Genomic DNA, 61,618 nt, shown 5'->3' on the forward strand with positions numbered 1-61,618 from the left:
GGCCTATGTCCCTTCTGCCAGAGGTAAAGGAAATGACTCCTTTTGGTAAATGGAAAGCAGCTTCACAGGTTTCGGAGGAATGCTTGTTTTCATCTAACTGCCAGAACTCCTCCTGCAGCCCATTTATTTCTGGATATCTGGACTGCCTTTTGGAGTTGGGAATTGGAGTTTCTTTTGGATGTAACAATCTCAACTAACATCTTGTGATAGTAATAACAAAAGCCTCTTAGAAGCTATTAACTTAGCAGAACATTAGCTTCTTACTATCCAAGAGCCGAGGAGGTCATCAGATAAAATCTTGGGCCTATAGAATAGTCTCCCTTCCTATCTCAATGTATCTGTATCTTAGGTGTACCCACTAATGTATTTTAAAGTTGCCTTGATTTATCTTTGTTTTGAAAAACTATAAAAAAGTAAATAAATAAAAACTTCATGAAACTGCTTCCACATTTGGAACATGGAGTTTGGGGTAACCAAAATCCAAGTTCCTTGTGCCATTTGCCACTCAAAATAGCAACAAATAAACTCTTATTCCATTTAAGATGAGAATAGTGGTTCTTTTATTTCACACAGCAACAACAAAATCACACAAATTCACAAACATATTCAAGTTCAGACTTCACAAGGTATATGGTGTGTGTTTATACTTCCTTATACTTCCACATACTTCCGAGGCAGAGACAGGATGCCAGACAACCTCTTGCTGGATTACCTCAGAAATAAAACCCGGACAAAGGAATCCATCTCTCTAGGCCATTTGAAAACGTTTTACTGTAGGCAGCTAGAACTCATCTCCACGTGGCCATCTTCCAGCCTCTAGTAAACTCTAATCTCACATTGTTGAACGCTGAAAAACCACAGGAAAGTGTCTTTCTTTTTACTCCCTTTCCATTCCTTTAAAAGTAACAAGGAATCCTGCCTCGAAATTAATCTTAATAATACAAAAAGAGGAAGCATAAATCGGTTATTTTTGTACAAGTCTTTAAAGTGTACTTAAAAATTGCTCAAATGAGGTTGTAGTGAAACAATTTTTTTTTATTCTGAAATTATTTTTAATGTTATACTTTTGTATACACGTGGAAATACGAGGGAATGAAAATTGGAGACTCAGTAACTTTAATTTTACCTTTCGACTTGTAAGCTGAGAAACACTAAAAAACAAAACAAAACCGAGATCTTCTCAGAGGTTGGAAAAAAATCAAACAGATCTGTTTGACTACAGGTCACCTTTTAAACTTCAGACAACCTCAGCAGCTGGCACAGTGCATCCGAACCTCGCCTCCGAAACGAAACGTCACGAAACGCGCCGGGACCGGAAGTGACGCCCATCCCGCGACCGCAGCGCCGGCCGCTACGGAAGCGGGGTTCTGTTGCTGCAGAGACGGCCGCCTGTCGCTGATGATTGCAGCGCGAGGACCATGACGGGGAAGAAGTCTTCCCGGGAGAAGCGGCGCAAGCGGAGCGGGCAGGAGGCAGCTGCGACACTCGCGGCCCCGGACCTAGTGCCCGTACTGAGCGGGAGCGCGGGTGGGTGCGGGAGCGGTGGCTGCTGCGGGGTCGCCGGCGGCGGGACAAGTGTGGCGGGCGGCGCGGAACGAAGCGAGCGCCGAAAGCGGAGGAGCACTGATTCGTCCTCCAGCGTCTCGGGCTCCCTGCAGCAGGTGCGTGCCTCGCCTCGCGCCGCCTCCCGGAGCTGCGGCCCCTCAGAAGAGCCGGGCTGCAGAGCCGCGCGGGCGCGGGCAGAGCTCATTGTTAGTGCCGGGGTCCCTTGGGCCGCCGGAACTATTCTGAGTCCGTTTGAACCCGTCCTCATGTATTGAACTTCCAAGTTTCTGGATTTACTGTTCTGTACTCCTTCCCCATTAAACTTTCGCGGTTTCTTTTACTTGTGGTTTTCCGGTTCTCCCTAGAGGATCTGTGGGTCGGGAAGTAGTTACGAATGCCGGTGTAAGCACTGATCATCTTTACCTACTTAATGGATTTTTATTATTTTCACATTACACATATATTACAAAAATCCCATAACAACAAACACCCGAGACCCAAGTTTAGGACTTTTAGCCACAGTCACAATCGCAAGAATTTCATAGTTCCTAGGAGTTGAAAGCGCTTCATACTGCCACTTGGTATCCATACCTTCTGTGGATATGTAGCCACTTTTCATTGTTTACTTTTACATATGTAATTGGGGATATGCCCGCATTGAATGGTTCACTTGCCAGACATGATGTGTTTTAGGTGTCGCAGTATCCACGCATCTTTACTGATCAATATTTAGGCTTTCAATTTTATTGATTTTTACATACAATACCAACTGTTCATAGATCTTGTGCCAGTGTTACATAGGCTTGGACTTAGAGAAGTGGAATTAAAGTGTCAAAAAGTATATGTATTTAAAAATCAATGAATTTCTTTCTCTGCATACTAGCACCATATGATATATTGACCAAATGCTTCATGCTCTCGATACTTGGGCTTCACAGCCCAAATGAACTAAACCCTAGATATGCAAATCCAAACTTTTATTTTAAAATAAAACAGACGTGGTGAAAGAAAACCAAATGCTTTTAAAGCAAGACTCACTGATTTATAGTTGAAATTGTATGGCTATTCATCTCTTCCAGTCTTCACAAGCATGTTCTTTCTAATTCTCCCCCTTTCCCCTGTTTCCCCCTCCCCTGGTATAGCCCTGGCTAGCCTGGAACTTGCTGTATGTATGCTCCTTAGACCAGGCTGGCCTCATCCACTCTCCTGCCTCTGGCCTTGGAATGCTGACATTACAGGGGTACCCCTCCCCCAATCCCTGTTGGTTTTCTTTTTAGAGAGCTGTCAGACTGACCGAGTGATTATTACATCTTTTTTGTTGTTTGTTTGTTTTTGAGCCAGGGCCTCACTAGTCTGGAACTCAAAAAATTTTTTTTCTTCCTCTGTCGTCTGAGTACTGGGATTAAAGGCATGTGCCACCGCACTTGGCTAACATGGTTTTAATATGTATTTTCCTGATGAATAGTAGTACTGAATATTTCTACACTTTACGATTTGGTCCTTCGTGTAGTTATATAGATTCTTGGCTTCTTTTTCTTTTATTCAGTGTTTCACTGAGAAGTCTCACACATATTTCACTTAAGTGTTAGTTTTAAACTTTTGAGTAGAGTGTACAGCAAATGTTCATATGACTTGGTTTAAAGCAGTGCTTCTACTGTCCTAATGCTGTGACCCTTCAATACAGTTACCGTGTTTTCCTGTAGTCTTAGGTAAGCCTGTGGAAAGGTCATTGGAGCACCCCCCAGGTGTCTTGACCCACAGGTTGGGAATTGCTGGTTTAAGGTGTGCTAGAGCATTTGAATTTTTTTTTTTTTTTTTTTTTTGTAGCCAGAACTTGTATTATTATTATTATTTTTTTTTGCCTTCCAGATTTTGTAAGATTGTAAAATCTTTTGGAAGACTGTAAAATTTATAAAAATTATTCTGTATTTTAAAAACACTTAACACATTTCACACTTATTAATTTAATTGAGCACATACCGTGACCCAGGAGGAGTTAAAGGACAAATCACAGGTTTTCTGTCCAACACATGGGTTCCAAAGGATTGAGCTCTCATGTTAGGAAGGTGGCAAGAGTCCTTACCTGCTGAGCCAAGTCACCTGCGCTTGCCAACTCTTTTCTCATAGATATTGTATTTAAAAGACCTTAGTTTTTAAAATTTGCTTACCTTTATTTTATGTGCTTTGATGTTTTTCCTGCATGTATATCTGTGAGAGTGTCAGATCTTGGAGTTATAGACAGTTGTGAGCTGCCATGTGGGTGTTGGGATTTGAACCCAGGTCCTTTGAAAGAGCAGTCAGTGCCCTTAACCACTGAGCTATCTCTCCAGCCCCTTGTAATAATTTTTTAATCCAATTTTTTTTTTCATTTTAATATGCATTGGTGTTTTGCCTGCACGTGTGTGTGGGTGAGGGTATCAGATCTTGGAGTTACAGGCAGTTGTGAGCTGCCATATGAAGAGTTTGCATTAGCAAGTGTTCCTAACTGCTGACCATCTCTCTAGACTCATACTTTTTAACATTATAACTGGTCACATTATTTGTTATTAGTCATTTTCTGTAATATTTCTACTCACACTGAAGTTTGACCTTTTTAGTATTTTTTTGTTGTTGTTCATTTTGTATTTTCAAAGCTCAGTATAGTGTTAGACAGTATTAGTGAGAATGGGCATTCTCTACCCATTTTGTTTTTAAAGCAAGACTTCCTCCTCCCTCTCTTCTCCTCTTTTTCCTTCCATTCTGTATTGAACCCAGGGCCTTGAACCTGTTGTTTAGGCAAATGCTCTAGCACTGAGCCACACATCCAACTCTAGTGGGAACAGTTACAATGTTGTACCAATTAGTGTATTTATGATAGAATGTGAAGGTGACTTTGCTTAGGTCAGGAAAATTTCTTCAACTCTTGGTTCTGTGGGTTTGGTTTTCTCATATGGCTTCCTGACATGGTGTTGATGTGGTTGTATCAGCTAGTTAGTGTAATTTTGTTGTTTAAGTATTGGTAAGTTAGTTGATGGCAAACTATATATGCTGTCTTGAGGAAAGCCCTGTTTGGTGTGTTGGACTTATATGTTGTATGAAGTATTTTTACTTTGGGGTAGATATTTTTGTTTATTTTGAGACAGGGCCTCTACTTGTATCCCTGGCTGTCTTGATGTTCACTATCTAGACAAAGATTGGCCTTTCTCTGTTTCTTGAGTGCTGGGGCACATCATAAGTTAGGTTAGCCTATAGTTTCCATTTGTGTAGTGAACAGAGTTGGGAGGTTCATGAATATTTGATAGCAACTCATAAGTTTTCCTTATATGCTTATCAAGGCTTTACAAGCTTAATTGGTTTTTGTTTTTATTTTCAGTCAGGGTGTCACTATGAACCCCTGACTATCCTGGAACTCACAGAGATGCACCTGCCTCTCCTTCCCAAGTGCTGAGCGTAAAGGTGTGTCCTAGGAAGAAGTTCTAAGAGCTTGTGAGATGGCTCAGTGGGGCTGCACAAGTCTTACACCCAGGTTCCATTCTTGAAACTGTTCGGAAACTACTCTCAAAAGTTGTCCAACCTCCACATGTGTAAAGCTCATACATGATATACTCATCTAAGAGCAATAAACAGTCTTAAATTGAAAAAAGAAAATTAAAAATTATAGATCTTTCCTGCTTTCCCACACTATTTGGACTTTCAAATTTGTATCTGAGAAGCATGTGCACTTGTTAATGGTGTGATATGGTGTAGTGTAGGGGAAGGAAAGAGGAAAGACTTCCTTACGTAGAATGTATATACAACATGAGGCCTACTGAGTTCATCTTGCAAACATTAACAAAACGGAAATCTTGAAATCTCATACTGGATGTGGAGAATCTGGCTCCGTGGTTGTTACAGCCTAGGAAGGATTATGGCCAATGTTTTGACAGTAGATTTAGAAAGACTGACTAGTTATGGGAAATTGTCAGAAATGACAGTTGATATATGATTAAATCATGTAACAGTTTGAAAAATGATAGCTTGTGGTTTAAATACAGCTTTGTGTTTGTGATTTGTAACATTTGCTGCTATTTTGTTTCTTTATATGAATTTGAGTAGAATGACAAAGCATTTCTAGCTTTTGGATGAGTGACCCTTGAAGGAATCTTCTAATTCTTCAAGTATAAAATTTTAGGAAGTGGTACGTTTTGATTTCTGTCTTCTGAGATAGGATTTTCTTTTATTACAAGCCCTTCAGTTAACTGCGTTGTAGAGAACAGCATTAAAAAGTGGTGAAGAACTGCATTTTCTTCTGACTTTAGGTAGACAATTGTGCAAATAGAGGACTCTAGAACTTCTTAATGAAAAATGAATACGTGACAATAGAGTGTGTCATGCATGTATTCAGAGTATTCTAAATGTTATTTAATACTTCCCTGTTTCTTTACTTGTAGGAAACCAAGTATCTTTTACCAAGTCTGGAAAAAGAATTACTCTTGGCAGAGCACAGTGATCTTGAAGAAGGTGGACTGGATCTGACTGTCTCATTAAAACCTGTTAGTTTCTATATATCAGACAAAAAAGAAATGCTGCAGCAGTGCTTCTGTATAATAGGGGAAAAGAAGCTACAGAAGATGCTCCCTGATGTGCTGAAGGTACTTTCCTGCAATAATAGGCTGCACACACGGAGAAGCAGAGCCTTCATCTGTAGCAGTCATTTCTCTGAATGTAGTGTCTGACTGGATGCTCTAATCTGTACAAGTTACTTGAAATAATTCAAGGGAGAAAAATCTAAAAAACCTTAAATGATCTTACAGCCTTATATATTTAAGCTTTTTTTTTTTTTTTAAAGAAAAATGTTTTGGCAAGACATTTATTGACCCTATGGAAAGAATTCAATTTTTTTTCCAGTAGTGGTACTAATTGGAGTTATAAAGAATAGTATGCTGCTGTGTAACAGTCCACAATAGTTTGTAGTAGCTTATGTTTCATCATGTTCATAGGTTTTTTTTACATATATATTTCTGGACACTTCAGGAAAATATGTTATAATCTGATTTTATGGTTATACAAAGCCCAGGCAAAACCTAAGGGCAAGTGTCTCATATGGTCACGTCCTGCAGATTTAAATCTTTATAATAATTACATGAGGTAAATAGACTACATTTATAGGAAGACTGACTTTTTGTTCAGATTTTGCTTCTAATAAACATGATTTTATGCATTCCTTCAAATTTCTGAAATATTCATGTCAACTGACAGCTTTTCAGATTTTATCCCATAAATTCATGTGAATATTCTTGAAGCTTTTATTTGTTTGATTATAAGATTTTGCTAATTCAATTTTTTTTATAATTGCAGTTTTCCAGTTTACATTGGAGCTATAGTACATAAATGCAATTTTTTTAAATGTCATTTTCTTTAGAACTGTTCAGTAGAAGAAATTAAAAAACTATGCCAGGAACAATTAGAGCTCCTGTCTGAAAAAAAAATCTTGAAGATTCTTGAGGGTAAGAATGAATATTTCTATATTCTGCAAACTTATTAAGTGGTTCTCTGCATAAATACTGAGGTTTTCTTTCTCTTGCTTGAATGTGACTTTAATTTCTCTATTGAGGAATCACTGAAGAATATCTTTACTTCTGTCTGTACTGGAAAATATAATTTACATAGCAGTAGAATTTCTAACAATCCCAAATTTGATATATACTTTTTTCTTAACCAATATATAAATGAGTCCATGTTTATATACTATAAGATGAAAATTAGAATATTATCAGAAGGACTGTAAAAAATTACCAAGAAGTTATATTTTTTAAAAAATAAGACATTTTTTGCTTTATTTTCTTTATAACTTATAATGAACTATTGTATATTTCTCTTGTTTCATTAACATCTAGATGCAATATTAGAATTGTTTGTAATTTTTCAGCATTTATTTCTTCCAAAATAAGATTATTATTTGATACTGATAACTTTTAGAATTTTGAATTTTCAAGTATTTTTTTAGTTTGATTTGGAATATTGAGAGAATTTTCTCATTTGCATCACCAAAAAAAACAAAAAGCAGAATTTCCAGAGACTGGTAATTTTTTTTTTATTTTCTTTTTTAAATTACTGTAAAGTTGTAAGGTTGGAGAGATTGATCAGTAGTTAAGATTGGAGTTTGGTTCCCAGCACCAACATAAATCCAACTTCAGGAGATCTGATATCATTTTCTAGCCTCTCAGGGCATCTTCCTCACTGTATACAAACACACAAATAAAATTACAAATAAATGATTTAATGAAATTTGTAATCCTGGGAATAATATACATATACGCATATATGTATATTGTCTGTTGATTATACCTACACATTCTTGTAAGTATATGATAGGTAAAGGGAAGATAATGAAAAAATAAACATTTAAAATATAACCCTTGAGGCTGGAGAGAGAGATAGCTTAGGGATCGAGAGTATTTGCTGCTCTTCTAGAGTATGTGAGTTTGGTTTCTGGACCCTACATTGGGTGGCTTACGGCCGTCTGTGATGCCGCTTCTGACTTCTGTGGACACCTGCATGTGTGCCCCTATTTACACACAGATTCATACATACATGCACATAAACAAAGTCAATCTTAAAAAAGTAGGAGTAATAGAAAAATATTTTGTAAGTTTTTTTTTTATCTGTATCTTTTTTAAGATGGCACTTTTTATATACTGCTTTTAATTTTATAAACATGTTTTCAGTAGTTCATTCTTTTTTACAAGGTGACAATGGTTTGGACTCTGATATGGAAGAGGAGGCAGATGATGGCTGCAAGACGGCATCTGACTTAATCAGTCAGTAAGTTAAGACATAAACACTTTCGTTTTCATTTAAATTTGTTTTGCTATTCCTTTGAAAATCCCTGTTTTGAAAAAAAAAATTGTGTGGGTGTGTGTGTGTGTGTGTATGTGTGTGTGTATGCATGTGTGTGTGAGTATATTGTCACATGTGGGTAAGTGGAGGCTGGAGGAGGACATCAGATTCCTGGAGCTGGAGTTAAAAGTGGTTGTGAGCTGCCTGAAGTGGATGCTGGGAGCCAAACGTGGATCTTTGGAAGAACAAGAAATGCTCTTAACTGCTAAGCTGTCTCTATAGCCTCTTTGTTTTTATGAGTGTGTGTGTGTGTGTGTGTGTGTGTGTGTGTGTGTGTGTGAGAGAGAGAGAGAGAGAGAGAGAACATTTATATATATCTATATAAAAGTTCATTTGTCCTATTTATTTTTACATGTATGTTTATATGTGTATTGATATTAATATGTATAATTGGAATCTTTTGATGATAAACATTTTTTGAATCATTGCCACTGGGCGATAGCATACATACTTGAGGTGAAGTCTAAGGAAGGAAAACCTAAGAAAAAATTTTAAAGTGTAGAGAGAACATCAAATCTGTGTTGCTTGGCTGCCTTGAAAGAGACAGTCTTAGTCACATTGTACATCTTGCTGTAAGTCATTTGACAACATAGAAAATGTTTACATTTTAAATAAATAGTTTTAGTCGCTTTTCTTATATTAAAATACTTAGTGCTATTCTTTTATGCACATTACTTAGTTTATTTAGCTTAAGAAATGCACATTATTTAGTTTATTTAGCTTAAGTATTTATTAAGCCTCTTATTTTTTAGCCATATTCTGTTTCTTTTCTCTTTTTCTCCCTTCCTCTTCTGTTTCTTAAAATTTTATTGGCAGCAACTGAACCCAGAGCTTCACACATGCTAGAAATCTCTGTTCTACCAGGGCATATTCCTATCCCTCAATTTCTTTGATTGTTTTGTTTCTTAATGTTACTTTTAAAACCTTGAATTAAGCTTTTGCTTGATTGTTGTTGAGTTTTCTTTATTCAATTCTCTCCATTTTTAAGGTATTATTAAGGTTTAATTTGTTACTGTCTCATACCTGAACACTGGTGTGGAAGCCACGTTATAAGAGAAACTTAGTTCTCTTTAGAATTACAGTAAGGGTTAGAGAGATGGCTCAGTGCGTATAAGCACCGGCTACTCTTCTAGAAGACCTAGGTTTGAATCCTGGCTCCAGAGGGTCAAACATCCTCTTCTAACCTCCATGAATACTAGTCATGCATGTGGTGCACAGATATGCATGCATGCAAATCACTCATATACATAAAAGAAAACTAAACACAAATTTGCAAGAAGGGCTAGCTGTGGATTTTAGCCCAGTGATCATGTACTTGCTTACTATGAACTTGACCTGCATTGTAACCCCTAGAGCCAAAATAAAATTTAGTACTTTTGAATTATTCTAAGGGAAAAGTTTTACATAGCTACAAAGCCAGAGGCATAAAGAACCCATTGTGTGATCAGACAGATAACATAGACTTTTTATTATGTGCTGACAGACAATTGCAAACGCATGCTGAGCACTTCTAACCCAGAAATCTCAAATCTAGGATCTAGAACATCTTGATTTTTATGTAGGCACTCAAAAAAGTTTTAATTTTTGGCTTGAGATTTTTAGTTTAGGGGTTTATAGCATGCAGATTGTATGTAACTAATACTTTATACAGAATTCTGCTGTTCTGAGGAGTGTGGATAGGGGACAATACACCTGTATTTCCACACATCGTCATGGTAACCAGCAGTGGAACTGACAAGGGCCAGATTATTGAGTTCTATAATATTACTGGTGCATGCTAGCTTTTATTTTTAATTGTTTATTTCTTTAATGGCTTTTTTTAAGAGTTATTTTTCTTTGTGTGTTTGTGCTGTGTGAATGTGTCTGTCTGCTATGTGTGTGCCATGTGTGTTTGGGTGTTTATAGAGGCCAGAAAAGGTGTCAGATGGCCTGGAAGTGCAGTTATAGGCTGCTTGAGATATGAGCTTGCTGGGATCTAAGCTTGGGTCCTCTGATAAAATTTTATAGTTTACTCTGATCCATCTATCACTCTAGCCCCTTTATTATACAGAATTTACTTTCAGATAGGTTCTCATTATGTGACCAGTCTGCCTCTGAGCTCTAGGACTTAAGAGGTCTGATTTCTGCCTCAGCCTCTTTCTAGCCAAGTTCCCAGTTCTATGCTACTACATCCAGTTTAGTACACTTAATTAGGTCAGTTTATCAGTGATTTTGAGTGTCAAAGCCTTTGTGCATGCTAGGCAAATGCTTTGCAGCCCAGAAGCCCAGCATCCCCCCTTTAGTCAAATTTCCAAGCAACAGTAAACCAAAATGAACACTTGTAACTAACACTGGAACAATGCAGTATTGTTCATGTGTCATCATTCATCCATTAGCTTTGTATAACAACCTTACAACATACATGGTTTCATTTTATGTGTGGAAATGAGGCCAGATAAATTTGTGTGCCTTGAATTATAGAAAAGTCATTCTATGAAAGTTAGTGGCAGTGTCTCTTAAGTAGCTGTAGATGCTTTGATTTAAGTGTTCTTGCCTTAGTGGCTTTGAAATACCTTAACTTCCATAACAGTCATTGTATTCATTTGTAAAGTGAAGATAACTCTTTACAAGACTAATATTAAATGGGCTAATTCAGCTATAATGTAAGGCCAGTGAGATCATTCACTGGATAAGGCACTTACCATCAAGTCTTATGACCTGAGTTCAATCTCCAGGTCTCATATGTTGGAAAGAGAACTAACACTCTAAAACTGTCTTTTGACCTTCTCACAGGAACTCACCACAACTCTACATGCATATCTACAAAAATAAATGCATTTTTTACACACACACACACACACACACACACACACACACACACACACACACACACACACATACACACACAGCTGCAAATGAGGGAAACATTTTAGAGTGTAAAACAGGTGCCAGGAAAGAAATGGCAATGTAGAGAACACTGCTGTTAGCTCCTGATGCTAACTTTTCTTTCCTCCTGCTTCAGGAGCAGAATAACCTAAATAAGCAAACCTGCAGAGATAAGAAAGGAGAAAGGTTTTCAGACAGAATGCAGGTAGGGCATTTTATTCTCCATGCTGCTGAACAAAGTCTGAGTCACAGAATAAAGATACATTTTCCTTTTTTCAAAGCTTGTAAAAGCAGTTTAATAGGCTTTTGCTGATAGTATCTTTTTGGATGTTACTTTGTGCTTAGAAGGTCAGTTCAGCTCTATTCATCTTAGAGGTAGTGAACTAGTTGGTAGATTCCTGTCACTATTTTTTTCTGGACTTCAATAGAAGAGTCAACTTGGCATATTTGCTACTTAAACTTCCCATGTTCTGTGATCTGCTGATAGTCACTTTGATGAGTGCTTGTTGTCTGGCCAGGCTGCATGCTTAGAAAATACTTAGTCATGAGCAGACAAAAAAGGCTGAAAGGAACTTAGTAGCTTCTGTTGAGTACCAAGTTAATAAATAGAATACAGGAAAGAAGCTTCAAGATAGTGAGATGGCTGGAGGAAATAGAGCACAGATGTAATTTTGGAGCTAAGGCTGTTTTACATTTCTTATTTTGCTAGGCTGATTGGTTATGACTGGGAACTGAATCATTGCCCTGAACAGCCAACATATGCAGATAAATATAGATCACTACTAAAAAAACCTCAAAAAATAAATTGTAAGTCACAGTTTTAGGATGGATCTACTGGACAAACAAAAAGCTATACATTTTGAGTTTAAAAAATCGCCTTAAGACCCTATAGGAAAGAATAATGAGAAAAGATCTTATAGGGTAAATTATGTCCTGGAGATTTCATTTGTTGAGGTCTAACCCAACAGTGGCTTAGAGTGTATCCTTATTTAGAGATAAAAAGAGATCATAAAATTACAGTGAAGTTTTTAGCTGGGTGCTCATCAGATCTGACTGTCCTGAAAAGTGAGTTGAATACACTGGAAGACAGAAGAGACCAATCTTTGTATCCATATGTCTATGTTTCTAAGTAATGAAGGGGCTGACTAGGGGAACTTCAGCCTGATGCTGGTTTCTTTCAGGGGATGTAAATAGGTAAAGGGTTTAAGTCAAGCAGCTCTTGGCTGCCAGACTAAAGAGAATGGAGAAAGAGTCAGTTCTTGATTCCAAGTCTGCCTGTTGTACCTCCTCTTCACCTAGTCTAGCAAGAAGCAAGCTGAGAGAGTGACTTCTCTTGTTAATACCACAAACCCCAGTTTAAAGGGAACATTTGGACATGAGAGAAAAAACACTTATAACTAGCATAAGAACTTCCTTCACGTTTAAAAGAAATTAAAAATTAACAAACTAAAAGAACTTTGAGAAAATGAAACAGCAAAGGTAAAAGCTCAAAGCTTAGGAGATAGAAAACACACAGAGCTTTAGCCATTCACAAACTTGGTCTTTGTTCAGGCCGCACATAGAGGTCATTTTGAGTTGAAGGAAAGAAGTGAGGACAGTTTTCTTGCAAAATACAAGTAAATCTCCACAAAAGTGGGAACAGGATAAGTTGAGTGATGTCCTGTTGAAGACACACCAAATCAAGATAGATGCATTCACACTTGAACTGCCTCTTGTATAAGTGGACATGTTTAATGTATTTACATCCAATAAAATGTTCTATTAATGCCAACTGTTACTATTCATAGGCAGACATATCTGTGTTATTATAAGTAGAATAATACCTAGAAAGAGATGAACACATTTTCCATTTACTTTATGATTTTAGCATATTCTTAATATACAGAATCTTATAAGTAGTGCCAAAAAAGTATATGGGAGGTTTAGACCATTTCACTTGTGCATATATGTTTATGAATGTATACAAACAGAAATGTTAGTATACAGATCCAACAGTGTATCAAGTGAGTAATTACACTGCTATCCATGTAGGATTTATTTCAGGAGTTTTATAAGAAATATTAATTAGAATATCTATTAGGATTATTTATATCACTAAATTGAAAGAGAAAAGTTATATGTCCATATAAGTGTGCATAGGAAAGGCCTTTGGTACTGTTCAGTGATCACTTCTATGTAAGGTGTAGAGTGTGCTGTTTTGATCCACTATGAAATGACTATTAGGCAAGCAAATAAGCCTGTTCATCACCTAGAATGTTGGTTTTTGCATTTTGTAAGAATCCAGTTCAGTAAACTTCCTGTATCTGCTGTTTTAACAGTCCTCACATTATGAATTTGATTTCTGGCCTTAGTCTCTATAGCTTCAACTTTGCTCACTTTGACCCATGTCCCCTTTTCTCTTTACCCCGGTAAATACTAATTTATTCTGTTTCAGTTGAGTTTTTAAAAAATTATTTATTTTTATTTAGTAAGTGTTCTGCTTACATGTATGTCTGCACCATCTGCATTCAGTGCCTGAAGAGGCCAGAAGAGGGTGTCAGAAATCCTGGAACTGGATGTTAGACAGAGTTCTAGACAATTCTGAGCTGTCATGTAGGTGCTCTTCAAGAGCCCATGTTCTTTTCAAGAGCAGTAAGTGTGTAACTGCTGAGCCGTTCCGTCAGCTCTATATTTGAAGATTTTAAGATCTCTGTAACTGAAATCATGGTGTTTCTTGGCTCTCTTGTTTGCTTTGTTTTTGTTTTATTCCTTTCTTTCTCTTTTTCTTTCTTTTTCCGTTTTTGTTTGTTTGCTTTGTTTTGTTTTGTTTTTGGATACATAGTCTCACTGTGTAGCTCTGACTGTCCTGGAAGTCACTGTGCAGACCAAGCTGATCTTGAATTCACAGAGTTCTCTAGACCTCACAGCCTGCCTTTGCCTCCTGGGTTCAAGAATTGATGGAGTGTGCCATTGTGTGCTGCTTTTGTTTTGTTTTTATGTCTGACTTATTTCACTTAGTGTAGTGGCTTCCAGGTTCATCAATGTGGTTGCAGATGCAAGGATCTCAGTTTTGAAAGCTGAATACATACACACATGCATACATTCATGTGTGTGTCTGCATGTGGTGTGTGTGGAAATGTATATATGTATGTATGTGTATTAGGTATAAACATACTATTTTATACTACAATTTTTTTCCATTTATTTACTGTAAGACTCATAGATAGTTTACTATATATTGGTTGTTGTGAATAAAATGGCAACATAAACAAATGTGAATATATCCATGAGGTGCTGATTTCATTTTTTTTTTTTTTTTTTTTTTTTTTTTTTTTTGGTATATACAGAGTTTTTTCTTCTTTTTTTAAATGATTATTTATTTTAGTTATGTGAGTACATTGTAGCTGTCTTCAGACACACCAGAAGAGGGCATCAGATCCAATTACAGATGGTTGTGAGTCATTATGTGTGGTTGCTGGGAATTGAACTCAGGACCTTTGGAAGAGCAGTCAGTGCTCTTAAATGCTAAGCCATTCTCCAGCCCTTCTTTTTTTAAACTTCTTTGGGAATGTCCATACTATTTTCTACAGTGGTTGCATAATTTATATTTCTACCAGCTGCTCACAAGGTCTTCCCTTTTCTTTTTTCTTTCTTTCTTTCTTTCTTTCTTTCTTTCTTTCTTTCTTTCTTTCTTTCTTTTTTCTTTCTTTCTTTTTTCTTTCTTTCTTTCTTTATCTTTTATGTAATAAGTACACTGTTGCTGTCTTCAGACACACCAGAAGAGGGCATCAGATCTCATTACAGATGGTTGTGAGTCACCACGTGGTTGCTGGGAATTGAACTCAGGACCTCTGGGAGACCAGTCAGTGTTCTTAGCTGCTGAGCCATCTCTCCAGCCCAAGATCTCCCCTTTTCTTCACATTCCCATTAATCCGTATCCTTGTTATTTTTAAATATATAATTTAATGTTACTAATTTTTTAGTGTGTGTGTGTGTGTGTGTGTGTTTTCTTTCCTTCACATTGTGGGTTATAGGGATTGTATGTACTCAGGCCTGGAAGTATGGGATTGTTAAATAAAACTAAAACCCCAGAAAGGAACATTTGTGTGAAAATCTTAAAAATGGTTGAGTTGGTTCAGTAGGTAAAAGCACTAGCTGCACAAGCTAACCAAACTAACACAGTGACTGTAGATAACAAGTCAGTATTGTGTAGTTCGAAAAAATAAGAAGAAAGAATTATGCTCCCCTCCATCCTCAGGTTTCTTTGTGTAGCCTTGGCTCTCCGTAGGCTGGGTTGGCCTCAAACTCAGAGTTCTGCCTGACTCTGCTTCCCAAGTACTGGGATTAAAGGTGTGAGTCATTACAACCTGGCTGAATTATAATATTTTTACCACAAAGAAATGACAAGGGCTATAGCGATGGCTAAGTAGTTAAGAGCACTTGCTCTTCCAGACGACCTGAGTTTAGTTCCCAGCACCCATAAGGCAGCTCACAACTGCCTCTGATTCCAGCCTTAGGGGGATCTGATGCCTCTAGTCTCCACAGACATGCCTTGCCACAGATATGCGTGCATATACATAACTGGAAGTAAAATAAATACTGATCGATGTTTAACCTGATTTAAATATTACCTAGTGGATGTATATATGGAAATTGTATATAGTGCACTATTAATGATGTTTTTGGTTATCAATTAAAAACAGGCTTTTTGTAGATTATTTTGCTCAACTATTAACTAATGTGACTACTCTGAGCATGGTTAAGGTAGGCTAGAATAGCTGTGATAGTTAGGTGTATTGAGTACAGTTTGAGTTAGCTTTTTATTTTGCCTTGTGTTTTGAGACAGTGTCTCATGTAGCCTTATGTGGTTTCTTGTTTTATGCAGCTGAGGCTGGTTTTGTATTCCTGACCCTCCGGCTTCTACTTTGTAGGTCCTTGCTTTATAGTTCTGCACCATCATGCCATGCCAGTGTTTCCAGTTTAAATTTGGATTAAAAGCATCAGTATTTGACAGGCAAGGGACAACATCCTTATTCCAGGCAAAGATAGACTTCACAATAGATTCGGAAATTATTGATGTGCTTTGAAGATGAAAGAAACAACCATAAGTTAGGAAAAGGAAATGGCCTTGTAGTGGATGAAGAATAAGCAGACGTTAGTAAAGGTGTGCAGCAGTATTTTCTAAGTACTTTGCTACAGGAGCAACAGGAAACTAATGCAGTATACTTGCTAAAACCTGGGCAATAAGCCAAAAGTTATATATAATTTTTTTAAAATGGTTTTTGTCTTAGGGTTTCTATTGCTGTGAAGAGACACCATGGCCACAGCAACTCTTACAAAGAAAGACATTTTATTGGGCTGGCTTATATTTCTGAAGTTTAGTCCATTATCATCATGGCAGGAAGCTTGGAGGCATGGAGACAGTCCCAGTGCACAAGAAGGAGCCGAAAGATCTATACCTTGATCTGTAGGCAGCAGGAGAAGAGAATGTCTACTGGACCTAGTTTGAGCACCTGAGATGTTAAAACTCACCCTGTATAATCCACTTCTCCAACAAAGCCACACCTACTCCATCAAGGCCACACCTCCAACTAGAGCCACTCCCTCTGAGCCTATAGGGCTGTTTTCATCAAACTAGCACTTTCCACACTCTGACCCCACAGGCTTATAGATATATCACAATGCAAAGTGTCTTTAGTCCAACTTCAGAAGTTCCCATAGTCTATAATAGTTTCAAACATGTTTTAAGGTCTGATGTCTCTTTCAAAATGCTTGCCAGTCTCTTAACTCTAACCCCTTTAAGTCCAAAATGAGAAAGCAGTTGACATACTTACAACATGTAATGACACAGGATATACATAGACATTAAAAAATGGAGGAAAGGGAGCATGGTAGGGAAATACTGGACCAAGCAAGACCAAAAACCAGCTAGACACACCGCATCTTCATGTCTCCCTTGAGATCTCTAACTCCTTTCAGCTTTGTTGACTGCAATATATTTATTTCTCTTGGGCTGGTTCCATTTTTAGCAGCTTTCCTTGGCAGGTATCCCATGGCTTTCATGTCTCCAACATTTGGGGTCTCCAAGGAAATTCAGGTTTCATCTTCACAGCTTCACACAATGACCTCGAGACCTCTAAGCTATCATTGTTTATAGAGTTAAGTGTTGGTTCCTTGTATGACATGTATCAATCTGCTTGCATAGTATATTTGCCTAAACGTTTACTGTATGTGGTCTCTATAAATGAAGTTCTGATTGCTGTAAAAAAATACATAAAAGCCAGAGGCTAGTTTAGAAAATATATCAGTTTGTTAGCTTTTTAGTGACTAAGGAAAAGAAGATATAAAATATCTTGCTCAGTATATGAGATTCATTTTATAATTAATTAAATTATTAAAATATTTATCTTATTTTATTTGATTGTTTTTCCTGATTGTATGTATGCACCATGTGCATGTGTGTAGATAGTGCTCTTGGAGGCTAGAGAGGGCATTGGGTCTTCTGAACCAGGAGTAACAGTAAATCGTGAGCCAGTGTGTAGGTACTTAGAGCTGAACTGGGGTCCTCTGCAAGAACACCAAGATCTCTCCAGTCCCACTTACAAGTTCATGACTGCAAAATATCTGAGTTATTATAATTTTTAAAACTGTAGTTTGATATTTTTTACATTGTGTGTGTGTATATGCATGTGCGTTTGTGTGTGTGTGTGTGTGGTATTGTGTATGTGTGTATGTTTGAGTCAGTGTTATTATGTAGCCTAGGCTGTTCTTGAACTTGTGTCTTCTGCTTGTTTCTAAGTGCAGGGATTATAGGTATATGCCATCATGTCTGGTCATTTTCACTTTACCCTTTTTTTTTTGTTTGTTTCATGTTGTATTATTATTATCAACATTATTATTTACTATATCTGAGTGTCTAATGTGTGAGTGTGGGTGTGCATGTACCATCATAGTGCATCTATGGAAGTCTGGAAAACTTTGTGGAGTAGGTTCTCTACTTTTGTCTTTATGTTGGTTCTGGGTCTTAGATTTAGGTCATGAGACCTGCATGGCCAGGGCTTCACCTGCTGAGTCATTGCTTTCTTTATTTGTTTGATTTTGAGGCAGACTCAGATTCCTTAAGCTGGTTATCTGGTCTACTAACTACCTTCCAAGTGCAGAGGTGTGTTCCCCATGCCAAGCTTTTATCTCAGTAAACATAGTTTTCAAATGTCTGAATGAAGTCATTGATATTATAAAGATTGAATGCATCTCAAGGGCTGCAAAAATACATCAGTTTAAAGTTCTTGTTAGATCATCATGAAACCCATGGTTCATTCTCCAGCATTGGGAGAAAAGAGAACAAGAACTGCAGAAGATCCTAAAACAAACCCTAACTTGAGAAGCAGTGGGCGGCACATCTTCCTTCTCTAGTTATAGTTTCAATCAGAAAGGTCCTACACTCAGAGAATTGAGACTGAGATGCTGCAAACACCTTTCAACAGGAATCCACGGACCTGTGTGTGTGGTGTTCAATATGCTCATTTTCTGTTCTTTTTTGTGTGCTAAAAAGATATGGAAAGATACAAATGTTTGTGCAGAAAATGTAAAAGTTTCAAAATTATCTTTATAGTTTGTTAAGTCATTGTTGAGACAATTTAAAACATATAAATTGTATTTCTTGTCTAAAGTCACCTTTGCAATGCTTTTCTCTTTTCAGACTTTGTTTGTAATTCCCTGCTTAAAGTTTATTTGCTGTTTCTTACTTACGTTATGTTTTTTTAAAGATTTTACTTGTCTCTGGGTGGTGCATACAAGTACAGGTTCCTGCAGAGGCCAGAAATACTAGTTTCCCTGGATTTGGATCATTGTGGGGTCTGGGATTAGAACTCATCCTCTGGAAGAACAAAAAGTTCTCCTGATCCCCTATCCCTTTCTCCAGTCCTATTTACCTTCAAGTGGGTTAATTTTACTTCCAAAGTACCCGCAAACTAGGTAAATATGAGGAAATTTGATACTTGACTACATTGAAATTCATAAAAATTTGAAGTTGGTAACCTAGGCTTCGCTGCTTTTGTCAAGCTTGAGTTTCTGGGAAGAGAAACTGTAGTTGAGAAGATGCTGCCAGCAGATTGGACTGTTGGCAGGTCTGAGGGGCATTGCTCTTTGGTTATGTGGGAGGCCTTTGCTCACTGATGGTGGTACTACAACCTAGTTGTGGGTTATATAAGAAAGCAGACAAAGCAAGCCATGGAGAGCAAGCCACTACATAGCACTCCTTCATTGTCTCTGCTTCAAGTTCTGCCCTGACTTCTCTGTATGTACTGTATGCAACTAACCTAAAGCTGAAGTCAACCCTTCCTCTCCAAGTTGTTTTGGGCATAGCGTTTTGTCAGAGCAATCAAAACCTAACTAGGACAGTTGAGTTTAGGGGAAAATGTTTATAATTCTTTCTCTTAGAACTCTGAAACAGGAAGCTAATAAATTTAGGTGCACTCTGGGCAATGTGTAAGACCCTACCTCAAAAAAGGAAAAAAGAAAGAAAGAAAGAAAGAAAGGAAAGGAAGGAAGGAAGGAAGGAAGGAAGGAAGGAAGGAAGGAAGGAAGGAAGGAAGGAAGGAAGGAAGGAAGGAAAAGAATAGTAACAGTTCATAGGAACTCTGAGTATCTAACACCCATGGTTTCTAAATCACTAAAAGGAAGCAAACAAGCTAACTTATATTGCACATAGTCTAAAGTTTACCATTTCAACTCCTAATTAAGAATTGTATCAAAACTTATGACATTTACAGATTAAGATAAATTGCAGAGCCCAGGAATTAACATAGTATATCCATTTGGGGATTGGCTAGAAGAGAAGCTTTATTACAGTTAAAATCACACTAAAGATGAGAGTAGTTGTTGGCTTGTAATGTAATATGATTATGCTCTGAAGAATGTGTTTGTAATGAAATTTAAGTCTTGAATAGTACAGTAAAATAATTAGAACGGAGATTTTTATGTGTAAAGGATAAAAATACAAACACTTTAGGGAAATGAAAACCTAGTTTCAGAATTGTTATTGCAAAATACCTTTTTATGAATTTTAAATGAATATGTTTTTATTACAGGGTATGTCAGTGGAAATCAATTTGTATTTCCCTATAGGTAATGAGCTGTGTGGAAATAGTATTGTAGTTTTAGAGAATAGGAAAATTTGAAATTCTCAGAATAAGTTACACTGCTGGTTATATATATTCTGGAAATGATCCAGTCACTACTCACATTCTTTTAGCAGAAGGTATGCTTTGAATTAACTATCAAATTCAACGTTTAATTTTAGCTTTTAACAAAACTTGAACTAGTTAGAAACGAGTCTTTTAGTAGCCACTTTTGCTAAAAATAATATTAAAATATTTGAGTGCCCCTGAGCTTGATTAATAGGCAACACAAATTTACACTACAACCAAATATTTCTATCACTGAATTTTAAAAGGGGTCGAAGATAGACCTGAGATCTGGGCTTGTTGAGAACGATACCTTTGGAAACTGACTTGTGACTCAGTCAGCTCCTGTCACTAGTCTGCACTGCACAGCATGGCTGTGCTTAGTTGTAAAAGTGTGGAATAACAGGGGTGCTATGGACTCACACTTGTCACTAACTTTCTAGGCTTTAAGCCTCCTCTCATCTTTTCCCAGACATTATTTTGAAGCAAATTGTGACCCAGTTGTTTTAAAACAAGACTCAGATAGGAACTTTTTTAGAATCTCTCAAGATTTATATTTTTAGCATGTATACAGGCTAGTTTTGATGTCAGCTTGACACAGGCTAGAGTCCCTTGGGCAGATACCCTCAGTTGGGGATTGTCTCCATCAGAGGGCACTCTTTGATTGTGATTAATTTGGAAGGTTCCAGCCCACTGAGGGTGATGCTAGGCTAAGCAAGCTGTGGGATGCAAGCCAGTAAGCTGCACTCCTGTGACCTCTGCTTCCAGTTCCTACCCTCAGTATCTACCCTGAGTTCCCTGGGATTGTAAGATGAAAATAAACCTGTCTTTTATCACAGTACTAGTTACCCTAAGACATCATACACGGGAACTTCACAGGCTGTGGGTTGGATCCTCATTTTAGTAGTTGTATGGGTTGCCAATTGATTACACGTGGAGAGTTTTGAAGGACTTGAGAGAATATTTTGTTGTTTCAGTAGTTACTTAAAATGTTATTTCTGTTCTTGGTATCACTGAAATATAATTATTACACTAGATTCCCATTTTTCTTTTGTCAGTATAACACATGTCTATTTCTGCTACCTAATTCTCATATTTGATACATTTTTCATAATCAGTTCACCTGTTTTCTTATAGTTTTAATAAATTAGATATTTTAAAAGTAGTATTTTTTTTAATTTCCAGAAAATTTACACAAAGCTTTCTTTCTTTTATAAAACAAAATATTGGGATAGCTTTTCAATATCTGTGACACCCATTTCATATTCCCATTTTTCTACTTATAAGGTCATTTAGAAATGTCCACTACTTTTTTTCTAATTAATACTTTAATATATTGGGGAACATTAATTTATCCTATGTATTATCTTACCTGAGTTTATCTGAGTGCTCCTTTATGTTTTTGTCTGACTTGTTTCTGTGCTCCTTTAATGTGCTCATAAGGTGGAACTTATTAGTACCATATGTATTAGCTTCCTATTGCCAGTATAAAAAGTTACAGATGGGATGGTTTAAAATAACTCATATTTACTATCTCCTCAGTGTGCTTTGTTTCGTGTTGTTTTGTTTTGTGGAGGCAGGGTCTCACTAAGGACCCTAAGCTGACCTGCAAGTCACAGTCTTCTGCCACCTCCTGGATGTTAGGTCTGCTGGTTTGACTGTAGGCGAATGCTACCACATCTGGCGTGTCTTTTTATCTCACATTTAGAATCAGTTTTACTGGGCTAACACTGTGGTGTCAGCAGGTTAGCTATTTCCTTGACTTCATGGCTACTAGGTGCTGCCTATCCCCTAAAGCCCAGGAACCCTCCTTTGTTTTCCAAGCATGTGATGTTGCTTTCTTTTCTGTCTCTGACTCATCTTGGCTCCCTCTTATGATAACTGCTGTAATTGGATACATCAGGGCAATATGAAACTGTTTTTAAGCATATCTACAAAGTTCCCTTTTTCCATGTAAGCAACATTTATATATGTTATAGAGATTAGAAAGTATGTGTTTATTGGCCCCTATCAAAAAGAAATACAAAGGGTGCATGCAGGTATGTTTTTATGCATATAATATGCAGTTTCCAGGAGTATAAAATGATAGTAAGAACCATTGTATTTTACCTTCTCATCTTGGGGTATAAAGATACCACAACAGATGTGCAATTAGAAATATGTTGTTTTGCCAACTTTTTACTTCAATCCTTGAAAATATTTTGGCTTTTTGATTTTGGTCATATACTGCCTTTAGTGAAAATTTCTTCTTTTTCACTTTTTTAAATTGGTTATTCTCTCCATTCACATTTCTGATGATATCCCCTTTCCCCAGTCTCCTCCCATCTTCCCCTCCTATTGCTTCCATGAAGGTGCTCCCTTTCCCAACCACCATCTCCCACCTTAGCACCTTGGCGTTCCCCTATACTGGGAAAATAAGCCTTCGCTGGTCTCTCCTCCCATTGATGCCAGAGAATGCTGTCCTCTGCTGCATATGCACCTGGACTTGGGTCTTTCCATGTGTGCTCATTAGTCCCTGGGAGCTGTGGTGGGTTTGGTTAGTTGATCATTTTGTTCTTCCCATAGGATTTCAGTCCCTTTCAGCTCCTTCAGTCCTTTCTCTAGCTCCTTCATTGGGGTCCTCATGTTCAGTCCGATGGTTAGCTGCAAGCATCTTCCGCTGTATCAGTATGGCTCTGGCAGAGCCTCTGAGGAAGTGTCTATATAATGTTCCTGCCAGGAAGTACTACTTGGAAAATTTCCACTTATAAAATAATAAATCTATTTGAGCATACACTACTTTTTATAATAAGAAAGAAGTGTTTTATTGCCTTGTCGAATTCTAGGTACAGCTAGGTATGGCAGTGCAAGTCGGGAGACTGAGGCAAGAGGACTCAGTCGTAAGCTGCTGTGGACAGCGTAGCAGGAGTGTGCTTAAAAGACAACAGAACAGCTGCTGGGTAGTAGCCGACTTTCTGCTCTGAAGTAGGTAGAGCACTTTAATGTGGCACATTATTGTTGGTGTTCCTACTTAGAGGACCATTTTTGTAAGCTGTAGAGTTTGTGTGATGATACAATTGAGAGGGAGCTCACAGATTTAAGATGGCCTCAGTTTAAAGACACAGGTTACTACCAGCTTGACATTTGGCAGACTGGTTAACTTTTTGGCCTCAATTTCCTCATCTGAGGAATAAAATTTTACCTCATAGAACATTATGATGATCAAATAGGGAAAGGATTGAACGTCCTTAAAATTGTCATATGGTAAATATCGAAAAATATTACTGTATTACTGTGCAGTATTTTACTATGACTCTATCACAGTAACCTTTAAAATTCCAGTTTACATTGATGAATATTGGGAATTTCCACAATTCCTTTTGTTATGAAACCTAAAGAAAACTGTGAAATGTCTTTATTATCTTTTACTATTTTGTAAAAAACAGTTCATTGTCTTTTTTTCCACTTAAAAAGAATGCAGCTATGGCTGGGTATGGGAGTGCATGCTTTAATGTCCAGTTTGGCAAGCATATTTTACATAATAAGGTGACCATGAGCCTGTGGGAGGTAGTTCTTCACCTTGTGGTGTTTCACTTTAGAAATAACGGCATCTCAGTGATGTTTGCACACATTATCTCCAGACCCTGAGAATATATTGCATTATACAGCAAAGTAGACTTTAGATGTAAGATTAAGGACTTTGATAGGATTCTTATCCTAGATTATTTATGTGGACCTGATATAATCATCTGAACCCTTCTTAAAAGTTGAAGAGAGAAAGAGGAGTAAAAAAGACATGATAGCAAAGGTTAGGGTTAGGGTTAGGGTTTGAAAAAAGGATTTTGATCATGCCACCTCAAGGAACATGGTTCTGTCTAGACCCCAGATCCATAGCTACTCTTCCAAATCCTTTTGATTGTAGTCCAGCAAAATTCATACTGCACTTCTGACTTTCAGAATGTAGTGGGTATAGTGAATTTATGTGGATTTTATTGTTGTAATTGTTTTTTTGAGACAGGGTTTCTCTGTATAATAACCCTGGGTATCCTTGAACTTGCTCTGTAGTCCAGGCTGGCCTCAAACTCACAGAAATCCACCTGCCTCTGCCTATTGTGTGCTGAGATCAAAGGTGTGTGCCACTGCACGCAGCAAATTTATGCTCTCTTAACCATCAGCTTTCTCATGATTTGTTATGGCAATGATAAAACAAACAGACAAAAAACTAATGAGGGCATAAGGTGATTTCTCATTTTTAATCATTTTAAACAAAGCCATAATTAAATTTAAATGCAAGCTTTTGTATAAACAAACCTGTTATTCTGTATTTGTTTTATTTATATGAGTATATTGTAGCTGTCTTCAGACACACCAGAAGAGGGCATCTGATCCCCTTACAGATAAATGGTTGTGAGCCACCACGTGGTTGCTGGGAATTGAATTTAGGACCTCTGGAAGAGCAGTCAGTGCTTTTAATACTGAACATCTCTCCAGCCCCAAACCTGTTACTTTGTATTAAAGGAAGCATCTAGGATCAGAATTGCTGTGACATTTCTGTGTACTTGCTTGTCAACCCTGAGCACTCCATTTATTGGTTGTTTTGGTTTTAGCCTTTCTAACATGTGCAGTGTATCACATTGCAGTTTTAATGTGCATTTTCCTAATAACAAAAGATGTTGGATTCCAGTTGCTTTGTCTATGTGCTATCTACATGTCTTTCTCAATTGAAGGAACTTTAATATTTTATTGTTTCCTATTATGATTTTATTTTTTAATTGGTTATTTTATTTATTTACATTTAAAATGTTATCCCCCTTCCCAGTTTCCCCTCAGCAAACCTGCTATCCCATTCCTCCTCCTTCCTGCTTCAGTGAGGGTACTCCCACCTCAACACCCTTCACTGGGGAAACAAGCCATCACAGGACCAAAGGCCTCTCCTCCTACTGATACCAGACAATGCCATCCTCTGCTACATTTGCTGCTGGAGCCATAAATGGCTTCATATATACTCTTTGTTGGTGGTTTCATCTCTGGGACCTCTGGGGTGTCTGGTTGGTTGATAATGTTCTTCCTATGGGGTTGCAAACCCCTTCAACTCTTTCAGTCCTTTCCCCTAACTCCTCCATTGGGGTCCCTGTGCTCAGTATCTGCCTCTGTATTGGTCAGTCTCTGGCAGAGCCTCTCACGGCACAGTCATACCAGGTTCCTGTCAGCAAGTGCTTCTTAGCATCAGCAATAATGACTGGGTTTAGTGTCTGCAGATGCAATGGATCCAGCGGTGGGGCGGTGGCTTTTCATTGTCTTAGTCTTTTTGGAAAAAAATAGAAGTATTACATTTTGATGAATACTGAGGAGTGTGGAGAAAATCCAACACTATATATTTTTTGTTTTACCAGTTTACCTGATTTTTGCCAGTTGACCTTTACCTGTGAGAAAAATCATACTTTGTCCTGTTTATCTTTTTGTCAAATTTCCTAACACTTTATATTTGTATAAGAAATTGATTACTTTCCCCTCCCTTTAGAAACTCACTCACACACACATAAAATGGAAAGAAAGAATTATGTTTCAAGCTTTAGTTAATTCACAAGTGGTTGTTTTTGATTAAATTCCATGAATTTCCTCTGTGTGTTATTATTGTTTAAAAGCAAGCATTGAGTTGTAAGAAGAGAGAGTAGTACCACTTGAGACACAGTTGGGTTTGCGTCAGTTTGAGAACTTGCATTAGGGCTGCAGGAGAGCCCTCTTCTAACACGTCCATTGATCAGAAATTAAGCTGAGAATGCAGGTGGAGAAGGGAATTAGAAGAGTAAAAATAGGCCTTGCCTGCGAGTGCTCGTAGGGAAGCGGTGCGGTAGTGGCCGGTGCAGAAACGTTGCTTAGGCGAACACGAGATGACCGGTTCGAACGAATTCAAGCTGAACCAGCCACCCGAGGATGGCATCTCCTCGGTTAAGTTCAGCCCCAATACCTCCCAGTTCCTCCTGGTCTCCTCCTGGGATACGTCTGTGCGCCTCTACGACGTGCCGGCCAACTCCATGAGGCTCAAGTACCAGCATACTGGTGCTGTCCTGGACTGCGCCTTCTACGATCCAACGCATGCCTGGAGTGGAGGCTTAGATCATCAGCTGAAAATGCATGATTTGAATACTGATCAAGAAAATCTTGTTGGAACTCATGATGCCCCTATCAGATGTGTTGAATACTGTCCAGAAGTGAACGTGATGGTTACTGGAAGTTGGGATCAGACAGTCAAACTGTGGGATCCCAGAACTCCTTGTAATGCTGGGACATTCTCTCAGCCGGAAAAGGTCTACACCTTGTCAGTGTCTGGGGACAGGCTGATTGTTGGCACAGCTGGCCGCCGCGTGCTGGTGTGGGACCTGAGGAACATGGGCTACGTGCAGTAGCGCAGGGAGTCCAGCCTGAAGTACCAGACTCCTGCATCCGAGCCTTCCCAAACAAGCAGGGTTATGTGTTGAGCTCCATTGAAGGCCGAGTGGCCGTGGAATACTTGGACCCGAGCCCTGAGGTTCAGAAGAAGAAGTACGCCTTCAAGTGTCACCGACTAAAGGAGAACAACATCGAGCAGATTTACCCAGTCAACGCCATCTCCTTTCACAACATCCACAACACATTTGCCACAGGTGGTTCTGATGGATTTGTAAATATTTGGGACCCCTTTAACAAGAAGCGCCTGTGCCAGTTCCATCGGTACCCCACCAGCATCGCATCCCTTGCCTTCAGTAATGACGGGACCACGCTCGCAATAGCATCGTCATACATGTACGAAATGGACGACACGGAGCATCCTGAAGACGGCATCTTCATTCGCCAAGTGACAGATGCAGAAACAAAGCCCAAGTCCACGTAATTGTCTGGGGAAAGGCGGTTTGTCTGGGAAAGGCTTTGTCTGCCTCCTCCAAACACGTACTTCCCCCAAGGCCTGCTTGTAGTCACTGGACACTCGGTCGAGTGTGTGGATTTCTGTGTCTCCTGTTGTAACAGAAGTGTGTCTGTGTCCTGTGATTGTTTGGGGTGGGGAGGCTGTGGTCCTGTATAGTAGTCTTAGGAGTCTCCTGCCCTAAGCCACCCCTTTGCTGTTTTTGTTCACTATCTAAAACTGTTCTATTTTTCTTCTGTCTAATAAATCAGAGATTTGGAACTTTAAAAAAAAAAAAAAAAAAAAAAAGAAGAGTAAAAATAAAATTAAAGTTGTCTTAAATTGTTTTCAGTACAAAGATCAGTGTTGAATTTTAGTCCAGATTGGCTTTGTCATGTGTCCCTTAGGCTCTCCTAGCTCTCCATGGATTACTCTAATATTCCTAGTTTTAAAGTAATGCAAACACATTTTGTTTTAATTATAAATGGCAGGGTTTTTTTTTTTTAATTCTTTCCTAGTTTGGGTGATTCACAGCACACATTTCATCATCTTAAAGTAGACTCAGACTCTGATCCCTATCATAAAACTAGAAAAAAACACAATATGCATATAACAGTTTCCTTAGACTTTTAATATGTTTTTGTAAATATTCTTGCTTTCTCTACTGTTTAGTGTAATTCTTTTAGTTGTGTAAAGAACTAGACCTATTTGACAATTTTAGTTGTGAAATATACACCTTAGAAAAGTTTCTAGTATTTTTATTTGTATTTTATTTGCGTGTGTATTTTTAGACAAGGTCTCTCTCTGTAGTTCATGCTGTGCTCAAACTTTTGGAGATCTTCCTGTGCCTGCCTCTTTGAGAATTGGGTTTATAGGTGTGTGTCACCATCCCTTGCTTTAATAGTGACCTTTACATTTTAAATCATTCAAAGCTACCTTTGGACTTTAAAAAATTGTATATTTTCATTTTGCTACCACAGGGTGGCGTGCTGTGCCCACTTACAGAAATTTGTTTGGTGACTTGAACAGCCTGATCAAACCTAACTTAAAGTAAAATTTAATGCATGCAAATAAATTGTTTATAACAGTAGATAATCTTTATAGAGTCTTATTTGAAAGATATTTACGGGGCATTGATTAGTTTTATTGCATTTTTACTTAAACATTTTATTTGGAAGTAATTTTAGACTTAATACATTGGAAAAATCGGACTAGTAAAGGAGACATCTTTATGGCATATGTTTAGATTTACTTCTTATTAGCATTTGATCCTTTACACACCGTGTGTGTGTGTGTGTGTGTGTGTGTGTGTGTGTGTGTGTTTAAGAAACTTTAATATTATTGCATATGCCTGATGAGTCTCTGCTGCACACATGTGGATGTAGGGAACAGTTCTTGCTCCTCTTTTTACATGGGTTCCGGGATTGACCTCAGACTGTCAGGCTTGGCTGGCAAACACCTTTACCTACAGCTCTGTCTCTCAGGCCCTACCTGTGTAGTTTTTTGTGTGAGTGAACATTTGAGGCTTAAATCACATTATTACGTGACACATTATCCCTAAGTGCTACATTGTGTTTTCAGAAGAACATGGTAGTTCTATAATCACAATTATCAATTTCAGGAAACTTAACTTTCACAAAAGACCTTTATCCAGTTTACCATCAGTCTTTCCATTTTGATTCAGTTCAGTTCAGCCCTTACTCTCCTGCAGTCAGGTCAGCTGTTATATGTAATTGTCATGGCTTTTTAGATTCCTTTGACATGAAATATTTTCATAGCCTTTTGTATTTCATATTATTGACATTGAACTCAACTTTACTAAAAAGTATCACTTATTTTAGTGATGCTTTTATTTGATGCTTCGTCATAATGGAGGCTATCCATTCTCAGCTAGATGGCAGAGATTTTGTTGTGTTGTCTTTGGAGTATGATATATGTACTGTATGCCTTTCACTAGTGCTACTATGTTGTCTTTTGTTGCTGATAATTTGGTGTACATTAATATTAATTAAATTTAACTGCTACCTAACAGCACAAAAATTACAGATTTTAATGGAAGACTGTCATATTTTGATACAAGTGCATACTTTTTGTGATTTTAGAATTATATGCCATTTGAGGTTACATAAAAGTAAATGTTTTCTTTAAATGTTGCTCATTGTTCAGAGTATATAATATCTGAGTTTTCTGGAATGCTTGAGGTAATACATTCAATTATATTCCTAGCCATCTTTGTATTTTGTCCCTGGATTACTAAGGAGAATTTTTGATACCCTTCTTGGGACATGCTAGTCATTGTAGTGAAATAAAAGAATAAAATCTTAGTAGGTGACATTAAATAGTAAGTAAACATTAAAAAGTAAAGTCAGGGCAACTACAGATCTCACAGAAATAATTATTAGTACCAAAGGCAAGTGAATTTCTTAAGATAGATATTGCTATTTCTGTTTCTTTTTTCTGTATGGCAGAATTACTAATGTACATCACCATGACTGTCTCCAAAGACATGATCTTATAGTCCTTGGATTTGGGTTTGTATTACTGATTTTTAAAAAAGAATTATTATTTATTTATGTATATGGGCACACTGTTGCTGTCTTCAGACACACCAGAAGAGGGCATCAGATCTCATTACAGGTGGTTGTGAGCCACCATGCAGATGCTGGGAATTGAACTCAGGACCTTTGGAAGAGGAGTCAGTGCTCTTAATCACTGAGCCCTCTCTCTCAAGGCTGTGATTTTTTTAAAATACAAAATAAACATATACTTGCCAAGTACATTGATTGTAAAGAATAAACTTGGTGAAGAAATATTTGCAATTCTATTTTTATTCTCAGGTTACTTGAAAGACTTGTTACTTTAACTGGCTGAAATAGGTTCGTGACTAGCAACAGGACAGCGATAAAATTCTCAGGGAAATACTTGTCTTGAGAAGGTCATTGCTTATCTCCCTTGAATATTCACAGGTTTCATCTGGATATTGAAAATGTGCCTGTACCAGGGGCACTTAGATGGCACAGCACTGTATGCAGCCGCACTGCACGCTCTTACGTTTAACCTATTTACTTTGATTACATATGTATATTATATATCAAATGTATTTTCCCTATATATAGTAGACATCAAAGCATTTGGAGTATGAAATTAGATGAATATAAAGTAATTTGAATGTTAAAATGCCCATTACATTTAACCATAAAAATGGAAAAATTACTGGATACTGCTGTGAGTTGTGATTTCTGCCATCAGCTACCCTACAGAGTTTTGGGAGAAAAAATTGCCTCTGAGTTCCCCTAGGTTTTTCCTTTGATTTTACAAAGAAGTACATTGTATAAATTAAGACCAAGTTTATAATTGCTTCTTCTGACACATGTATACATCGTTCTGAGTCTCCTTAGTACTAAATTATACCCTGGAGCTTGGAATTCATTATTGTGTCTCCCTGGCATGTAACGTAATTCTAAGAACTTGGACATTAAATGATTTAATACTGTTTTAAAAGTTTTTTATTTTTATTGCTTAGGCAAGATACCTGTGTAGATTCTACTTCATCCCTGAGACAGAACAAACAACCAGAAGGTTTGGAATCAAAACAAGGTATGGATCAAATACTTAATTTTGTATAGCTTTAACCAATGGTAAATTTCCAGTGTTAAAAATCCACCCTGTTTTACAGAGAGGGAAGTGGAGTGCAGTGTTTATCCATGATCTTCCTAGCACTTGGTGGCCTGAGTGTTGTGTGATTGTTACAGGTGCCACCAGAAGGTCTTACCATCTTCAGTGGTTTTATTTCTGTTATTTCTATTTTGTGTTTTAAGTTGCAAAATGGAGGTGAGTTAGTTGGGTACCCTTGGGTTATATGTACAACAATGATAACTTTGTAGGGTAACTAACCCTAATCCCCGTGACAAGGTATCTTTCCTTATTTACTCTCTTCCTTCAAGTCAGTTTAATATAACCATCTAGTATATATAAAGTGGTAGTTTCCATTTATTTATGCCTTATAGACCAATGGGGCTAATTATTTAAGTGCTTTAAAAATTCTAATCTTTATTAGGAAAAATTGGAAGTATTTTTTATTGTTCAAATGTCATCTCATCTTTTTTCTATTTGTAAAATGATTTTAAAAATTTCTGTAAAACTTGAGCTATAGGAACTTTTCAGAAGAGAAACAGATTTTTACTTCTTTTAGGCAGGAGTGCTGAAGCTTTACTTTGTTACTGATAACTGGTAACAAAGTAGAAAATGTATAATGCATAACATATGTATATATAATCTAGATTTTTAAAATGCAATCATGTTTATTAATATTCCTGATGCTGTTGGAAATTCTCCAATGCTTTTTAAAAATTATCTCATATTAGGCTTTTAAGTTGCCAGAGAAAATTATATATTTGTGCTGTGAGTACTGAGCATCCTCACAGATAGAAACAGAATTGGTTCATCAGCATTTCTTTGTCATAGAAATACAAGTTATAAGCACATTGTTTTCAGTTAGTGTAATTATTATCATCTAACTCTCGCTACATTTCACATATAATTAGATCACAGTGCAATTGTGGCATTTCCTTTTGAGGCTGGGTCCCACTTTGTAGCCAGGCTGGCTTTGAACTCACAATTCTCTTGCCTCTGCCTTGGGAGTGTTGTGAGTAGGCATATAACTACCACACTCAGCCTGCCTTTATCACTTTCCTTTGTTCCTAAAGTTCTTGGTATTGACTGGGCAGAGTATGTGAGTATGCTGTTAGATCACCTAGCGGAAAAAAATATAATATGAAGAATAGAAAAGACTAAAATGAGGCAGGTTGATTCTGATTCTAGTAGAAAAGAAGCCAGAAACTGCACTGCAGAATTTACGCTAAGGTTAATTTTCTAAGGGAAGGTGTTTTGTGGCTACATGTTCAGAAATGCAGAGTTGTTAAAAACACCAATGCGGTATCAATAGGGTGTTTTGTTGTCATTTTCGTATAGTTACTTTAATCATTTGAAAATCAGCTATGGAAAAGCCAAGCGGAAGAGAAAAGATCCAAGTAGCCATATGCCTGAAAATGTATACATTTTGTATTTCAGAGCGTGTAGACTATGAAGTCTCCCACATTAACATGGGAAGCAGTGTTGTCAATAGGCAGATGTAAGGAAAGTGAGCTTAGACTGCTGTGCAAACATGCTCAGATTGTAACTAACCTGTGGAGAATGCTTATACTTCCAGGGAGTTTGGATGTTGCTGTTAGTTTTGTTTTCCCATGGTTGACAATGGAACTCAAGAAGGAAGTCCTGTATGCTAGGCAAGTGCTCTACTGTTGAATCGCTCCAGTTCCACCCTCTTATAAGGAAATAGAAGTAAAGTTTTTTTTGTTTTTAAGAAAGTGTTCTTAAGTAAAATGTAAAATCGTTTGCTGCCTGGTAAGATGAGAATAAATTATCTGGAAGTTGTATTTATGTAGAATATGTCAGGTAAACTCTAAATGAAAAAATTGTTTTCTACTTGTAATTTGCAAAACTCTGAAAATCTAACCCTGTTTCTGTAACAGCCATTCTGCTCACAGTAGCTCTCAGTGCAGTAGGCCAGAATATAAAGCAGCACTGACTCTCCTGTTTGCGTTTTCAGGATGAATCCTGTTATGACCTAGTATTTCTGTATGGAGTAGACTGCTAATTTACATTTTCTTTGCAGTTATTTTAGTTTGTAAAGGGTTCAAGTATGGTTTGAGTAGTTATCCAGATAGGACTCAGGCGTCCACTGTCGGTTAGTTAAGGTGATGTTTCTTTGTCAAGCGCTGGTGAGAAATAGCATGTCTGAACCTGGCAGTGCTAAGGATAAATATTGAACTTATGAACTAAACTTTATCATACAGATGCGAATAACTAAAAATCTACTTTTACCATGAAAATACTATTTAAATGATTGGAATAGTAACAAAATTAAAACTCTTGTGTTAGAAATCATTCATTTTCAATCAAAGGGTAGTTATATGAGCAACATTAGTTATAGGGTTTTTTTTGTTTTGTTTTGTTTTTTGTTTTTTTTTTCACCACAATTGCATGTATGTGTATATGTGAGTATGCACATGTTGATGAAATTAAACCAAACCCCTGTATAAGCTTGTTCTGAGCTTGGGACCTTAAGGTTTTCCAAAATATTAGTGATGGTACTGTTGAAAAGGCTTAGAGCTGCTTTTAAAATAGTATGGTGTCTTTACATTTAAAATATGGATCATTTGTGCTATAGATTGAAAAATGAAAATTTCTGTTTGCTGGAGGTAATGTGTAGAAAACATTTTTAATCTTTAAAATCTATTTTTGCTAGTGCGTAATAAGTTAATTTTCCTACAGACTTATTTTGAGGACATTCAGCAATATTAAAATGTAGATCTGTATTTAAATTATTTATGTCTTGGGGATATGTGTAGTTTACAAATTATTGTAACTTAAAAATTAAGTTAAAATTATGCTTGCATTACGTCTTTAAGTTGTAATGTTAATGAAATTATACTACACTTGAGAAAGTTGGTTATTTAGGTTAATGAGAAGAGTTGAGGTTTATTGTTATTTTAAAACATTTGAAAAGTTGTTAAATAGAAAGTGATTAGTTTGTTTTGTATTACTCATAAGAATGAAAGCAGAGTTGACAATATTATCATTAGATAAAACTTTGGAGTTTAATTTCTCATTTCAGAGGTATCAGCAACCACTTTGGATTGTCCCAAGTTTCTATATGGAAGGTGCTTGAGTGAAGATTGCATAAATCACCACCTGGTGGTGCTGTTGTACAGCAGATTCAAGCAATGCTTGGCTGTTTGACTTTGATATTAAACTTTCTTTGAAATTGTCACATTTTGTGAAGACTAGTGTCCACTGCATTTTTTGTACTTGGGCAAAGTGTTTAACATGTTTTTTTTTACTTTGTTTTACTGTAGAGCAAACTATACAAACTTGGTTTTTTGTTCTCTACATTTTTCTTGTTATATTAAAAAAAGGATGCTTAATTTAGTCCTTAGTCTGTTTGAGGATTCTTTGTAATATATTCACTGGTTCATCAGTGTCAGTAAGGTATTTGCTATATTTTACATGTTCTTCATATGAAAGGAGAGATATGCATGTGCACATAAAATATATATGTAAGATTTTTACCTTGGTTAGGCTCAAATCTAACCATTAAATATAGATAGTTGACTCATATAACTAACGTTTTAGCCTTTGGATTTGTGAATTAATAAAGACTGCACAGTATTAAGGATTGCTTAGATGTGCTAGGAGTGTGGCTCAGCAGTAGATCCCTAGTCTAGCATATGTAAGGGTCTAGGTTTGATCCCCAACACTGCAAAAAAAAGTTAAATAAGAGGTTTATAAGAGCTTCAAGAATTTGAAAGGCAGGCTTGAATAGGAATAGGTAAGGAAGGCTTCACTAGGAACAAATGCCATTGACTAAGCTATGTGATAAAAGCTTTTATTTTTAAATAAGCTTTCAGCAGTGCAGACCACCAGTGCATGCTAGCCATATTTCCAGGGATGTGCAGGCAAATGCCACAATATATAAAGTAAATCAATAGCATGAGCTAATTATGCTAATTCTATCTTTCAATCTTTTTGAATATATATCTACATACATAAAACATCTGAATAATTATAGCAGTGTAAACCAGTTGATAAGAATACAAAATATACATGCTGGTATAGGTGTTTAAAATGTTTTTCTTTACAGGCAGGCAAACAGGCTAGACTGTCAAAGAACCGCAGGGACTAGAGAATGGAGAGATGCTAGGAGTGGCCCTCAGCCCTCCTAACGCTGCAACCCTCATGTTGTGGTGATCCCCCGGCCATGAAATTATTCTATTGCTACTTGATAACTGTAATTTTGTTACTGTTATGAATTGTAATGTTAATATCTGATATGCAGGAATCTGACCCCAGAGGTCACAGCTCATAGGTTGAGAATCAGATTGTCTAGCCGCTAGACAAAGGGAAAGAAAGTGTCAATGTAGCTGTGTGAGTCTTAGATTAAGTTCTGTAGTTCTTTAGTATAGCATCATGATTATATTCCATAAAATCTATCTCAGATGTATTTATGAGGTATGATGTTGGGTACGTTAGTTTCAGAATGCCACAGTTCATGGTTTAGCCAATACAATCTGTTATTTGCCAGTCACACCTGAAGACTGGAGGAAAATATTAATTTTAGCTTTAAGATCCTCTTCCTAGCTGCCTGGAATGAAGATGTAGCACTCTCAGCTCATGCTCCACCCTGCCTGCCTGGATGCTGCCATGCTCTTGCCTTGATGATAGTGGACTATCATCTGAACCTGTAAGCCAGCCCCAGTTAAATGTTTTTATAAGGGTTGCCTTGGTCGTGGTGTCTGTTCACAGCAGTAAAACCCAAACTAAGACACTTGGCTTGTTTCATGGAGAATGAAATTACAAAAAGGCTTGGCTCAGTATTTTGAAAAATGTCTAATTCTTTGTTTCATTCAGTAATGTTCACTTTACACATTTGATTCTGGGATATGTTTTCTAGGATGAAAGCCATATGCTTATGGCACTTATTTCAGAGGCTACACAACACGATTTTTCCGCAGATATTTGGATCATGTTTGGTACACTAGGTACTTTTAAATTAGTAAATACTCCCCACCTTCGCCTCCTGGATAGGGAGGACTGCAGCTGCATGAATTGCATCTGTTTAGGGAGGTTCCTTGGTGTGTGTGCACAGGTGCATATGTGGGTCTATACAGTGAGAGGTCAGCCTCGGTGTTGTTCTTCAGGTGCCATCCACCTTGTTTTATTATTTGGAATGGAGCTTGTCAGTTAGGTTAGGTTGACTGGTCAGGTAGCCCCCAGGGACTCACCTTCTCTGCCTACTTAGTGCTGGGATTATAGATGCATATTTTACCATGACTACTTAAAAAAAAATGGGTTATAGGGACCGAGGTTGTAGGGATAGGACTTAAGCCCCCATGTTTACATGGCGTTTACCAGTGGAGCTATTCTCCAAGTCTGTGGCTGTTTCAGCTTGTGACTTATATTCATTAGTTCTTTTGAGATTTTTGGCTTATCAAAAGAGCACAGTAATTGGTAGCCTGATGCCAGTAGTCAGCCCTGAAAATATAGACTGAACAGGACATATTTATGTATGTAGGAGTATGTGTGTATATACATATTGCATAGTGAATACATATAGATATATGTGTATCATAAGAGACTGAAAAAGAGTTCAAGAATCTGAAAGAGATCAGTGAGGGATATATGGGAGATCTGGGAGGGAGGAAACAACATAGAAATGAAATGCACTCATTTTAATCTTTTTTTTTTTTATATTTTCTGTATTTACATTTCAAATGTTATCCCCTTTTCCCCCATCTCCCATCACCTCTCTCCCTCCCCTCGCTTCCATGAAGATGTTCCCACTCCCACCTCAGCAATTTGGCATTTCTCTACACTTAGAAAACGAGCCTGAAATGAAGTAATTTTTAAGATAATCTTTAAATGTCTTTTGGGTTATATCTTTTCAAATCTTGGAACTGATCTCTTCATCTAACACATTGTTGTTTAGTGCTAGGCACTTGGGCTAAAGAGATAATAAAATGTTCCTGGTCTGGAAAGAACCTAAGAAAAGAAAAAGATACATACTTTTTTCTCCCATATTCACCTGTTTCTGACTCTGTATGTGCTCTTTTCTCCTGTTGAGACTGATGAACTATCGAATCAGCCTTGTATTTGTGTACAGGTTATAGTCTCTGATAATATACATTTTTTTCTATCTCATGTCAACCATTCTCTCCTATTCTTGTGAGCTGTTACTACAACTCAGTCACTGTTGACTGCGCATCCTGACCTCCTATCTGCATTTGACTCTTTGATGATTTTCCTTTTCCTGGAATTACCCTCCTTTACTTCTCCTTCTGGGTCTCCTCTTCTTTACTTCTGCAGAGTGTGTGGTCCAGGACTTAATCTTTGATCTTTTCAACATTTCATAGATAGTGATCTTAAGTAGTCCCAGGGCTGACTGGAAGAAAGCCTTACTTGCTTTCTGCACTCCAAGTGATCTTATCTGTACTGTTGGTTTTGATTTCTAGTTCATAACATGGTACTTCTACATCCCAACTATATCTTGATCAAATGTGACCTGACCTGTCCAAACTAGGTACCACCGTTACCTCCTCCATTTTCCAGAGCTCAAAGCTCTCATCTCATACTTCAGCTTTCCTAGGAGTTGGTGTTATGTTTACTGGGCTGTAGTCCTAAAGAAGTCATCATTTGATAATTAGCACTGCACTATTCTCTAACATCTAATTTACAGCCTGCCTCAGAGTATTTATGGGAAGCTGTCAGTTGTGACTGAGTTTCAATACTTGGGATTCAGTGTTTACATCTGAGATTTTAAGTTCATTGGTATGAATAGAAAACTGTAGGTAAAACCAAAACCAAACAACCAAACAGTTCCAAATCTGTGTTGCTTCCCTAGTCTACTACTTCTCACCTCTTCTTGATATGGAACTGGTCAGGACTTGATTCCTGCTACCCCTGCCTACTTAATACCTGTTAGTAATTGTTTATAACCATTTAGGGGTACTCAGGTGTTAACTGGACATGGTCCTTACTCTTTCTGCCTACCGTGCAGTATTTTTTATTTACATCTGACTATCTTCATTAAATAGAGTGTTTTATTAGATAAAGGGCAATATATGTTTTTGGTTCCTTTAAGTCTTTAATACTAGTCCATAGAAATTGGTCTTGTCAATTATTTTTAATAAGTAAGGCTCTAGATGGATAAAAGTGGTGTGCGAGCATGTGTTTCTGTGTGTTCATGCATCATTGTGTATATGTAGGTTAGAGGGCAGCTTGTAGGTGTCTATTCTGTTCATCCACTTGTAAATATTGAGAACTAAACTCAGATCATCAATCAGCCTTATTGGAAAGCATCTGTGATAGTTCGTATATGATTGGCCCAGGGAGTAGCACTATTAGGAGGTGTGGCCTTGTTGGAGGACTGTGGTCTTGTCTTGTTGGAGAAGGTGTGGTCTTGTCTTGTTGGAGTAGGTGTGGCCTTGTAGGCATGTGATTGGATTTTAATATCCTCTTCTTAGCTGCCTGGAAGTCAGTATTCTGCTAGCAGCTTTCAGAACAAGATGTAGAACCCTTGCTGCCATGCTCCTGCCTGAATGATAATGGATTGAACCTCTGAACCTGTAAGCCAACCCAATTAAATGTTGTCCTTAATAAGAGTTGCCTTGGTCATGGTGTCTGTTTACAACAACAAAACCCTAAGACAGCATCTTTACTGGCTGAACACTGGCCAGTAGTCTGTACATTATTCTTTTTACAGAAGATGTAAGGAAAAATACTCTAGCATTTTCACCAGCTGTTCCAGTGCCTCCTCAGAAAAGTACATTGTTTCTGAGCTTAGTTTTTCCTTCTGTCCTCAGCAAGATGAGGCCAGAATAAATAAATAAATATATATATATATATATATATATATATATATATATATATATATATATATATATATTTTTTTTTTTTTTAAAGCAAAATCAATGCTTAGGCAACATGCCATGTGTGACGTAAACAGTGAGGCTGAGCACAGGCTTTTTGGACAGGTTGTAAAGACCGAGATGTTACCAGGAGAGAGTATGTGTGTGAAACCTAACAGTTAGTGCCGTCCATATACAGGGCATAGGGCTGACCGCTTGAGCATGACCAGCCTCTGGGGGCAAGTCCCTGAGGAAAACACTCTTAGGTGGCTGCCCATAGCTTTTCAACTACAGATGGGACCTTATGAGCCCTTCCCCAATTCATGCTAGGATGCAAACTGGTGTGGTTTTATGCAGATAACCATATTGTTTTTAACTTCATCATTCATGTCTAGAAGACACATGACAGTTATTTACAGCAGTCTTCCCAATCCTCACCTCTTAGAATATTTCATGTTCCTCTACCTTGATGTTCCTGGAGCCTTGGAGACAGTGGTGGTTTTTATACATGTCTCACTTTAGGGATGGGTACCCTATAGCTTTGTATACTTTGTACTTTGACCACTGTGGGTTTCTCTAATATTTGCAAAAATCTCTTGATTTTCTTTGGTTTATTGAGATAAGGTCTCACCATTGGTCTTGAACTTTCAAGGTCTTTCCTCAGTCCCCAAACTCTGAATTAGGTGTTTTCCACTCCTTACTAAAAAGAATTTTTTTTGTTAGATTTAAATTTTTTATATGTATTGAATGTGTATGTCTGATGATCATGGAGGTCAGAAGATGACATCACATCCCCTGAAACTAGAGTTAAGGATGGTTGTGAGTCATAGTGTCAGTGTTGGGAACTGAACCCAGCTCCTCTGCAAGAGCAAAGAGTATCCACTGAAACTCTGTAGCTCTGTTTCCTTAATTTGCTTTTGTAAAATTTCCATATTTTCAATGTACTAGATTTTCTCCTGCCCTGCAGAAAAGTCCTAGGTCTTACTAGTCAGTAAAAAGTAGGTTGTTGTTGTTGCTGTTGTAAAGATGGGTTTGTAGGTGAAGTTGGCTTTGAAGTCCTGACTGTTGCAGTTAAAGGCATGTTCTACCATGTCTGGCTTAAAAGCAGTATCTTTTCAATTTATGTTTCCTTAATTGGAAAATATGTTGAAAAACACTTTTTGTGGTTCATAAATTTGGGAAATGCCTGACTCTGTTGCTTGCTACTCTTTGTTCTTATGTCTGGTTGTTTATCAGTATGTGTGTGTGTATATATATATATATATAGTTTCTGTATTTTTCCCTTTTACAAAAATATTTTGGTAGTGTTTTCCTGAGTTCTATTCCTGTCTAAGAAATCTTAACTTTTTTTCTCTCCCCTCCCCTCCTGTTTTTCTAGTATCAGGAATATACCCAGGGTCTTGAATGGGCTAGGGTAGCACCTGTCACTGAGTTGTACCTCTCATCCTTGGATTTTGATTAAAACTTCATTGTTGTTTCTTTGTGTGTTTTTAACCTTTCTTTTTTCTTAGGAATGATTCATATTTACTTGCCTTCTCTTCAGTTCGTTTACATTTTTTTGTGCTATCATCTTTGAGATATTTCTCTCCTATGTGACTAGTTACCTTTTGCAGGAATTTGGTCATCTGTCTGAATACTCCCTTTCCTAGGCTTGTCTCTTGGCTTTATGTAATAATTACTATCAGAAGGTTTCACAGAAGACTAGCTTTTCATGTTACAAATGAGAACTGTGCTAACTGGGATAGAATAAGCTCTATGGGTGTTATGTATGCTCATGTAACTTCAAGTGGCTTTTTAGCTTTGAGCAAGATTGTGATGTCATCAGTGTTTGTGTTTATTTGATTGTGTTAGCTGTCCTGTCTAAAACATTTATGGAACCTTGGCATTGTCTAGCAGTGAAATTTGTTGCAGATTATAGTAAGAGACAGGCATTGCACTTGCTTTTCCTGTTCTGCAGTACATACCCTTTTATTTACACCTTCTTATGTTGCTTGCCTGTGTCTCTCAGCGTACACACAGCATTGGAGATTGAACCTATAACCCCTGGCCACGTTTATTTTAAAGTGAATGGACATTGGTAGTTTTCTTCTCCTTGGCAGTAAAATGTTTGAAAAACATAAGATGCTGTGTTTAGTTGTCAGATATTTAGCCTTTATGCTATTGTCCCGTGTTGATATGTGTAGCTCATCAGGTAATGTAAACACATATTTCTCTGTTAAATCAGGCTACTCACTTGTGTCAGTGGTTAATTTGAGTAATAATGATTGATTCATATTTCTGTCTAGATATTGAGTCTAGTTGGGTTGGTTTATTATTTAGAACTCTAGTACTTGTGTTCAGAGTTTGGGATATGAATCAAATAGGTAGGACAGAAAGAAGATAGCAGGAAAATGAACGAGAGAGGGATGGTGAGACCATGTGGCCAGGGGACAGTGCACGGAGTTGGCTACGCCTCAGCAGGCAGAGAAAGGGTTAGGGAGCCCTCATGCTCCTCACTACTCTGCAAGCCTCTGCGCTGACTTTGTCTTCTGTCACTGCAGCCCAGCCGAGCTCTTACGGTCCTTTAGTCCTTCCACAGTCAGTTCACTCTACTCTGTCCATCTGCTTTTCTCTGAAGTGAGCTCCGTGGTCTGTAACGCGATGCAGCACTCATCGTCCTGGAGAAGCAGTTAATATAAGGAACACACCACAGACTCCTGTTTCCTGTGCACGACGTGACTTTAATTATTCTGCATCTTCATAAGATCAGCAACTTGGGTCCAGTTTTGTTTTTCTTGATTTCTTTCCTGCACTGTTTTTGATTATTACTCTTTAATAGTTGGAATTTTTATTCTCATTATTTTAATTGCATATTTGATATTTTAACTCAGGCTTATTTTTATTTAATTTTTCTTATTGGATTTTAATATCATTGGTCTATATCATGCATGAATCAAACCTTTTTTTTAAAGATCTTTAATAAAACTTGAGTAATTAACTAGACTGAAGTACTAGTGCTTTTATAAAGTCCAAATATGTGTTCAGCTTACGAACTGAGTTGGGGTTTTTAAAAAACTCATGGTACATGAATATCTTTATTATGAAAAAAGTTTGAATATAAATTTCTGGAAAATAATTCTAAAGTTTTATTAACAGATCTGTTCAAGCTCTTTCTACTTACTAGAATTTTTTTATTTTTATTTTTTTTCCTTTTTTTTCCTTTCATACATACACACATACAACACACACATCCTCACCCTCATCCTCTCTCACCTCCCTCCCAAATCATCCCCCTTCCGGGGACATCAAATCTCTACAGTATTAGGCGTATCTTCTCCCACTGAGGCCAGACAAGGCAGTGAGGCAGTTCTCTGTTACATATGTGTCGGGCGGGGACCATGTCTGCATTTTGGGATAACCACTTCTTTAAAGAGTGTATAACTTTTGCCTTTTCTGCTTTGTGAGACATAGAAAAATTCCCCAAAAAAGTCTTCATTCGCTGTTGAGAAATCATGGGAGTAAATTATCTTGGAAATGTGTTCTTATGTTTATAGGCAGTGATATTAAAAAGTTGTTACTGACTGATTCTACTGAAGTGATAAAACTTAAATATTTGAGAGGCTAAAATGATATTAATATCTTCACTTAATGGCTTGTACAAGTTACTTGCTTTTAAGTTTGTAAAAAAGTACACGTCAAATCATTTCAGGTTTGGTACCTGTGATATACTCAAAGTGGACAGACGTAACCTAGGGATGCCTCCAGCAATACTGTGTTGTAAAGAACTCAAGTTACTTGAATTTGATAATTTTGAATGTGAATAGAGAACACCAAATTTCTTTAGTCATAGAATAGAAGCACTGTTGATAGAAAAGCAAACGTGTAGAGCAGTATATCTTTTATATATTTATATGTTTGCAATATATTTTCTTGGTTTTTGTTCTTTGAGATATTGGGTCTGAATATATGAAAAATTTTACCCTGAATTTCTGGTGGTGCTGACTTTATAAAGCATTTCGCTATGTTAGTTCGGGGCAGAATGACTCTTGAGCTGTGTCTACTTTGTAAGTAAGCCTTATAAACAGGCTTTGAAAATTATTCAAATTAAGTGACAGTGTATTTAACTTTGTGCTTCTTAGTCTCAGTAAAGTGTTTGAAAGCTGTCTTCCTCCTGAAGGGGAAAAGAAGATACAGTTTGCATATGAGATTTCCCCATAGACTTATGTGGTACATATACCCTTAGTTCCACATGGATGTTGGCTTGGAAGGTTGCAGAACTTTATGTGACCAGTCACTAAAAGCAGGCCACTGGAAATTTATCCCAAGGAGATGTTGTGTCCCTGCCCCTTCCTCTCTTCCTGTTTGCCACGTAACCATGAACTGAAAGCCAATTCCTCTCATAAGTTGTTTCAGGTGTTCTGTCATAGTCGGATAGACTTGGCTCCCTGTCTCCAGGCCTGCTGTGAGACAGAGCATTGTGGCAAATGGGAGCATATAGCAGAACTGTTCATGTGGTGGCAAGGCAGGAAGCAGAAAGAGGAGGTTGGGGGAGGAGAAAACAAACAAAAGAAGACAAAAACAGAGAACAGAGTGGTCAGGGCAAGATAACTGCAGCATCCACCTTTGCGAACCATCCCCATGGCCACACTGTGTCTGCTCTTTCTCATAATGATAGTGCTTCCCCCCCTCCCCGAAGGTCAGTAACATTTTATATTCACTATTTAACCTTCTCTTTTGTGGCCATTGTATAATGCAAAACACACTTAGTCCATTTTTGGCCTTAATGGTCTCAACATTATCCAAAAGTTTAAGCCCAGCCCCTCTGAGGGGCTATTCAGAGGGATCCTAACCCCGCTACACAATCCCTGGCTGCTCAAACTTCTCCTGATGGAAGCCTTCATGACAGTGAAATTCATGTGTTTTGCACATATGTAAAACATGATATCTGTTTGATTATAAATGACTCTAAGTCTTCTAACATTGACATTTTGAGGCTTCAAACAACACAGCACATACCTTCTTACTTTTTTTTTTAATGTCAAGCTATAATATTTTTATCAAACATTTTATACAACAGAGGGTTATATGTTTTGCTGTAATTATTTTCTTCCTGATTGTAAATTCTTTTGGGGGGAGATACATGAAATACTCTTTAGAATTTTTCTACACATTTTATTTGTGGCAACAAAAATTATATATTGATTGGTTTTCTACTTTAATTTTAGAATTGGAAGTGACTTTCCAATGAAAATGATTTAGGGTAAGGCCAATAGAGTATCTGTTATAAAGCAAAGGAGGTAGAATCGTTTCTTTCCTGTTTATTCTGTTAATAGTTGTTTTCATTTGCCAACCAATTTTGTAAATAAGGTTTCCCCACTATAGGAAAGACATCATATCAAACCCAAAGGTTTGAGAATTAGCTTTTAAATAATAAAGTAAATTAGAGTAAAAAATGAGTACTCAGAATTGTGAATAATATCTGAAGTTAGATAATGCCCAGTGCCAAGGCAGAGATGGTTACAAGAACATCACAATCTTCATGTAGATTAAATTCTTGACATCAGAGTTTTGCAATTAAAATAATTGTATACCAATCTTATTAATTAAATATGAAGACATTTTTAGTCTTAGTTATTTGTAGCTTTCAATATTCTTTAATTTATTGATTCAGAACCAAATGCAAGTATACAAGAAGATTTGGGATAAGTGATGTACAGAATACCTAGCTTCCTGATGACATTTTTTTCTCTTTCTAGTCTGCAAAGCAAACTGTTTTAAATATCTAGTAGGATGAAATTGTATTTCCCCAATAATGCTCAATTAAAAAGATTTCAATATGAGCCTTGATTTCATAATGTTTAAACTTCTTTGTGGTATAAGACATTATATCATTTTAATTAGGATCATGGAAACTTCATATAATGGACCAAGTTTCTCAGTGGTCTGTGTTTCATGAAGTTGGAATGAAAACTACTCTTGGATATACGTGAAATGTAATTTGATTTTCAAGTTGAATAGTCTGGAAAGCAGAGGGTGCCATAAGGATTGCAGATGAACGTAGGCCTTTATAGGTCAGAACAGCCCCTTCATTATAAGTAGAAAGAAATGTTGACCCAGGGCTTTGGGTTACATGGTTCTCCCTCCCCCTCCTTTTTGTTTGTTTCAGGCAAAGGGGAAGATAGTGATGTACTCAGTATAAATGCAGATGCTTATGACAGCGATATAGAAGGCCCAAGCAATGAAGAAGCTGCTGTTGCCACCGCCGCCCCTGCTGCTACTGCTGTTGCTGCTGCTGCTGCTTCAGAGGCCCCAGAATATACAGTCCAGAGTGAAGCTGGTCAGATAGATGACCTGGAGAGAGATATTGAAAAAAGTGTGAATGAGATTTTGGGACTGGCAGAGTCTAGCCTAAAGCAACCCAAAGTGGCCACCCTGACTGTTCCTCCAGCAGAAGATGTTCAGCCTTCTGCGCAGCAACTGGAGCTTCTAGAACTTGAAATGAGGGCGAGAGCAATTAAGGCCCTCATGAAAGCTGGCGATATAAAAAAGCCAGTCTAGCTTTCTGACTTGGATAGTATGTGTGTTTGAATGAAGCTGTGTCATATAATTTTGTATCTGATGTTTATTTGGGTCTCATGTGATATTTCCCATGTAAAACTTATTAGATAAACTCATCTTAGGCTGAAAGTATATATATTTTTTACTTTTATATTATAGATTATAGATGAATATTTAAAGTCATGACAAATATGGTTGGCTACCCTGGATATTCTTTTAGTTAATGTCTGTAAATTATTATCTTAAAAGCCAACAGGAAGGAGACAGAATATTTTTTTCTTTTGTTTTTAAAAGTTTGGGCAAAAATCTCAAAAGCTTTAAGAAAGATTGACCAAGCATGTTTCTCTTAAGGCTACGTGTATTTTTCAATAGAATATTAAATTATTGCTCTTAGATTTGTTGGCAGTTTAAGAACTTTATTTAGTTTTGTGTGTATATACTTTTAAGATATGTACTGTTGGAGGATGCCTTTTTGTGGATGTGAGTTTCCTAAAACTAACGAACTGTTTTGTTGTAAGGTTTAGAGATCAAACTTGCTTTAAAAGCTTTTTTAATAAAGAAAAGAAAATCAACTTAAGGCTATTTTTTTAACAATGAAAAGTTAATTTGTTCGTGTTAAATTCTAGCAACAAGCCATTCTGACATATGTTTGGTCTTTGGTTCACATATTTTTCCTTCAATACAACAAATGAAACAAAACAAATTTCCATTTACATTCCAAGCTGTCATGAAAGGGATACTGTGATACAGGGTTTCCTTTGATATCATTGTTAGGAGAGCTGATGTATAGTTCCATAATCAAGATAATAAGGCTGTTATTCTGGATATGAAGACTTGATACTTTTCCAAAAGCAAAATTGACTTTAAGAACCTTTGATAAGTTGATGTTGTAATTAAGCTAATTTTGTATACTTTTTAATAAACAAATTAGCACCTTGCCACAAGTACAGATATCTTTTGCTTCATTACTAGTTACACTTGTTTAATAACAAAATACATTTTGATAGGGTTCCTTAAAATAAATGTCTTCTTTCTAAAATAGAAATTTGGAGCTGTTTTTATATTTGATTATAAATGCTTTGGTATAATTTATTTATAAACCATGCTCTAGAGCTGTAACATGGGAAGCTTCTTTTCACACAGTTTTTAGGGATTGTGTTTCATTAGCTGACTTAATTATATGTTGATTTTTGAGAAGACATATGAACTCTTGGTGTTACGGATGTATTTATTGCTCCTGAACACATCTTTAAATAATCCTCTCATTTTTTGCCCTCTCTGAATTTAATGAAGCAGGGAAGCCTTTGTCATGTGAACTCTAAGGCCAGGAAACATGGATATGATCTTAGTAGTGAGTGCTCATTCTTAGTGTTTCAGTATGAGCAAACATTGGTTGTAGTGAAATAATTTTTTCTACTTTAACGTAAATGTTAAACTAGTGAAGCAGTATAAAATAACTGTTGCTGCTTACTAATTGTAAACACAGCAAATTGCATTTGTTTGACTCAGTGTACAGGAGTAAAGAAGGCTCCAGTTCCAGGCGCTGCTAGAAGGCCTTGGGTGTCCTATTTGGTGTATTTGCTCTCTCGCACATATGAAGTAGCGTATGTGTGAGAGAATGAACAGACATATTAAAGATTGCTACATGTCTGCTTTAAGAAAGAAAGTTTTTTTCCCATGTTGAAATCTTAAGTGCTTCCTGAAAATGATTGAAAATAGGAACTTTTGTATTAGAAGTAATGCAATGAAAAAATAACATGTAATTCTACTGCCACCACATAACCCCCAACTACGACAGTCAATGAATGTCTTGGCTTGTGAACATGAAGTATGCTCATAATGAAGATAAGGATACAATATCTTTATATGTGTAATTCTTTTATTAAAGTGGGGGAAATCCTTGGATGATGCTAAACTAGTAATTAAGTTTTTAAAAGGCCAAATTCTCCATTGAATGTCAAATAGTCTAACATGATCAGGAAAGTGACTCAAATGTGTGTTTTGTTTGTTTGTTTCTATTATGGGGGCATTACCTGGCTCGCTGTCCAGGCTGGCCTCCACCCTACTGCCATTCTGCCTCTAGTTACAGAGTTAAACCTCCAGAACGTGAATGCTGTGTGGCGGCTGATGATAGCTTCTCGGCATTAATGAGCCGATTCCATAGTCACAACTTGTTTTGAGTTGAACATCAGATGCTAGGTTAGGATCACTTATCTGAATAAGGGAATTCTCTATAGTTCGAACAGTATTACAGACACAAATACAGTAAAATATGTACTTTCTATTTCCATTTTCAAGCTGAACAACAAATGAGTGATTCTAGAACTTGGGTAGACTAAGGTTAAAATTTCTCAGTTCAATTTTTTTATAAAATGTAGGAAAAGAAACTTAAGTTATTCATTTCCTTGATTATGCCCGTTTGTCTTACAAATTAAAAGATCAGTGCTTTAACTAAAACTTTATATTATTGTTTTACTCCTTCCCCCCAGATAGTATAAGAAGTTACAAGGGTGAACTATAGCTTGATCATAGCCAGGAAGTTGCTGCAAATTGCTTATTCAAAAATGCCTGACTGGACAGTGGATTTCAGCCAGTGAATCTTGATCACTGGTACAGGAGATACTGTCACACAGACCAGTTCTCATTAGAAACTCTTTCTGGCTGTCTCAGTTGAGACAGAGACTTGGCACTTGGCAGGTCATCATATTCTTCACCATGTCTGCCATATATTCTTGACCCATTTGCCACATCATGTCCTGTCCAGAAATATGGTAGTCTAGGTGATTCTTTACCTCCTATCCTTTGCACTGGTCCCCTATGAAGCTGCCAGTAAGTGACCATCAGGGTCTGGTGTTGTCATTTCTCTAAATGACAGAGGCAGTCCTGCGCCTGCTATGTCTTCTCTGTCAGTTATGTCCTAGGTTCCTTTCATGTGCACTTGCCTTGCTTCTAGTTGAGCAAGTTTGGACTCACTGAGTTTATCAGTAAATTCCCCCATAGAGCTAACTGTAACTTTTGATGCCATAGTCAGCCTTAACTACTGATACAGTAGGGACGCTCTCTGGGTTAATTACACTTATTTCTTTGGACAGAAAATACAAGATAGGCCCAGGTCTAACCATGTAGGGGCTTGTTATACCAGTTTTAGGATAAAGGAACAGGAAGAATTCCTCAGGGACCAGCATTTTCTTCATATTCAAGAAGGAGTGATAGAGAAGCAATACACTTGGCCCCAAGATGGCTGTGTTATTCAGGTACTGTGGTGGCAGACAGTACCACCCAGAACAGCATGGGTAGTCAAGTCTGTTTTTACATTGTCATCTTATACTCAAGCAGACTTAACAAAAATGATTATCTGTTTTCAGTCGTGTATGTGAGTGAAGGTTCCCTTGGAGCCTCTGGAGCTAGTGTGTCAGGTAGTTACCTGCAGCTTTCTTTGAGTACTGGGGACCCAACTGGGGTCCTTTTACAGGCAGTGCATACTTTACTCGCCACCACCGCTCCAGCTCCACTAGACTTTTTGAGTTGAAAATTTTTCATTAAAAATCAATTTTACTTATTTTTGTGTGTGCAGCCTTACAGGTGTGTGTGTGTGTGTGTGTGTGTGTGTGTGTGTGTGTGTGTGTGTCTGTTTGCATGCCTGTATATTATCCAGGGACAACTTTTAGGAGGGGTTCTGGGAATTCAGTTAGGTTTTTGGGGTAGAGGCATTTGATTTTGCACAGTCAGTCATCTTGCTGGCCAGAGACATGGTTTTGCTCTTTAGCTTATGCTGGGCTCATTCAAAACATTCACTTAGGCAATGACTTGTGCTAAGCCCCCATTGCTTCATCTTCCTAAGTACTAGAATTAGAGTCATATGCTTCCGGACCTCCTTTTGAGTGAAGTGCTAATTTTTACTAATAAGCACTGAATGTATTTAATATTTAGTAATTAAGGTGCATCAGTAGGAATGTAAGACTCTGGATGAAGCATCTGTCACACAAACATAAGGACTTGAGTTTGGGTCACTCAACCATATGTAAAGTATGTGTGTGTGTGTGTGTGTGTGTGTGTGTGTGTGTGTGTGAGAGAGAGAGAGAGAGAGAGAGAGAGAGAGAGAGAGAGAGAGAGAGAGAGAGAGAAAGAGAAATCTGCCATCCAGTATTTGAAGTTGGAGACAGTTGACAGAGAGAGAGAGAGAGAGAGAGAGAGAGAGAGAGAGAGAGAGAGAGAGAGAGAGAGAGAGAGAGAGATCTGCCATCCAGTATTTGAAGTTGGAGACAGTTGATCACCAGAGCAAGATGGCTACTTAGACTGTGTACAGGTGAACTCTTGTTTCAAATTAAGAGGCCTGCCTCAATAAGTTAGAGAACGGTGGAAGAATTCCAGTGTTAACCTCCAGCCTCACAAATACATATAAATCACACACATGCTTTATAAAATAGGTGTCCTGTGCTATGATGAATATGAGGGTTAAACAAAGCATTCAGATTCTGCACTGAGCAGTGGAGTAATCTTGTCCAAATAGCCATAAAAGGGGGAAATAACCGTGTGTGTACGTTGTTAGAGCTAGTCGGTAATTCTAATACAGTAAGCCCTGCAGTTTATGAAGCAGAGCTCTTAAGTTCAGTCATTTCTCAGCTCTTCCAAAGCAGTTGTCCTTTGTTTCTTGCTACTCTTTTGTATGAACTGCAGTTTAGTTGTGATTTTTTTCTTTACCCATTGTTAATGTCTTCATTGTCAGAATCTCTTGGTATATATACTGCTCATAATTATTCATGTTTGACCATAAGCTTAAATTACTTTAACATACTATTTTATTGTAAGTAATTTCAAGTTGAGGTTTTTTTTGTTGTTGTTGTTGAAATTTTTTTTTCTCATGCAATATATTCTGGTCACAGTTTCTCCCTCCCATATCTCCTCTAAGATCTTCCCTATCCAGCAAACTCCACACCCTTTCTTTCTCTCATTAGAAAACAAACAGACAAAGAACAGCAAACAAGAGCAAAGCAGACTGTAGAAGAAAGCACAGAAAACATGAATGCACACAGTACAGAACTCATAAAAACATAACATTGGAAACTACTGTGTGCATGGTGTGGTTTTTATTTTCTCACATGCATTTAGTGGAAAGAACGGTTTTATTTTATCCCCAGCCTTTGCTATTCAGAGATAACCACTCTCAAGTCTTTCACTGTCTTGCAGCATTGGTCTCTGCATCATGAGATGCCAGGATTCTTATACCGTTTTCTGAGATTCCTGCTCTAGATGTTACCTGTCCCTCTACTGTGGATTATGGAGAATAAACTTTAGTTCCTATACCTTTTCCCTAAACACCTCCCTTCACGCTCATACACAAAACTTTTTCTGCTAGAGTTAGCATTTGATATTTGCATTAGTTAGTCCACATAATAGCAGGATGATGTAATGTGCATATCATATTTCCTCCTTTGGTCCAGTTTTTGCAGTTATTTTGGAGTAATATAATTGCCTCACTTTCTGAGAGTTTTGTATAGCAGACATCAGTTTAGACACAAATATAAATCTGAATTGGATTCAGAGACATGGGATTTTCTTCTTTTCCCTTTGCCTTTTGGTATTTGAATGTTGGGAGATGATCTCAATTGGTTGGTTATACTTCTCATATTGGACCTCCATTTTGCGAGCAATCTGTCTTCCTCTTTAGCTTCTGCTTCCCATTTTGATGACACGACTGTTCTGGCAGCTTCCTTTTAAAGACAACATGAGCAATATAATGTTTGATTCATTGATGTAACTCAGTATGGCCCAGTTCTGAACAAGCCTTACCAAAACGATGAGGAAAGGCATATAAGCGTGATGTCATCAGGAACGCCATGCCAGTGCCTGTCAGTTTGCTCTGCAGCTCTCCAGAGGCCATTTGTCACCTGATTTCTGACCCTTAATGTATATTGTCTTTTTTCCTTTGGAAGCTTTCAGAATCTGATCTTTTGTCCTCCGTTCAGCAATTGCTTGATGAAGTGTCAGGGTGTGGATTTTCAGGCTATTCAGCTCTAGGAAGCTTTTAAAGTCTTACTTCTTGGGTAAGTGTTTCTTCTCTGTTGTGGCTTTGTGTTTTACTGGGTTACCTGATTTCAAATTCATTTTATTACTTTCAATTTTCAACTTTTTTCTTCCTCTTTCTTACATACGTTCTCCATTTTTCTTTTCTAGTATTCTCTGTAGTGAAGAAAAATCACATTTATAACTTCCTAGAGATCTTGCTGCTCTTATCTTGTGAATATTCCCGTTTTAACCTGAAATGAAATATTTGTGTCCATAAGGTAGTGGTTCCAGAATGGAACTTGTGTCCTGGTCGGCTGTGTTGGTGGAGACTCAGACTCACCTTTGTCTCAGTAGAGCAGCCTCGATCCTCTCAGTAGCACGATGACACTGTCATAGGAGGTACACATATGTAACCATTGCCAAGGTCCTTTGTTTGTTCAGTGCTTTTAATGTTTTCACTCTTAATATGTTGTAGGGAATTTCTTTTTCTGGTCCAGTCTTATTTAGTCCTCCTTAGGTCCCTTGTACCTAAAGGCATCTCTCTGAATTTTCCTCTTTGATTTCACTAAAAACTTTTCTCTACGTCTCCATTGTGTTCTTAGTCTCCTTGTCTAGGCACCTACTTTTCATGGTGCCCCAAAACTCTTCTGTGTCCCATTCCTGTTTTTAAAAGAATGTTTGTATTGGACTTTGTTGGATGGTGTGGTTCCTCCACATTGTCTTCCAGCACTGTTTCCCACATAATCCATCTGTGGGTGAGGCCATCCACCCGCATTCCCATTTACCTGACACGTTCACTTCAGTTTGGCTTTTCTTTAGCAGCTGTACCAATCTTTATTGAATTCTCTTTTCTCACCTTGGATTAGCCTCCACATTTTACTTAGCTTATTGCTTTTGTCTCTTCAAGTATTTTTCTATACTCTTCGAGTTGTTTGAACATAGTTAAAATCATTCTTTTAAGGTCATTGAAAGATCTTCAATATTTCTTGGGAGTAACTTTTGGGGGGTGGAAATTGTGCACATGTTCCTGTGCCTGTTTGTGCGTGTGTGTGTGTGTGTGTGTGTGTGTGTGTGTGTGTGTGTGTGTGTGTTTGAGTGTGTATGTGTTTATGAGTTACTTTTTTTTTTTTTAAGATTTATTTATTTTATGTATGTGAGTACACTGTAGCTGTCTTTAGACACACCAGAAGAAGGTATTAGATCCCATTACAGATGATTGTGAGCCAACATGTGGTTGCTGGGAATTGAACTCAGGACCTCTGAAAGAACAGTCGGTGCTCTTAACCACTGAGCCATCTCTCCAGCCCACATTACTTTTTTTTACATTGAGACTTGTATATCTGAACTGCTTTGTTAAGTGCATCTTTGTTTTGCTCTGATAACATTTTTTTCTTGCAATGTAGGCATACACAGTGTTGGGGAGAGGGATTAAGTTGAAAGAGGGCTGAGCTGCTGTGTTTTCTTGTGGAACTGGTACTGCAGTCTGCAGATTGTATCGCTAGTTCTGTTACGGGAATCTACTACTAATGTCTGCACAAACAGTGCCCACGAATCGGCACTCTTGGCTGTTTTCTTCTGCCTTTTGGTGTGCTCTCCAAGTCAGTTTGCAGCTGGAGCAAGGTCATGGGAAGCTGGATGTGTAGTAAGGAAAGCCTTGGGTCTAGAGGTGCAGAGGCTGTCTGGCAGATTGCAAAGCAAGATTCTGCAGGAAAAGGAAAAGATGGATTAAAGGGTGGGAAGAAATGGGGATAGGAGACTCCACAGTAGTGAGGCAGCAAGCAAGTCCTCTGACTAAAAAAGTAGAAAGTGCTTCCTATTAAAAACCTTTAACTTTATAGATTTAAAAGGACTAATTTTTCAGTGTTCCTTTAAAAAATTAAGAGAATAGAATTATTGTCACTAAAAGGTATGTTATCTTTATACTTGTTTATTTTAACGTATTTTCTTTGTATAGGATATGTTTTGTGAGAATTCACAAAAGATCAAGAAATCTTAAAATAGATTTGCCCTAAGTAAACACTTTCAGCGTGAGATTTTTCAATAAGGTTCAATTTCTTATGTACTATTCAGGATCACCAGAATAATATAAATCTATTATTGCTGCCTTTAAAGTTTATAGGCTTATTATAACATAGTTTAGAAGAAAACTAAAAAACCACCCAAACAAAAACCTTTCTGCCTAAAGAGATTCTAGAAGCATCAGAAAACATGACATATTTTTTAACTTCTATCTCGTAGTAGAAAAGATGACATCAGAATGATTGTTTAATTGATAAATATTGATGTAATATCCTTTTGCAAGATTTTGCTATTAGTTAATATAGACGAAAATAATATATCAGTAGCACTAAGATCAAATTATAATTTAAGTATGGGGGTCTTTTCCTTATGATATGATCCTTTTTTATTTCTAAAAAAAAATCGCAGTGTATAGAAAGAGAAAAAGCATTTAATTGTGTTTCCTTCTTTGCAGCTAAATTTAAGCATTAAAATGCTGCATTTTCTCATCATATTTCATTTTTATAATTCTTCCTGCTTTTAACATTAAACTATGTAAACTGAATACTTATGTATTCCGTAGCATGCTAAAAAGGCTTTTGTTTTGCACTAGTTTATCATGTTGCTACTCTAGTCACTGGAGAAGAAAAGACTAAATATTGCATGGTTGCATGTGGAGGACACTAATCAGCCTCTGATTGCTTCTTCCCACAGTTAACATCACTACCTCCTTTAAGATTCATCTTCCCCTTCAGTCTGGAGGTGGAAAACTGTCTGACTTGAAATTTTGTTTTGTCAGGCTATGAGTTTCGGTCTCTGTGTCAAAAACCATCTCTCATGTAGCTTACAGGTTTCTCTGTTGAGTGGCACCTCTCCAGTCACAGACTCTGACGTGGGCACGGGACCATATCAGGCCTTGGTTTCCATGACTCCACTGCTTCATTAACCAATGCTCACTGTTTCCTAAAGCTTGGTGGTCCTTAATGGAGGGTAAATATGTTGTTGATAGTTAGTTTTGGACCTTCAGAATTAACCTTTAATTAAGCATATTGTTGTGAAATTCAGGAACTTTCAAATTATAGTTTTTCCAACAGTAAATCTGTAAAGCATCCGTGTTGAACACATTTTATTGCTAATTGGTTTAAAATTACTTGCCTTTTATTTCTGAGAAGTTGTTAGAAAATAAAATTTTGACAGGTTCATCAGTGTGTAGAGCTTATCAAAGTTTGTGAACAGGAATTTAGTCAACCACATTAGCCTGCTTCAAAGCAGCTCCTTTTTGAATAACCATTTTGTGTGCTCTTCTTCCCCCTTTCCTCACCCTGCTAGTAACTTCTTTCCTCTTCATTTTCTGTCTTTCACTTCTCTTTTTCCTCTAGACAGGGTTTCTCTCCACAGCCTTGGCTGTCCTGGAACTCACCTTGTAGGCTGGCCTCAAACTTCCCCCCCTCTGGTTCCCTGCTGCTGGGATCAAAGGCATGCACTGCCACTACCACCACCATCACTGTAGGCTCACTTTTACTGCTTAATTGGTCATTGAAAATAAGAACTTAATATCTGCTTATAAGTGAGTATATACCATGTATGTCCTTTTGGGTCACCTCACTCAGGATGGTCTAGTTCCATTCTTTCATGATGTTTTTAATAGCTGAGTAATATTCTAATGTGTAACTGAACCACATTTTCTTTTATCTGTTTTTTAGTTGAGGGATCCAGTTTCTGGCTATTATGAATAAAGCTACAATGAACATGGTGGGACAAGTGTTCTTGTGGTATGGTGGAGCATCTTTTGAGTATATGCCCAAACTGGGTCTTGAGGTAGAACTATTCCCAATTTTCTGAGAAACTGCCATTGATTTCTAGAGTGATTGTACAAATTTGCACTCCCACCAGCAGTGGAATTGTGTTCTTCTTGCTCCACATCCTCATTAGCATGGGCTGTCCCTTTAAGTTTTTGGTCTTAGCCATTTTGGTGGGTGTAAAGTGGTATCTCAGTTTTGTTTTGATTTGCATTTCCTTGATGACTAAACACATTGAACATTTCTTTATGTGTTTCTTAGCCATTAAGGTTTCTCTATTCAGAATTCTTTATCTAGCTCTGCACCCTATTTTTTAATTGAATTATTTGGTTTGTTGGTTGTCTAATATCTGGGAGCTAGGGGGATCTTGTGGAAGAGTCGTGGGAAGAATTGTGGACCCTGGAGAGGATAGGAACTCCACAGGCAGACCAACAGAGTCCTAACCTAGACCCTTGGGGCTCTGAAAAGACTGGACCACCAGCCAGAGAGCACACATGGGCTGGACGTAGGTCCCCAGCACATAAGCAGCTTGGTCTTCATGCGAGTTTCCCCCAACAGCTAGAGCAGGGCCTGACCCTGACTTTATTACCTGCCTGTGGATCAGTGGGAGAGGATGTGCCCATGTGAGGGTGCTTCCCCCTTCTCAGAGAATAAGGTGAAGGGAGGTTGGAGGGTTATTTGGGGGCTGGGAAGAGAGGAAGGGCTGCAATTAGGTTGTAAAGTGAATGAATAATGGATAAAAATTAACAAAAAAAACTTTGTTGTAGTCCCAATTTGTAACTATTAAGAAAGGGGCTGGGGAGACAGCTCAGTCAGGAAGAGGATCTGAGTTAGCTTCCCAAAGCCCATATTTTAAAAGCTGGTGCATACCTGTATTCCCAGTGCTGGGGAGGCAACTCTAGAGGCCAGTCTAAGGGACTAGCCAGCCTAGCCTAACCTAGTCTAATTGGTAATCTCCATACCTACGAAGGATCTTGTGTTTAAAAACATGGCGACTGAGTGACCTCTGGCTTCCACATTCCTGAAAATATGTGTGCATGCATAAGACCTTTATAAAACTGTTAAGACAAACACAATTGAAAAACATTTAAAGTTATGAACTTACAAATTTGTCTTTTAATTTTTAGACAGAAATTTTATAATCATAGAACCAAAACAGGATTAAAAAATTAATTGTATTATATTTGTGCAGGTCAGAAGACAGTTGGTAGGGATTGGTTCCCTCCTTCATGCCTTGGGGGATCACTCATCAGACTTGGTGGCAGGTGCTTTTACCAGATGAGATGTCTCATAGGCTTTGGGCCCAGGAATTCTTTCCTTTTTTAAATTAAATGTATTAATGTGTGAGTGTGGGTCTGTGCACTTGAGTGCAATGTTCACAGAGGCCAGAAGAAGATGTCTGATCCTCACTGATTAAGGCAGTTGTGAACCCAACTCTGGGCCTCTGCAGGAGCAGGCTGCGCTCCTAACCACGGAGCCATCTCTCCAGCACTCACATTTGTTGGTTTTATTTTTTGATTCGCTGAGATCCTAGTTTCAGGTTTTGTACTTAATTAGTGTGAATAAACTCAACTCATTTTTAATATTTATTTGAGTTGCAGTGAAGAATCTAAGGGGTTTTCAGCCCACCATCATTCCAGTGCATGTAGTTACTCAAACGTAGTTCTCTTCCTTGTATCTGTTTCCCACAAATGGCTGTTAGTTATCAAAAGTACATGAATATTCATTTATTTTGAAGTGGAAGATTGTTTTTTATTTTTGGAAAGACTTTGTATTGTTAATTCCTATTTTTTTAAATATTGTGGATCTTTGTAACTAACATGGACAAAAGAGAGTACTATTAGGTGGAGTCCTATCTAGATATAATTTAATAATTATAATCCTTTCTTATTTCTAAATTATACTGTTAATTAAATTAATGGTATGCCAACATTTTTTCTAAGCAAATTATACAATGATGTGTATCTATACACATATGGATTCATCTATGAGACTCCATTTCCAAGTACACAAGAAATAAGAAATAAAACAAAAAAGGCATGCTACAATCTGGAGAGAAAACATCTTCACAAATAAGAAAACCAATAGGCTCATTGAAATCCTTAAGCTATCAAGATATCTTACATATAATTTAGAAATTACAAAGTATTCTTAAACATTTGCTAACTATGGTAGCTTATTTCTCAGTTCAGTGAATGTTGGAGGTGAGAGGTCTTGGGAGATCCCAGAGGAAGCACACAGCAGGGAGAGGTAGCACTAGGTAGAGAAAGACATGGTTCTTGGAAAGAAGTAAAGACAGACAGCATTCCACAGGAGAGATATTCATTCTAAGTATCATAACATGTATCGTATGATAATTGGTGTTTCTAATGATGAAACTAGTCTTCAAGAAGTGGGAGCAGTTTTGGCAAATAAATTGTGTTGTAAAAATTGTTGAGGAGACTTTATTCAAGCTTCTGTTCTTGATTTAGCCTCAACTTCAGACAACTATTTGAAAACACATTATTACACACATTTACAAGTGTTTGTATTTCAGTCTCTGAGCTTGATGGAAACAAAGGGATTCTTTTTCATTGAAACAATGGAATGAAAGAAGTGGATTGTGCACCTTAGTCCCTTGGTGTCATTTAATGCATGAATTTACTGCTGAAAGCTCCCAGAGGCCCAGAACTAGTGAGCTGGATATGATGCTTTCCAGATATAAATTAAGACAAGCATAGTGACTCACCCATTAATTCCAGCACTCAGGAGGCAGGGACAGGTGAATCTCTCTAAGGTCAAGGCCAGCCTGGTCTACATAATGAGCTCCAAGAAAGTCAGGCCAGATAGTGTGACCTCATCTAACAAACAAAACACAAAACAGGGTTGAGGAGATGACTCTGTGGTTAGGAGCACTTGCTACTTTTGCAGAGGACCCAAGTTTTGTCGCCAACACCTATTGGTGCTTTACAACCATCTGTCTCTTTAGTTCCAAGGAATATGATGCCCTTTTCTGACCTTAGGTACCAGGCAGGGCCACATGTGATGCACACATATATACGCAGCCAAAACATTTCTATGCATAAAATCTAAAAATAAAATCAATGCTTCCTTAAAAAAAAATCCTCCAGATAGGTGGGGTGGGGATAGGTAGTAGGGATGGGGATGAGGAGGTTGGAATTAGGGAGGATCTTCATGAGGAGAAAGGGAGGAGGAAGAGAGCTGATATTAGGATATAAAGATAATAAATAATTTTTGAAAAACTCCAAATAAATAAAGGTATAAATTCAATGAAGAACATCATTAGGAATGACAGGCTATTCAATCTGGCAGATATATGACATGGAAGTAGTTGCTGTTCTAGGTCTGGTATCTAGATAGATAGATAGATAGATAGATAGATAGATAGATGGATGGATGGATGGATGGATGGATGAATAGATAGATAGATAGATAGATAGATAGATAGATAGATAGATAGATAGATAGATATAGATATAGATATAAAAAGACCTTTGTGTATGTGTGGATGGTTTGGAGACCTAGACAAAGTAAAATCTCGCAATGTGGTTTTTATGTAATAAGTATGTTCAGAATACTTATTTGCCAGAGTTTGTCCACATAATGGTTAAGCCGTCATATTTTCCATCAGCCTTGAGTTTGCTGTCTCAGGCATTCAAAGAACATTCTATCAGTGCATTATTTTAAATTTGGGGGCTTATGTTATCTTGAAATGGACAGTCCCTGCATATGTTTTCACAGCGGTCCCTGTAAGCATTTAAATCTAACACGTCAAAGCAATGGCTATTTCAGATGTGTGATAGCACCTCAGTAAAACAGAAAGAACAAGAAACTTAAAATATGATTTCCTTGTTCTAAATTTGTCTATTCTTTTATAAAGGGTGGAGTTATAGAGAGGAGAGAATTTCAGATTTCATGTTTAATTGCACTAACAGCATGTGTTGACAAGTCATAAATAACCCACTCAGAGGGACTAAATAAATAGGTTTCCCCAGCAGTGATTCATCTTCTGTCTTTCATTGCCATCAGACTAAGAGACAGCATCTTTCTGTCGGCTGACTGGGAAAATATTTGATAGTTTAACAGCCCCGTTTCTATTCTTACAATAGCTGTCCCACCTTCTGTAGCAGTTACATTTAAAATATTTAAATGTGGTGATTAAATCTTGTTGTTCTTTTACTTAAAACTTTGCACATTTATTATAACTGCTCAGTCTGGTAGTTTTCCAATATTCTGGTGGAGTCAAAGTGCGTTGGGTCAGCAGTACTCCTCAGTGTATCTCTGTCACTTTAATCCTCAAAGCTTTGTTGCTATGCCATTCACATATGTAACATTCACCCTTTAAAGGTATACAGGTCAGTGGTGTTTACAGAACTATGGTTTGTCTTTATCTAAGTCCAGAAAATCATTATATCTGAAAAAGATGCATTTTACTGATGCGGGCATTCCTCCATCCTTACTTCTCAGCCCCTGGTAACACTGATACAATGTTTATACTTGGACTCACCTACTGGGAGTAGTTCCTATAAATGGAAGCCTGTAATGGGCGTCTGGCTTTGTGTCTAGCTTTTTAATTTTTTCATCTGTCCATGTCACATGTATCAGCACTTCACTGTTTTGCCCACCAATCAGCCCTCCACCTACAAATGCCATCATTTTGTTCATTACTGATTTTGAATGAGTTGACTGCAGTGTAGTTCACTGCATTTTCTTCCTATTTTCTTTCATTTGGAGTCACAGATTCTTAGGATTTGTCACTTTATTTCTTGGGTCCCATTTGGAAGATTTGTGGCCATCATTCTTATTCGAGCACTCTCTCTCTACATGTGTGTGTGTGTGTGTGTGTGTGTGTGTGTGTGTAACATTGTATTTTGAGCAGATTTTACTAATGCTCTGTTCATTTTCTGTCTTTGAACCACAGCAGCCTAAAGTGCTGTTGATCCCACCCAGTGTTAGAGTAGTTAAGAGCTCTGCTGGGCGCCTCTGTGCATTATCCACCCACTTGACCGAGTTGGAATCAGTTCTGATACCTCATAGAAACCGCGCTTGTCCTCCCAACTCTCCGGCTCTGCCTGCTCTAGGCTTGTTTCAGTTGAGTTATTCTTCTCCTCACATGGAGGGAACATTTTCTAGTTTCTTTGCCAGCCTAGCAACTTTTGATGGAATGCCACTCATTCTGAAAGTTACTTTGCTGCGTGTGCAACATTTTAGATGCAAAAGTAGTAATGAACCTTTTTATAGAAACATCGTTATTGTAAAGAGTTTAGTACTTTCTGTTCTTGCTTTTGTTTTCAGATTTGTGTTTTAATCATTTTTTCATACAGTGTATTTTGATCCTGTCCCCTCAACTCCTCCCAGTTTCTCCATCCACCCAACTTCATGTTCTCTGCCTTTTCTCTCTCCCCAAGCCAGCCCACAAATTGAAAATCAAAACAAACAAAAAGTTACTATAACATAAAAACCCAAAATGAAACAAAAGAATCCTCTCCCCCCAAAGAAAACCAACCCAAAAAACCAAAACCATGAAGTCTCTGTTGTGTTGGTCCCTTAATTATTCCTGGGCATGAGGCCTGACCTGCAGTGTGGTTGATATACCCAGTAACACTCCATTGGAGAAAACTGATTTTCCCTTTCCCAATAGCTATTGATTTGCAAATACCTTCTTGGTTAGGGGTGGGACTTTGTACTAATCTTCTCCATGCTAGGATTTTGAACCTGTACAAGGCTGTCTTAGTGATAGTTTCATTGCTATGAAAAGACACCATGACCAAGACAAATCTTATAAAAGGACAACATTTAATTGGGGCTGACTTGCACTTTCAGAGGTTCGGTCTATTATCATCATGGCATGAAGCATGGCAGCATCCAGGCATCATTGTGTTGTAGTTTCTAAGAGCTAGACTGTCTCCCAGGCAATTAGGAGGAGGATTTCAAAGCCTCCCTCCCCATCCCATTGACACACTTCCTACAACAAGGCTACACCTACTCCAACAAGGCCAAACCTCCTAATTGGACCACTCCCTGGGCCAAGCATACCCCAAGGACCACAAGGTTTTATGTGTTCTGTCCTGTTTGGAAGACACTGTTTTCTTGGAGCCATTCACCATCTCTGGCTCTTAAAATTTTTCTGACTTCTCTGCTTAGATCCCCAAGCCTCGAGGGGGAAGGTTTTGTTGAAGATATGCCATTTCGGATTGAGTGCTCCAAACTTTCCCCTCTCTGTACATTGTCTGCCTGAGGATCTCTTTGTTAATTTATATCTGTTTCAAGAAGCTCTTCTGATGGGGGTTTGAGTGATCCTGATCACCTATAATCAATGATTTTTGCTGTGGTGTAACACAAGCTCAAGCAGGGAGTTTCAGCAAACAAAAGGCTACCTTGTTTGCTTGATAGAACGCATTGCTCATTACATGAGCTTATTCATTTATATACTTTGTTTTTATGCAAGAAAATGTTTACCCTTGTTAAAAGTGTTAGGGCCTGTCACCTAACAGCTACTTGGCCACCCCTGTTTCTTTTTTA

The 61,618-nt window shown here is 37.6% G+C and overlaps 1 protein-coding gene and 1 pseudogene across 2 annotated transcripts; both read left to right on the forward strand.

Moving 5' to 3' along the window:
* The first annotated feature begins 1,404 nt into the window (after positions 1 to 1,404).
* On the forward strand, positions 1,405 to 45,772 carry CAAP1 (caspase activity and apoptosis inhibitor 1). Its single transcript, XM_080921148.1, has 6 exons — positions 1,405 to 1,661; positions 5,955 to 6,155; positions 6,926 to 7,010; positions 8,253 to 8,328; positions 30,815 to 30,888; positions 44,902 to 45,772. The coding sequence occupies exons 1-6, from the start codon at positions 1,419 to 1,421 to the stop codon at positions 45,291 to 45,293; spliced, it is 1,071 nt and encodes a 356-aa protein (XP_080777274.1). The 5' UTR covers positions 1,405 to 1,418; the 3' UTR covers positions 45,294 to 45,772.
* LOC308424227 (mitotic checkpoint protein BUB3-like) lies at positions 26,256 to 27,372 on the forward strand (annotated as a pseudogene). The gene has a single exon. The product of its transcript is annotated as a mitotic checkpoint protein BUB3-like (transcript).
* Positions 45,773 to 61,618: the final 15,846 nt, after the last annotated feature.

The sequence above is a fragment of the Micromys minutus genome (genome assembly GCF_963924665.1).
Source record: "Micromys minutus genome assembly, chromosome: 9".
Classification (NCBI taxonomy): Eukaryota; Metazoa; Chordata; class Mammalia; order Rodentia; family Muridae; genus Micromys; species Micromys minutus.

What these genes read in the sequence shown, in the direction of transcription:
- CAAP1 (XM_080921148.1), top strand. Translation starts at nt 1,419, where the DNA reads ATGACGGGGAAGAAGTCTTCCCGGGAGAAGCGGCGCAAGCGGAGCGGG. An exon ending in TGCTCCCTGATGTGCTGAAG is followed by an intron (nt 6,156 to 6,925) that starts GTACTTTCCTGC and finishes CATTTTCTTTAG; the next exon opens with AACTGTTCAGTAGAAGAAAT. An exon ending in AATCTTGAAGATTCTTGAGG is followed by an intron (nt 7,011 to 8,252) that starts GTAAGAATGAAT and finishes CTTTTTTACAAG; the next exon opens with GTGACAATGGTTTGGACTCT.